Source organism: Procambarus clarkii, chromosome 47 (assembly GCF_040958095.1).
Source record: "Procambarus clarkii isolate CNS0578487 chromosome 47, FALCON_Pclarkii_2.0, whole genome shotgun sequence".
Taxonomy (NCBI): Eukaryota; Metazoa; Arthropoda; class Malacostraca; order Decapoda; family Cambaridae; genus Procambarus; species Procambarus clarkii.
Window position 1 is genome coordinate 21,710,393 of NC_091196.1, and position 72,089 is coordinate 21,782,481.

General features: G+C 36.5%; 2 protein-coding genes across 8 annotated transcripts; one reads left to right on the forward strand and one right to left on the reverse strand.

Moving 5' to 3' along the window:
* Nucleotides 1-2,196: 2,196 nt before the first annotated feature.
* Nucleotides 2,197-7,189, reverse strand: Tcs5 (TP53 regulating kinase). Of its 6 annotated transcripts, none has more exons than XM_069302089.1 (2): nt 7,077-7,189; nt 2,197-3,057 (listed from the first exon to the last, which is right to left on the reverse strand). In XM_069302089.1, exon 2 carries the CDS (start codon nt 3,055-3,057, stop codon nt 2,386-2,388), a length of 672 nt encoding a protein of 223 aa, XP_069158190.1. In that variant the 5' UTR covers nt 7,077-7,189; the 3' UTR covers nt 2,197-2,385. The 6 variants fall into 6 exon arrangements, with proteins under 6 accessions (XP_069158190.1, XP_069158188.1, XP_045605662.1 ...); XM_069302087.1 differs by lacking the exon at nt 7,077-7,189 and adding an exon at nt 6,700-6,756; XM_045749706.2 differs by lacking the exon at nt 7,077-7,189 and adding an exon at nt 6,245-6,403.
* Nucleotides 7,190-7,230: 41 nt separating this feature from the next.
* LOC123762921 (Huntingtin interacting protein 1) lies at nt 7,231-59,399 on the forward strand. Of its 2 annotated transcripts, XM_045749703.2 has the most exons (20): nt 7,231-7,518; nt 9,007-9,270; nt 11,266-11,423; nt 16,890-16,951; nt 20,917-21,057; nt 22,570-22,599; nt 24,248-24,381; nt 25,862-26,031; nt 28,267-28,432; nt 30,792-30,986; nt 32,387-32,542; nt 33,764-33,904; nt 34,720-34,858; nt 43,698-43,895; nt 46,141-46,252; nt 49,229-49,400; nt 52,800-53,005; nt 54,747-54,976; nt 55,501-55,673; nt 59,145-59,399. In XM_045749703.2, the coding sequence occupies exons 1-20, from the start codon at nt 7,429-7,431 to the stop codon at nt 59,154-59,156; spliced, it is 2,949 nt and encodes a 982-aa protein (XP_045605659.2). In that variant the 5' UTR covers nt 7,231-7,428; the 3' UTR covers nt 59,157-59,399. The 2 variants fall into 2 exon arrangements, with proteins under 2 accessions (XP_045605659.2, XP_045605660.2); XM_045749704.2 differs by lacking the exon at nt 22,570-22,599.
* Nucleotides 59,400-72,089: the final 12,690 nt, after the last annotated feature.

The following is a 72,089-nucleotide window of genomic DNA, read 5'->3' on the forward strand; positions in this document are numbered from 1 at the left end:
ATAGAGATTCCACCAAGGAGCATATTTTCTCTTGCCCTGGGAAGTACAACACAGGATGGAGTGGAGGGCAGTATTGAGTAAGGTTTATTGAAAGGACAGAAACACTGTGTGCAAAGAACAGGAAAAGATGGTAATGAATTTTCAGTTAGCTATGTCAAAATGCTGCCGAGAATGGAGAAATGGTAGTTGTTATGGAGGTCGTCAAGGACCAGCCAGTCCAGGTAGATGGAATAAGTGCAGAAAGAGAGATTAATAGAGGATAGAAAGTGGAGAGGGGACTTTCATAAGCAGAGCTGTTACAGAGGGAGGACGTTCTTAGAGTCTAGAACAAAAATGTTAGCAGACTCCTAAGAGGAGCACTGTTCACAATGTAGTTTGAAGTGTTGGCTTTATGCTATTCTCTATGCTCTTCGTCTCCTGCTTTCCCGGTGTCAATCCTCCTTTGTGGTGGTAGTTGACTCTCGTGCCCTCATGGCTTTAGGGTCCTTTAATCCGGTGGTCATCGAGATTCAACATTGGCTGTTTCCTATCTCCAGTAAATTTCAGTCGGTTGAGTTTTGCTGGGTTCCCAGCCATGTTGGTGTCTTTAAATGAGCGTGCGGATGCTGCCGCTAAGGAAGCTATCCGCACTTGTCCCATCTCCCGTAAAGATATTCCTTATTCTGACTTACCCAGTTATTCATAGGTCAGACTAATGATATGGAGGGGGGGGGGATGAGAAGCATTAGTCAAGGGCTTGGTGATAGCAAGGAAATGATTCCAGAGGGGACCAGAAGAAGGGTGATTCAAGGACTTCTTACAAGTTTATGATATCCTGAAAGAGGTCTAGGTGTTTTAGTTGTTGCCTTGTCTTGGAAAAAGTGATGTCCTCATTTTTGAGGTCCAGGATGGACATGTTCAGACTCACAACACAGTAAGCAAAACAACAGGGAGGACTTTGCAAGTTAAAGCCCCATGGCTAAATTTGCAAATACAGTACTGCATTGCACAGATGTGGGGATAGGACATACTTCAGGATTAAACATTTACATGAGGTTAATCAAAGGTAGGAGTGCAACTGTCAAAGATACTATATTCAGCAATACATTTAGGGCTAGTATGGTTACCTGTGCCCATCATGGCAGCAGGTTATGGTGTCCACCTGAATCATGAAGTGCATGCCAAAAAAGGAGCCGTCATGGCTATTTTGATCTTTGTCTCTAATGGCAAGATTGGGTGATAGTATCTACAATTACATTTAGCCAGACACTACTGGTGCCCTTTACCGGAACTTCACTGTCATCAAGCATGGTGTTTGGCCCGTTACCAAGACGGGACCTCAATTATGCATGTAGCATTTAAGCCAAGAGACTAAAGCAGCTAGAAATAATTAACAACCATATCTTTATCAGTATAATTAAGATATTAGCAGAAGTCCACATAGGTGCACTAAATGTGGAAGAGCTCAAAGCACGGGTGAATACAATGCTGAGGACTATACGAGAGTATTAAGAGGGGTGTATATGATATTATTATAACAATCATAGAATTAATGAGGAATAGAGCTTGTCGCACTAGGTATGTAGTGGCAGAGGATAGATAGAATCAGGGGGACTAGTGCCATGTCATGGATGAACACAATACATGGAACCACCAGGGAAACCCCCTTCCCTTATGTAAGGGAGAAATAAATCTTCCTGACAGGCCTGCCACAAGTCTGAGGGAGGAAAAATAGTGAAACATTCATAAGAAATGGAAATTAAAAGGTTGGGCCCAAAAGGATGCAACATAGCAGGACAGCAAGGTCGACAGGAGTACCTCATCCCAGGGATGACATTGATCTTAACAACGTCATTAAAATTGGTGAGATTTTGCTTCCACAGCCAGCAGGAGTGAAGCAGAAGCCACCTGCCTGAGAACGGTGCACATAAGCCACATCGCCTCAAGGCGAAACCCATTAGGGAAGGGGAGATGAAAGATGAAGAAGATGAAAGTTTCACCTTGAGAAGATGAAAGTTATTATGTACAATACAGCGCTAAATGAGATATTAAATGTGTTTAGTTTTAAAGCCCAAGTTTGATCCCACTGATAATAGCTACTGGTGTGCATGTGGAGTAATGCTTCCTAAACTATGGTGTTCCAAAGATACACACAATTTGTTGTATTATAATATTGCATGAAAGAGGTTTATTTTACTACTGATAATAAAATAATGATTGATTGACAGTTTTAATTGTATGCAATCCTAATGACATACAGAATGCTAGTCAGTTTACATAAAAATATTGTACTCTATCAAGATCTAAGCTCAATGATATGCAGTACAGCAACACTATTACCCAACCAAACATCTTGAATTTTTTGTTTACAATCTTCTGTAACAGTTGGATACTGAAAATACTCAATCATCCAAAGCACAATTTCTTCCTTCCACGAAGCCGAACTTCATTCAAACGCTTTATCACATCTCTAGTAGCAGTACCTCCTATTTTTTCATAGGTGGCTAATAAATGAGCAACAAATGTTTCAGTGTTGGGATGAGTGCTCAAAATGGCTCGCTCTAAAACATAGAGATCAACTGCCTTGTCTTCTGCCCGTTCATCAACGGAGCTAAGTCCAAAGTCAATAAGAATTATGTCTGATAGGTCATAAGGAGGAACCAATAACATATTTGAAGTTGTCAAATCTCCATGGATAACATTATTCATATGCATTTTAACAATGACTTTACCGATTCTTTCTGCCATGTTCATCATATTTGGACTATCCATTTTAAGCTTATTTTTCACAGCTTCATATATATAATTTCTTATTGTTAAGCCATCAATAATTTTCTCAAGAACAATTTCACTTTTGTCAAAATCAACATCATACACAGCAGGTGTTTTAATGCCAAAACTACGGCACCTTGTCAAGGCACGGGCTTCTGCTTTTATCCGCTCACGGGTTATGTAACCATCCAAGTCTGGATGGCGATACTGTTTGGGAAATCGGTGTTTTACAATGACTGAACGTCCAAGCCATTCTGTCGCATACACACGGCCTTCAGCTCCCTGAGTTACCAGTTCCCGGCTCATCTGAAATATATATAAAAAGTTATTCCCAGAAAAAGCGAACTACTCTGTGAAAGCAAAGATTTCCACTTGGAAGAGACTTGGAAATGCACATTACATAAATAAATACAGTATGAAATGTTCTTACTCCTTTTTCACTTTGATTCCATCACTGCAGACAATTAAAAATGATCTAAATCCTGTATCAAATAAATCATTATGATACATTCACAATTACAATAATTTTTACTGTATTTGGGTATTCTCAAGTATGCCCACTTTTCAATATTTCTAGTTATTTTTAACATTCCCACCTCCTGCCCATAATCTTACAACGTGGCACTAAATGGAATTACAATAGTTGCATACTTTTTCCGATAGCTTCAGTGATGTCCATCAGTACATTTTTACATTATTCTGAAAATTATTTTAAGGCACATACTTTTTTACAGATGTCAATAAATTTAAATTGGAGAGGAAATGTGTACAGTACAGGAAATCCAAAATGAAAACACTAAATACAGCATTGGCACTGCAAGTGACAAATGATTATTGTACAGCAGCGTAAATGTGAGAATAAGGTAGGATGAAGTTCAGAATGTACTGTGCCGACAAAGCTGATTGAAGTACAGTATTGCAACATGCAGATTCAGAGTCATGCAAATAAGTGCTTTATATAAGTTGACAATGGATTAACAAGGATTTATGTGGATAAGTTCTGCTAATTCTCATGTTTATCTCGTTCTTAGTAGCAAGTTAGGCTTCCACACATGCTACATTCATAATTTCTGAGCTATATTTCTACAACATTGCACATCCCAAGCATTCTGGAATTTGTTGTGCAGAATTTATGATTGAAAATTAGAGGACACATTAAATGTTAATATTAAAATATTTAAGTAATTTCATCAACTATTTCATCAGTACAGTAAATAGTCCTCAAATTCCCCCCCCCCCCCTCCCAGGCCTGCCTGCGACCCATAATGTTTTGTAAATTTATGACTCTGCCTTGTTTTCTAACTGCTCACATTCATGATCATTGGTGTTCAAGCCATTAGACTTAAAGTCAAAGGATCATTTGATTATTTCTAAACTTTGATTGGCTTTGTTAACTGCACCCCTTATTTGTTAAGCAACTTTCATAGACTAGTGGATCATAGCTCCTAGGTTCTTTTCTTCATTAATGTGATGCATGATCATATCAATATCAAAGTTATGATTTGTATGGTTATGCTCTCCAATCAAGGTCTTGCATTTTCAATATTGAAAAGCATTTGCCAGTCTTTTGACCATTTGTGGAGTCATGTAGATCACTTTGCAAGACCTCAATATCATTTTTGCTTCCCACTTTACCATAGATTTTTGTGTCACCTGTAAATTTTATAATCAATGTGGTATATAATATTCTTATCTTTATAGTATTTTATTTATTTATATATACAAGAGTTCTTACATTCTTGTACAGCCAATAGCACGCATAACATTTCAGGCAAGTCCTTGATCCTAATTTTCACCCCCCCCCCCAAGAAGCAGCCTGTAACAGCTCTCTAACTCCCAGGTACCTATTTACTGCTAGGTGAACAGAAGAATTGGGGTGAAAGAAACTCTGCCCATTTATTTCTGTCTCTGCCGGGGATCGAACCCGAACCCTGAGCGCTGTTCACTCAGCCATCAGGCCCCCAATATACATACAGTAGTTGATGTATGCAACAAAACAGGTTGATGCGAAGATACAGCCTTGCAATGCACCACTCAACATTTTTCCAGTCAAGTTCATATCCATTTAGGATGACCCTTTACTTTGTATTATCCATCGTTTCATCCATTCTAGCATTTTGCCACTTATTGCACATTCTTGGAATTTCTGTGATAGTCTTTTATGTGGCGTCTCGTCAAAAGTCGTCTGAGCAGCTAGTTGCTGTTTACAAATATGTGAGCTGCTCATATAATTCATGTTATAGTTTTCTGCATCTAACAGTACTGTATTTACAATCCTAAGATTAAACAAGAGTTCATTATTCAAACAGTTCTTCAATTACAGCTGTATATTGTGACATTTTCTGTCCTTCAAAATATGCAGAGGATATGGAGAATATAAAGACCTCTGTATATTTGGAATACAATTAGCAACTAAGACCTGTATAAGATAAAGATATCTAATTACAAACATGGATTTGTTCTGTATAAAACTTAAAATATTATCTCATTGATGTGTAAGGTCTACTGCATATAAATAACCTGAAATAATATGTAACTAGCTCACCACAAATGTAAATTACTCAGTTTGTTGTGGTCTAGTTCTTGAATGCATTATGCTATGACAGACTTGATTATTAATTAAACTGTACAGTATATAGCTTATCAAGACCAACTTGCTCGGATAAATGAATTTGGGGGTTTAATTCCCAGAGCCCATTATGTGCCTCTGTAACCTTTTCCACCACCGTCCACAGGAGGGGTATAGGGTGCCTAATAAATGAATTAAATCAAAACTAAATCGATATTGATTTTATCATTACCAATATGTTTTGCCTACCCGAAACCCTATGCATACTAGTGGCTTTACAAGAATGTAAAATCATTGCTATGTAGTACTCTCTTAACCCCCAATGTACCTTCTTGTATATAAATAAATAAATATAGATAATTATATTTACACACACACACAAAATAATAGTGAACGCTCACACTGTGGTGGGTCCTCCATTATACAGTGCCTCTGTCAGTACTCATCTCAAACTTTCTATGGATGGGAAAGGCAAATCTCGCATGCACCAGTTTCCCTTCTCTGGGGGGGAGTGTTCAATAACATTTTGAGATATGGTCTAATTCCACTGTTAATTCCGGCTCGTCGTGCCTGGTGGCCCCGTTGATCAGGTCGCGGCGGCCCCCACACCACCTCCCTTACCTTCTCACCTCCAAATATACTTACAATGTCGGGAAATTAAGAGTATAGGATGAGAGTGAACTCCAGGAGCTGCTTGGCCCGGCCCGCCAGCTGCTCTAACATAAACACAACGTTATGTTCTTCTTCTTGTTTTGGTATGGGGTGCATAATAAAGAAAGAAATTGAATTAGTCAGCTACTGGGAACAAAAAGTTCCAAGTAGCACGGGCTATGGTGAGCCCGTAGTGGACTTACCTGGTACAGGAACGGGGCTGTAAGCTGACTAAATGTATTATACTAATAAATGTGATAATAATGCACTTACCGTAGTCTAGTGGTAAGACACTCGCCTGGCGTTTCGAGAACACTTTGTACTGGGTTCGTATCCCTGGCCGGGGAGGATTGACCGGGTGCCAGTCAATGTAGCCTCTGTTCACCCAACAGTAAAGTGGGTACCTGGTTTGTTAAACGATTTGTGGAGTCGTATTGCGGGGAATATTAAGATTAAGGACTTGCCCGAAACGCTATGCGTGCTAGTGGCTGTACAAGAATGTAGGAACTCGTGTATATATAAATAACTAATAATAATAAAAAAATACACCAATACATGAACTTAAAGTTAGTTGGTTTGTTTTTGTATTGAGACAGGTATTTTCTCCCTGTATGACTCACCATCCTGTGAGATGGAAACATTAGATAAACTTATAGCTAGTGTTTAATCTACAATGTGTAATCTTTCATATAGAATATGGTAGCAGCACATTGCTGTATATACCTAACCTTGGTAATTAAAAAAAAATGCAGCAGCCTCAGCTGTCTCATGCAGTACAGGGGCCCAACGTGTATTTAGTATGCGACCTCAGATCCAGGCGCATACACGTTTAACTTTAATTACTGCTGCGTGCATATAATAATTAATTTTCTTAAATATGCTTTATATCTGTGGCAGTCATCGGGAGGATAAACTTTTCATGCAAACTGCACGTTTCCATCAAGAAGAGAAGTTTTATATCTGGATTAATCCAATAAATACCTAGGGTTCATAATACCGAACAGTTATTAACATATATTTATTTTAATAGCATAATATAAACCGGTATCAAGCATATGCTTAGATGATATTTATGTATAAGTGTATATACATATTATGTATGTACTTCAAGCTCTTAAGGTAACGGGAGGTGACGATAAGAGGCTCTAGCAATAATCAGAGCCAGAGTTGAGCGTGACGAGGCTCCCCAAGCACAGTGCCTGGTGTCACACTTGCAACACACACACACTGCCGAGCTCTGGTATTGTGTTGCACGACCAGCGTTGTGTTGCAAGCGCGGGTGTGGGCCGGGATCCCCCTAAGGGAGGCTCAGCGACCCCGCCAGGAGGCTCCCGGCCGTGATCCTCTCTTGTCTGCGGGCGCGGGTGCTGGCGTCTATAGTGAGTATGGCGAGATAGTAGTGCCGTGGCGCTGCCAGAGATGAGGCCAACACTCCACTGACTACAAACACCCGCAAGATGACTTCTATGAAGAAGATTCCTAACGTGCTGGGCACGAGGAGGAGCAACACCCTGGACCAAGAACGGGACCAATTTGAGAGATCACAGGTACTGTGACTTGGTAGTGAGATATAGACGTGTCGCAGAGTGATGTTAAGGACCTGGTAGAGGGGTAGGAAGGAGGATATCCTGTGGGAGGGCGTCGTGCATGGGATGACAGGGTGGGTGGGGCACCTGGCCCACCTCCCACATGCCTCGCCCATCCTCAACACTCCCCACCACTACCTTGGCTCAGCCCAAAAACCTGTAGATTGATTATTAAGGTGCAGGTGAATGTGTTGCTGAACTGGAGGTTACATTGAATTTGTGTTGCTTGTTGGAGGAGGACTGCAGTAATCTTGTTGCTAAAGCTGGCGTGTGAACTGTAATAATATTTAGTATTGGATTATTAGGAAGGTTAAATTGCTATATTTACTTTTGTCATGTTGTTTAACTTCTTACTATTACCTATAAGATTATTATGACAGTTTTGCTATTCATTAAATAAATTACAAGTGTTCCCCAGTAATAATATCGTGTAGTGATATGAGAGGCCTGTATACTTCCACACTGGTGTCAGGACTGTATATATATATATATATATATATATATATATATATATATATATATATATATATATATATATATATATATATATATATATATATATATATATATATATATATATATATATATATATATGTATGGGGTTCCAGTGTCAAGATACAAAGTCTTTTTGACTTACAGAGGTGTTCCTTGCCTAGCCAGTGTTTGACCTTTCCCAAGATGAACCAACAGCAGTATCTAATAATAATAATAATAATAATAATAATAATAATAATTTTATTTAGGAACAGTACATACATAGTTGCAGCATTACAGTACAAACATTGTTAGATTTAAAGATAGAGGTAGTACATACAATACCTAAAGCCACTAGTACGCATAGCGTTTCAGGCAAGTCTCACAAGTCATCCATTTCCTGCTAGGTGATTAATGGCAAGGGTCCTAGGAAACGTGGCCAAATGTCTTGCATGTCTGGGAAGACGAGGCACTACATTACAGGTCCTCTGGTATGGCCTACCATTGTCGATGACAAGAGCCTCTGTTAGGTTTATGTAGGTCACCTTTACATCCATCCCTTTTCGTCAGCTGTGGGACATGACTAGAGAGCAGCCCTGAGATGTTTCAGTCAACATTGTGGTATACAGACGCCATTCTGCTGTTTGGACACTCAGGACTGGAAGCTGCTTATTGCGGTGATGCACTTTCTAATCCCCCCTACAAAATATTTTGAAAAATGCATTACAGTAGAGGTTTGCTAAATATACTAAAGATCACAATACAGGTACATTACATATGAAAATACAGTAGTATTACTGTATTGAATATAGGGAACTAAACAAGTGTAGAGGAAGTGGAGTTTGTTAAAACAAGATATCATTTGAGCTGATGCCTCCCCACCCAATGAAAGTAACAGCACTTAAAAAAATTTAGGCATATTTCAGTTTGTTTTGGCAAGTTAGTAAAACCTCTATTATGTTGTATATTTAACAGGAGATAAGTTATCGTAAAGCTGTTAATGATGAAGAAGTTCCTGTTAAAATGAAGCATGTAAGAAATCTCATCATTGGCACATTCACTGACAAGAATACAGACCTCTTTTGGAGGAATGTTGCAACATGTCCTCCAATCAGTACAGATGTTACTGGCTGGAAATTTTGTCATTGCCTTCATGTTGTCTTCCGTGATGGACACCCAAATGTGCTTCGTGATTCTCAGCGTCATATTAGCCGTATCAAAGACACTGGACAGCACTTTGTAAGTATTTTACTACTCTTTAGTCTTAACAAGTTTAAGATACAAAATTACTTTTCCTCACAAGATGGGTTTGTGGTATAATAAATTAAATAAGCTAAGCTCTCTCCATTAGGTTGCTTCATAACTGAAGGGGAAATGATTGGTATGTTTGTTGGATCTTCATAAGAAAAAGTATATATTAGTACTGTATATATTAGAACTTATTTTTTCATATTTTTATTTATTAAGTGGAGATAACAATGGTGTTGATTTTGTTTATTTTTTTTTTAAATTTTCCTTTTGGTTTCCATAAAATTTTTTGAAGTATTATCACATCAAATTTAAAACACCGTAAAGCATTTAAGTTTGAGCCAAAATATATGGTTATTTAAAATGATCCGATGTTACCCAATAGCATCTTTCAATTAATTTTTGTGTAATATAGTGAGAGACTCGCATTGTATTGATGCAAAAACAAACAATACTATTCTTATGTATACATAGTTGTAAAATGTAACTATCTTCTGTTATTGGACAGCATCAGTAACTACTATGTATTTACATAATGTATACTGTATGTTTTCAGATTGTTGGGGACACAAAGTCTGTTAAGCTAATTGAGAATGTCTTATCTCTTAAGCTTATTGAGAATGTCTTATCTCTTAAGCTTTTAACATCATATCACTCCTCCCTTGTGCCTGCTCATGCTACTGTCAAGTACAGTTTTTTTTGCATGCATACTGTATTTCCTCTGGCTATTGCCAGTTTTGCTCAGTGTAATGGTCCTTGTCTTTCAGTTGTTTCTGTGGGAGTGGGGTGGGCTTTTGTGCTTTGTGTACAATCCATTGGCCCGAATTGAACCTTTGGTGCATTTTTTCTGTCGGTCACAGGCTGAAGATTGGGCTTGTTAAGATTGTTGGTGGATATTGCAACTGTATATACACTAATAAGGAATGACAATTTCATGGGGAGATACACAATGTATTAGTTAAATTGCAAGCCTGAAAAGTGTGCCGAGATAGTTTGGCAGTATTAAATGAAGGTATGATGGTAGACTGGTGATGAATGTGTAATTAAAGTTAACAGTGAGGAGAAAGAGAGGCTTGGAAAAAGCTGGAGAGATATAATTAATTAGTTGTTAATAAAAATTAAGGGTTAATGCTGAGAGGAAGCAGTTTGTAAGGAAGGAGGAAATGTATTTATACTGTACAGTATATGACAGTTCATGATGAGTCATCTTATACCAGGTCTTGTGAAGTGGTTAATACTCCTGTGGGTAAGTGCAAGAGTGTACTGGTGCGTGTTTATTCGTAATGCTATACGCTGTATGATGTAAGAGCTCAGTAATCCGAACTCTAGTAACCTGAGTCTTATGGTAATCCAAATGAATTTGTTTTTATGGGTAAAGGGCAGGAGTAAGCAGGTAAAGGATAAAACTGTGAGGACAAACAGTGGGAGTAACTTGGATGTAGTACAGAACAAAAAATGAATTTCTGTAATTTTTGGACAATCCTGGTAAGACTAAATCGAATGTTCAGTTAACTGAAATAGGAGTGGGCTCCATATGATTAAATAAATATAAATAAATTTTTATTCAGGTAAGGTACATACATACAAGGTAAGATACAAAATTTGATGGACTTATAGATAGAGCTAGTACATACAATGCCTAAAGCCACTATTACCCAAAGCGTTTTGGGCAGCAGATTCATATTACCAAGTATAGACAGTATAGTACTTTCGTGTGAATGATAAATAGATGATAGCTTTTGTTTAAATCTATAATCTTGTTTCATTATAACTTTCTATTTTTCATCTGGACTTGTTTCCACACCCCATTAAAATGGGAATTGGGTAATGATGCATGTTTTGAGATGTTTGGTAGGGTATTGGGAATAACTTCTTCACTCATCGCAGTTTTATTTAGGTACAGTATATTATTTTAATTACAGCCTAGTAATTTGTTTAGCAAGTAAAATTGATTGTAACATAAACTAATCAGCCCTCACTTGCCAGAGACACCTCGCACATGGCTACGGACGACTTATCAGTCATTACTGTGAATTACTGATTGCCAAGTTGAAGTTCCATCAACATTATCCTCAATTTCCGGGTTCATTGTTTGTGACACCAGAAGAATTAGAAGCCCTTGCAGAAAATGATGCTAATAATTAGTAAGTTATGATATTTATAATGTCTCAATACTAACTATTTTCTCTTTGATGCTTTGTTAATTTTGGAGTTAATCTTTTTGAGGGCGATACTGTATCTTCTTTTATCCAGCAGGAAAATGCCTTGCAAAATTTTTGGACTATTCCATGTTCATGTTATTGCTTGTCTTAATTTTACCCTTCCTTATTTCCTTTCCAATATGCTCAGTCCTCGTTTAAATTTAGTAATTATTCTTTGCACATCTACAGTATACTAATGGGATGTTTGGTCCATTTTTTAAGCAAAATCGAACTCTCAGGCCTAGCATAGGTTATGTTAGGTCTAACATAAGTTGTGCTAGGCCTAGGGTAGGTTATGTTAAGTCTAAAATAAATAAGGCCATGTTGTCTTCATATTTTCTTTAATCTGGCCTTTGCATGTTTTCATTGATTTTTCAATAGGAAAGATGACAAACTGTTATATTCCTTGTACAGTCCATATTTTTATCTATGCATGTCTCAGTAGTTATATGATTATCAGTCAGCAGCAATGAAAATTTACCTTGTTTAACTTGAGGTCTGATTTCCTCCAAGCAGTTGCTTGTTTAATTACATCTATGCTTCTGGTGGGTGTTCACCAGTTTTGTGGTTAATATCTAATTTCCTGTTTCCCCTCACTTCATAAGAGCCACCCAGATTCTGCTCCTGGCTCACAGAAACAGTAAATGAGTCTTGGAGTCGTAGTGTGTTAGGCTTTGGGCTAAGATTTGGTAGTACCAGAGCCAAGCTTGGGAAGCTTCTGGGGGCCCACCAGAAAAATGTGTTGGATTACATTAAATGTTTGATACATTTTCTTGGGGTAGGGGATTATTTTGTCTAACAGTTCTGTTAAATTTTGATTAATTGTGCTGTTTCCATATAATGTATCAAATTAACCCAGCCCACACATGACAGACAATGTTGGGAGACAATGTTTTGTGCCCATCTGGGACCCTTATCAAGTTGTTGCTTTCTTGTCATACATGTGTGGATTGGGTTATTTGTTTTAAGTCATATTATTGTGATCTGACCCTTCTTATGCTGTGGCCACTTCAGTTTCTTTTAACCCGTGAACTGCACAAGATTTACAGTACTTGCTATAAAAAAAAGATACCAAAAAAATCAGCATTTTTTGTCTTTCTATATTAAAAATTATGCCTTAGCATAGGAAAAAGGAATAAAAAATTAATGATCATAAATTACTTACTTTGGATCTAGTGAACAATGAAAACTCATTATGTTTTTTTAGAAAATGAGGCAGACTACCTAGCTGGCTCACTATCAGAATTGTTAGTTACAGGCTTATATGTCCAGTTTTACATTAATTTTCTTGTTAAAGTGATATCTCTGAAAGTCACACTCCTGGATTAGGAGCCACAGCAAAACTAAAATTATTAGAACTTGTTTTCCCAACATCAGAGATAAATGTTTTATGATACAAAAAGTAGAAATAATTTTTATTGATTTTTATTTTATGCACAATGCAAAAATGAACTAAAAATGGGTATACAGGCTAAGGGTATATGGAAGCCTTGGGCATCTATTGTGACCCCCATATACCTGCAGAGTTTCAAATGTTGCTAGATACCAAAAAACATCTCATGGTGGTGTATGCACTGTGGGTTGAACATCTGAGTATGGTATGTGCAATATGTGTGTTAACAAGGCCTACAAATGTATGGAGGCCTTCTCCTTTCACATGAAACAAACTGGTACTACCTGAGATAGTTAATTGGAGTGAGGGTCTTCTATATTATGTTATCTTTTCTTCACCGCATTCAAAAATGTGAAAATGTGATCTCATATTTACTTAAAAAGTTTTCCCAACTTGTTTACATATCCTCCTATTAGGTATTTGTAATCAGGACACTGGGTTTTGTTGTTTGATTATCTACCACTGATAATATTGACTTAAAATTAAAGTACAGTACTCAAATTTGAGCAGAAAATTATGACTCGCATTTAAATTTAGCAAAGTAGCCTAGTGTTAACTTTTTTGTGTTCATTTGTGTGAGCTTCCTTCAGTGGGCTCTTTGTATTGACGTAAAATTGATATTATTTAAAGTATGATGATAAAACTATGGTTCTTTTTATTATTGGGCAGTGTGAGTGCCATGGCAACAATTGTATTTGAACTATCCCACTTTGTTGTTCCCTGAAGAAAGGTCATTGTTGGCTCTATTGGAGCAAATAATAATTATGCACAATCAGAACAGTTTGGTAATGTGAACAAGTATAAGAAGAATCTTTTTCAGAAGGGCCCCTGTTTGATCATACTGGGGTAACGGTGATACTAGGGAGAGTATTTAATGCAGACTTGACTGACCTCTGGAAGGTTCATTCCTATACACTCAAAGGCTTTGAAAGCATTGTAGGTCACCACATAACTATCCACCAGTTTGTCCGCTTAATTGTTATCCGAAACCACAATCAAGTGGCATCACTTGACACCATAACAGGGTTCTATGATTATTCTTACAATCTTCATTACAGTACTTGTTTCTGTGTCAGTTGACAACAGCAAAGGCCATAATTCAGTCAAGTAATTTGTGCTTAGCCGTAGAAACTTGGTTTCATTGTGCTGTATGTGAATGCTAGTATTGGTCAAGAATAGCATTCTGCTTTCCTTTCATTGTTTGCTATTATTCAGCAATACAGGGATGGGCAACTCTGTGCATAGTGCAGTTTAGCAAAAGAAGAGGTAGTAGCGGCCTATGTTTTCTGTTACTCTAATGGTGGTTAAGCTCCCTGACAGGATTCAGCAGCTGTCCCATTAATTTTGTCTGGTTAAGGTGGTGGCTGGCCTGAGGCATTGCTTAGCTCTTGCAATGACACATGAGTTTTAGCCTTGATGTTTTAATTACATTTCCAGTAAGACAAAATTCTAATATTTCCAAGTACAGTATTACAAAAAATCACGGTGAAACTTTTTTTAAAAGCCCCAAAAATTTTGTTTAAGCTATCATTTTTAATAGAAAATATGGTCCAATTGAAAACTAGGCTGTATTTCTTTCAGAACTGTCATTATAAATAATAGTGAAAAGATATTTTTTATATATTTTTCTGTTACATTTCTAATACCTGGCAGTGTTTTTTTTATATATACTCAGAAATATCATCGAATGTTTTTTTTAGACAATAAAAAGAATGAACTTCAATTTTTTATTTTTTATTTTTATGTACAATAATAATAAATTGAGTAAAATGTTCAATATATGACCCATACATATAGACTGTGGGAGAATGCAAGTGAGTCTAAATATACTCTAGAGATGATCTGAGATATGGTTACTTTAATTCAACCCTGACAAATACTGTATGTCACATACATCTTATAACTCGAGTATACAACCTAAAACATACTGTACTGTATATATACAACTAGAGTACAGTATATATACAGTATGTTTTAGAAATCCAACCCCAGCTTGGATTTCTAAAACAAACAAATATGACTAGACTGCATTGACCATAGTTGTACTGGATTTGAGTGAAGTGAACCATGTACAGTACTGTAGAGCAAAAAGCTCTTGAGAAGTGAAACTCACCACACTGGATAAAGGCAGAAGCAGGGGGAAGTGATAACCAACAAATTAAATAGGACTTGACAAAATAGATAAAAGTAGCTTTGTTTAAAATTAATTAGTGGGCTTTAATGTAAACAGTTAAACAGTGCAGTCATCCTACCAGTGGTGAGGGTAGTGGGTAAAGGGGCTGTCTGCAGACCTTTCGAGAAGTTTGAGCCAGGGGAAGCCTGGGCTTTACGGTTGATGTTTTGGTGCGTTTCATGGATGTAGTTTCCTTGGAACCTACCTAAGCAATGTGCAGTCTTTTACTCCATTAATCTATATCTGCATTTAGAAGATGTTGGCTAAGAGGGTGAGTGGGGAGACGTGCTCATTGTGGTTCCAGTCCCTTTTTTTTTTTCTTGTGTTGGAGGAGGACTCTGCTAAAAGTTATATGATCCCTTACTTCTCTGGGGTTAGTTCCCACATACCTCATCAAACCTTCTGTACGACTACTGTGTTTGTAGTTGTGAAGTGGTTCGGTGTCATTTGTGGTCCAGTTCCATGAATCTCAAGAACATTACAGTACTGGTATATCCCTATCCATCCGAGATTTAGGGATTGGATAGGGTTCCGGGCTAGGAACATGTAGCATTTTTGGGTGCTCTACTCCTGAACTAGGTTCTCAGAACTTTTGTCTAGAATTGGTTTTGTTCATTGGTTATTCATTATTAATTGTTTTTTCCTGGTAACCAGAGATTTTTGTGTTATTAGCGCTGGGCAAATTTGTCTGTCTGGTGAGGCAACTAAAATCCTTACTCCAGGCAATATGACCTACTTTAGGAAGTGCTATCACATTTCATTGAGATCTCAAGTGCCTCCTTGGTTATCTCAGTTTCTGTTGCATAATGTATCCTTTGGGCTTTGTTTACTGATGCATTGAACCACAGTACTTCCTTTTGCTTCATTGCTTGCTGGTCTGCCTTTGAGATCTCAAAGATCTCAAAGATCTTTGAGATTTCAGATGGTTTCATCTGAAATCTCCAGAATTGGGTGTTCTGGTAGCAGCTAACTCTGTTGTATGATTGCGATGTTTTTTGCGGTGGAGATTTTCAGTCTGCTGAATGCAAGGTAAATCATCTTGGTTCTTTCAATGATTTCGAGGATCAATGTCCCCATAGCCTTGTCTCTGACCAGGTCTCGGTTGATGGTCTGTCATCCAGGCTGTTTGACATGGTTGCTCTCAGCCTAACGTACGATTTACAGCCTGTTTGATCAGGTATTCTTTGAAGGTGTTTCTTAGGTTCCCATCTGAACACTTGAGAGTTTGGTCAGTTATGCCCCTTGTGTGTAAAGGGAGTGTGTCGAAAAGTCTTGGGCCTCTGATGTTGATAGTTTTCTCTCAGCATACCTTTTGTACCTCTGCTTCTCTATGGGGGCTACTTTGCACATCCTGCCAGTAGAGTCAGGATATATACTCCTTTTGCATGTTATTATGCCAGTGCAGCCACTATTGAGGAAAATTGTGGCTAGCAACCAGGCATGCCAACTAGCAATTATCTGAGCACATGTTGATGTTAAATATTGCTTTGAAAGGTTTGGATTTAATTAATAGAGCATTCTGGAGATAATTTTGGTCTAGATTGAGAACTCTTCAGATTTCTTTGCACCGGTATGATCTGATGATTGAAAAGATTCTCATTGCTGCATGTCGCTCTGCTCTGGCTGTACTTAGTCTTGTCCATGAGGGACAGCAGAACCTTGCCTAAGGAAGAAACTGTGCCTTACTCATAAGGGAACTTTTTATCTACACTTCAATCTAATTTTTGCAAACTTTATGTTCTCAAGGTCTTCACATGATCACATGTCCTTTATATTTTTTGTTTATTCCATTGCATTTCTGTTGATTGCAACACCTATTTGAGAACTATATAATTCTTTACAGTTTTGAGTTGGCAGTTGAAATGTTGGAGTACATGGAATGCATCTTGAATCTGTATGAAGCAGGTATGTTGATTTGAACATTTAGTTTTCTTAAATACAAAATCTTTGCCCATTTTATTTTGATTTTACAGCGCATAAACACAAATTATTTGTATACATTGATTTATAATATGCAGATACTCGCAAACAATATTTTTCCACATAAATTTATTACAGTACATAACATTTTATATTTCATATCAACACCTTAATTTCTGAGTGATATTACTAGGCTGCTTCCTTAAACAAGGTCCAGCTGTGCCCATGGGCAGGATTGTGCACAGTCAGGACAGGTAGACATTTTATTCTGGTACATTAGAGGTATTTTATAACATCCTTCGAGACCACACAAGTTGCAAGGGGAAACTGGATAATTCTCAATTCAGCCCTGAGTGACCTTCAGAAGAATAATTCATCTATACTTAACCCCTTTTGAGCACTACTTGGCATCAAAGAAACTGCGAAGGGACCGCTCATCAACATTGTTAATTGGTAAATTAATCTACCTGTCTACTACCTCAAACACCACCAGGTCTCAACACCAACATGTTAACAGGGTAGCCTCTGCCCACTCAACATTTTTTCCGACTGTTCCTCTATGCACTTTGAGCTGGCAGATCGCTAATATTTCATTTTGCAGTGTGCTCAAGTTATTAGTGGAAAATTTTTGTATGCATCAATGCACAGTTGTTGTATATCTGAATTCAGTAACCAACCAAAATTGCAATTTAGTGCTTCAGAAGTAAAATTCTTATTTTGAATTTTGTCACTTATGATTCTTGAGACTTTGGGGAAAAGGTTTTAGTGCTGGGCATGCATATATGATGTACGTTCTGTTGCATGTAACCTTTGTATTATACAGTACAGTACTGTATACAGTTTGTTCATTTTACTTAACCCTTAAACCACGCACATTGTATATATACAATTTGAGTAACTGTCACCAAACTGCACACATCGTATATATACAATTGAGGGTGCCGTGCATGATTTAAATGTCCCGCGGCTACACAGGGTTCACATCAGCTAGCTTCCTCAGGGTTCTAGTAAACAGACGCCATTTTAAAAAAAATATCGTGGGTAACATTCCTGGGTGTGAGAGCCTCAGTATTGAGTGAGCAACCAAGGCAACCAAGGTTTCAAGGCTGGTGCATGTAGCATGAGCTAACAGCATTGCTTTTCAGCTTGTGACTACACAGCATTGCCTAAAAAGTCAAAATATATGTGTAACTGCAATTATTTAGCGATGACAGTATCACAGAAGTCCCCTGCCTGTGATAAAAATGACCAGGGTTCTGATAATAGCGGGATTGCGGTGATAATTACCGCTGTGCGTATTATGGTGGCAGCCACTCTTATTGTTTTGACTCACCATACCAACTTAGTGGTTCATTATGGTGATCAAAACATGCAGATTCTTATATATAACCTGTATTTATAGTGTAATAGCAGGGAAAACTATTTGTTTATTGTCTTATGAACATAATTGAATCATTAATATGCACACCATACTTTTGGGTATAGTGAGGGTTCACACATTTTATTATATAAATATATGACACTGCACACTATTGAATAATATTACTGCAAAAAAAAAAAAAGGAAAAATCAGAGACATTGAAATAATTAGATAATAACATCTTTATGGCAACTCCCGCCTGACAGCTCGGGCGGAGCTGACTGCCTCTGATGCTTACTCTGTCAACACCTCAATTTTGCCAGACTTCCTCGCCCTATTGTGGCCAAAAATGTCACCAGCGATTTTATATGGTAACAAATGGGTAGAGTTTCTTTCACCCTGATGCATCTGTTCACTTAGCAGTAAATAGATACCTGGGAGTTAAACAGCTGCTACGGACTGTTTCCTGGTGGTGTGTGTGCGTGTTTAAAAATTGGGATTAAGGACTTGCTCGAAACGCAGTGTGTGCTGGTGGCTGTACAAGAATGTAAAAACTCTTGTGTATGTATAAATAAAAAAAAAAATAAAAAAAATATATGCTATATTAGTCTGGGGTATCAGTCAGTTGGAGTGCTGCCTATCGGGGACCACGAGCCAAAACCTGGCCCCACCCTCAGAGAGGCACAAGGAGCAATGGCCTATGGAACTCCTTACCTCTATGTTTGGGAACATTACATGTCTCATCGACCGGGGTTAGGTACCCAGAAAGGTAGGCATAACAACAAACCCCACCTGGTAAGAAATTGCAACTGAAGACCGAACAGAGACAGAACTCCCACCAAAACATAAGGAAACAAGCAAACAAGAAAATGTCAATCACCGCAGCCATGCCACTTGTCTGTGCAGCCCTTCCCTCCCTGGGAGGGGGAAGGGGAAAGCCCCCTCGGACCTCCGCATCAGCTACTCTCACCTTCAGTTCGTTGGCTGATGCACTCTGGGGTAGTCGTTGACTCTGGCCTCGATTTCTTGGTAGTATTTGTGCCTTAGTACTGTATCCTGCTGTTTGTGGTGCCAAGTGAAATTAGAGTACTGGGGCTGCATGCGTTTAGGGCTGCCTTCCCTAAGTGCCCTGTAAGTACTACCCTTGGGTTCTAGGGGTTATCTTCCATAGGGCCTTTGAGACTCCACTTCCATAGGGGTTCTCACTGCTCAGCATTTACCCCACCTTTGGGGCTAACTGGGGTTTTCTTTGCTTTTGTTTGGCCTCGAGTAGGAAGTGGTATTGTTGCTGGTTGGAGCTCAAAGTGCTGCGCAGCTTGCCTACCTGTGTGACGGCCGTGTTCCTGTTCCTTCTGGTGACATTGTACTTTTGCGGGGTTTTTCTTTTATTTTTCTTGCCAGGAGGGGGTCTGTCTTGTTTGGCTATTAGTCCACTTATTGTATATTGGCGGCCCTCCTCTAGGCCCCCGTGCTTATTACACGTCTCAGTGGTTCAGTTTTTAGCTCATCCCCCCTCGTTAGCTTTTGAATTAACCAGCTTAGCAGTACCTTGCCTGAGCTTCTTGTAGCAGATAGCCTATGGACCCTGGAAAACCTTGTCAGGCTCAGTTTACTAATGGATGTGTCTTTTGAGTTCCACCTTGCCTTGTACGGGTTTGAAGGTTGCTCTGTGCCCTTGTCTCGGGGTGACAGTCACCGCTTTTTGCCTCCGTCATGCTGCCTGTTGGGTCAATGACACCTTTGACCCAGAGTCTTGCGAGATGTGTTCTCTGCTTATGCTCCAATTTACCCATTCTATTGTCACTGAGGTTTTGGTACAGGTGGCATCTGCGTTGCATTCTCGATTTAGGTTATTGCAACGCGCTAGGTTGGTTGCCCACTTGGATGCCTCAGGGCTGTCCCGTTTTGGTTAACCCCTGCACTGCGCACCTGTTTTTGCCAAAAACTTCATAGTGCAATTGTTAAGGACATATTTTTGTTGTTTTTATAAATGTTCAGGTAAAGTTAATGTCAAAATGTTTCCAAACTCAACTATTTTAATTTTAAGCCACAAAGAATAATGAAAACATTAACAAACATTAAAATATAGATTACTGTATGACAAAGTGTGTGAATGGTCTTCTATATGAATGAGAGAACACATGGACTGGTGAGGGTAAATGTGCTTCTTTATCCCTGACTAAAAGTTCCGTAGGCCTTTACCTCCATTCAGTAAGTCACAATAAAGGAAAAGGATGTTACAGGATTTTATTTTGTGTGCAATATACCAGTTATGAATTTGACATTATTTGAGAAATAATATAAGAGGAAAAATGTGTGTTGGTGTATTTTGTGATACAGGTATTCTACTGTATGGTTTAAATAAGTGCCTGTCATTCCTGTACTATACAGCATTAATGCTTGCCACTACCCAGTGTCTGCTGGGTAGTGGCAAGTTATATAATTTACAAATGGTTATAAAATTTACCAATTTTATTGAAGTGGAAAGTGAAGTAAAGGTTTAGTGACGAAAAACTGGGAACAGCTGGGAGGGATAGTGTGGCGTTGCTGACCATCTGTATGCTGCTTAATAGTGTTTACTGTTTTTCAGTGTTTTCCTCACTGGATCCATCAAGAGCCAATTCCATGACACGTTCTGGTCAGTGCCGCCTGGCTCCATTAATCCCATGTATTCAAGATTCTTCATGCCTTTATGACTGTACTGTCAGGATCTTATTTCAGCTTCACAAAGGTGTGTGTGTATGAATTTCTTCTTACATTTTTTAAATGCCTGTACTGTACATTATTTTTTATGTTAAGTTCAGTTTCATGTTATTTAATAATTGCATGTATACTGTACTAACCAAAAATCTTATGAATATCAGTCTTGCATGGAGAGTATTTGTAGATGCTGCTCAAGTAATGCTTGTATTGCTCTCAAATATGAATGTAGGAAGATTTAGAAAGAAAAACCTGACTTGCATCTCTGATAGTTTAGAGTTTATTAATTATTGTTTAGAATAGTTTTAAAATCCTTTAATATTGTATTGCCATTATGTTCAATCTTTTTATGTATTGAAGGTAGCATGCTTGTTAAAATTTGTATCAGAATTTTATTTTAACATTTAGGTAAGGTATTCCACAGTATTGTACAGAGCAGCTTCAATTTCGCAAACTCTATGGGAGCCAACCCCGAGTCACTGGAGTGAGGGAGTCATTGCATCTAGAGGTGCCTTTTGGATTTATTGAAATTTTAAGTTTTTTTTTTTTTTTTTTTTTTTTTTTTTTTTTTTTTTTTTTTAAGACAAAGATTCAGCTGTTTTTTCTTATGTTGCTTCCATATATGAAAATCATTTAAAATGTGATTGAAGCCATATTAAAGAGTTATCATTCATACCCAAATATTTCCTATACTCTATGAACTGAGTTCATTTAGGAAAATTTTAATTTCAACCTATCACAAACGGACAACTACCACAAGAATTGGTCTTTAAAAAGATTTCCTCACATTCAGCATATTTCCCATATCTCAACCTTGAAACATCATTTTGATGTTTATCTCAAACAACATAAACAGTGAAATTGTTTGGAAAAGGATCTCAATGGCTTTCTTACATACAAGATTAGTTTAGTGTTGCAAAGATTGCATATAAAAGCATATGAATGAATAAATTTGCAGAAGGCCTTTGTACCATTCAAGGCAGTTCCTATTTTTATGCAACCTCTCATGTTCACTGATTACTCATTAATTTGGTCCTCATTAATCTGAATCTCTGGGTAAATCGTCCAAAATTATGACCGAGTTATGTTGTTATATTAGAAAGGAAATGGAAAAGGAGCTTAGCGACCAAAATTGGGAGGACAGTTAACTGTCCATCACCTTTGAATACACTACAAATTTTGCTGGAAATTTTGTGTTCCACAGAAGTGTATAAAATTCTAAATGTAATTCTGCATTACTACTAAAATTATTTTAGGCAGTTTATCTGAGGCATAAATCTTTATCTTTTTTTCCATAATGCCACCAAATACTTTTATTGTATAAAATTTATGCTGTTATAAGTTTGGAGTTTTTGTTTTAGTCAAGAGATCAATGAAGACTTAAAATGCATGCTAGTGTAGATTGAGGTTGACATCTTACAAAGTTTTCTTACCAGTTGAATGTGATGAAAACTATTGCTGCTGCTGTTCTTTTTATGTTCTTTGTCATAAACACAACACATTTTTATAGATGCTAATAGTGTCTACACAACTATCTTTTCAGTTCCCAGCAAATATAAGCCCACATTTAAATGTAAGTCTCTTAATATAATTAAAGAGCCTTCTTTGGGAAATGGAGGGGCTTGACGTTAATATTGTTTTGATAAGCAGAGTAAAGTCTCATTTTAACACATCTTGTATAACAAGTGTCACATAAATGACATTTTAGAAATTTTCAGTACCATGTCACCTTTATCTTTAAAATATTAACTGTTGCAGAGAACTTTTTTTTTTTTTTGGCAAGGTTGAAAACTTTTCCACTAGTATATTTCTTTGAGCTAACTGATGGCAGTCGTTCCAGAAAAGACTCGGCTCTCTGGTTGGTTGGTGCCCAATATAACTATTTTACTTGTTTGGTATGTATGGCAATGTCACTCATATATGCCATTTTCTCCTCAGTTTAAATTCTCATCCCCATATAGTAGCATTGCTCTTAAATTTATTATGTTGATTTGGCATGAGTAGGTAGTTTATAGATATTCAAATGTGGACCCACATTAAACTCTGAAGAACTTAATGAAGAGCTTAAAAATAATAAAATAAGTGAGTGCATAAGGTCATGAAATACATGTCAATAAAAAGGCATCAGCCCAGGAAACATTTTCACTATGCCACGGGCTGAATTGAATTGTTCAAATGAGGCTTTACTATATATATGCTTTTTAAGATTTTATTTCTTCTTTGCTGAAAATACTTTTTTTTTTTTTTATCTGCACCGTGTATTGTGTATTGTATTAATTATTTTTTGCAAAAGGATTTCTTAATTTGATTTCATTGATGATTTACATATTCAATATCTGCTTGCTCCTAGAATCATATTCAATACAATTTTTGTTTTCTTTGAATATATTATTTAATTGCTTTGCTATCAAGTACCGCTAATCGTCCCTGTAATTTTACTTTGCTTTGTATTTGTTGTAATTTTGTTTACAGACGTCTTATATTTTAATGTCATTGTCATATACAGTATGTCAATGTCAATGTCATTGTCATAAGGAAGTTGTCATCAGTATAACAGGTTTTGATATGCAGGTAAAGTTGGTTTATTGTATTAAATTATGAAGCGGTCCATCGGTCTGTTATCATTTCATAAGTATTAACTTTTAAATTATTCCTTCATTGCATTTGTGCTTAGATGTATTCCATATTTTTGTGGCATTAATACTTACAAAAAAATTAATATTTTTATTAATGTCATTCCAAAGTCAGTTACTGTAGATAGAAATTGGAAAGCTGCATTTTTAGTAATTAAGGTAGCCAGACCATATCTGGCTGCCTGTACTATCATTATTTAGGCTGGGGTACGGGAGGAATGAATGATCATGTTTGTGTCACATACAAAAGTAATGCAGAGTTTGTGTGAGGGGGCACTCTTGTAGTATCTTAGAGCAGCCAGTAGAGAAATTAAGCCTCGGGCATATCTTGACTCTGGCTTGCTGTTACAACTTGCCTGGATAACTTTAATTGGGCATATTGTTTTTGGAAACATGTTATTGTACAATACTCAAGAAAACCAATGATGAGAATGGCATTGTTATCTATATTAATTTTCTGCTGAATGTATTTAATATTGATGCCATAAATACGGAATACAAAATTAGAATGAACTACGGTTTAACTAAAAGAGGTTGTTAATTAACATATTATGGTACTGGTACTTAAAAATGATTATACCAATTCAGCTCTTCCTACGGACATGCTCAGTGGCCATCGTACAAGGTTCTACAAACAATTCCAGCAGCTCCAACAGTTCTACAACAACACTCGAAACCTTCAATACTTCAAGGGGCTCATTCAGGTGCCTGCATTGCCTCAGGTAATATTCAGTTTATTTTAAGGAGAGTAGAGATGTACAGTATTACAAAATGGTGGCATTAATGTAATGTTCCTCAGTCATGAAGGTGTTAGTGCCAGGGTAAAAAAAAAAAGGTAAAACCAATAGGATTGCAGTACTCTTAAAAAACAGCTTTAGTAATCAGGCATGAATGAGAAGGGAAGTATTCAGGAGAGAAGTGTGATTTTATAACAATTTTTATTATATTAACTATTTTTTCCTTTGTACCATTGATGCCAGTATAGTACTGTGCTTCCTATGAATACGTGTACTGTACTATAATCTCTGGCATCAAACATGGCTTCATACTGTGCTAATATTCAGTTCAGATTAAAAAAAAACACAATGCCAACATTACAGTACATTGCTGCCACCATCAACATCTGGGTTGGTCCAGACTTTAATTTGCTTCTTCTGAGAAGTTAATTAATAATGTCCAAGCTGCATCGACCTCAACGTACATTGTATGTAACGTGGCCTTCCACTTCTTCACGGGTAAATCTTTCAGCAGTCTACCCATCTGATGTCCTACACTACCTCGTACTAGCATCCCATTCCTCATCTGCACATCTAGCCTTCAGATTGGCTTAGCTAGACATGATGTCACCTCATGATTGGGGAAAAAGCAGTCTTGCCACTTTCATCTTTACAGTGCCATTAATTTAGGCAGGAATGCTATACATCAAGCTATGGCTTTACTTTTCTAGTAAAACAGGGCTCCTTTCAATAAAGTATCTACTATTACAGTACTGTATTAGCAGATTGCCCCAAATGCTCTGTTACACACTCAGGCAACTATGAAAATTAAACACAAACCAGTTATTTCTTCAATACAATGTGTACCTTTGCTGGGCAATTTAGGAAATACAGTTCTGTATTTACAAATGTAGTACAGTATATAATAATAATAATTCATTATGTCTGGGGACAGGAAGCCAGATTATACATACTGTACAGTACATGTTAGGCTTATGCCGAGGTCCTACCCTAAGGTCAAATTATTAACCCTCCCCAGGATGCATTCCCATAACAAGCTGACTAACTCCTGGGTACCTGTTTACTGCTAAGTGGACAGGGGTATGAGGTGAAAGGAAATGCACCCAACCATTTCTGTGCTGCCTGGGATTCGAACCCAGAATTCTCGATTGCGAGTCGAGAACGAACCCGACTATACTATCAGGACACTCGTATAAATGATTAGGTCTGATGTATATGGATCTGGAAAGTGACATGTAGTTAAGCACCTCACAGCACTATAGTGAATAAAAAACATGTACTTCCCCATGTTTAATAGCCACTGCAGACACCTTTGACTTGGTTCACCTTGGAGAGTGGGTGATGTATGGAATGTGAGTGTGAATTTGGGGTTTGGAGGTGAATAAGTCATAGTTTGTAAACTAACAAGTATTCAGCAGTGTTTAGCATATCTTAGCTCTACGTTAATAATAAACTTTTCACACAGGATGCTCCAAACTTCTTGATTGAAGCCGAATTGCGGTGTCACGAAACTCCAGTGGTGGTGGTAGAGGAACAACCTGATGTTTCTGATATATCGGACTCTATTCTTATTGATACTTCAGAGCCTGAACCTCCACCTATACCACCACATCCTGATGTTGATTCTCACAATGGGTAAGTATTCATTTACAGGTATTTTAATTTTTGTAATTACAGTATTACAACCCATCCTCCTTAATTACAGTACAGGCATACCTCAGAATAAGAGTTTAATCCGTTCCTGGAGACGCCTCGCCTTCCGAAAACTCGCATTCCGAAGTTAATTTCCCCATAAGAAATAAAGGGAAATGAATTAATCCGTTCCTGACTACCCCAAAAACCCCACATCAAACTAAATTTTTATACCTAATTTACCTAATTCATCTAAATAAACCTACAAAACTGTGTTCCAGTTATTACTTACCTTGCTGTCGAGTGCTGTAGGCGTATGGAAGATGGTGAGGAGGAGAGGAGTTACTGTTTGGAAGGGGAGTCCCCTTCCATAATCACATCACATAACCCCATGCCTTGTAACACTATGGATACCACTTCTCTTTCTAAATTTTTCAAACCAGCCCCTGCTTGCCTTAAACTCTTTCTTATCTGTATCACTCGTTGCAGGGGTATTCTTTAGAAGGTCTTCGTGCAACACCCTGGCTTTCTCACAAATAATGGCCTCCGAAACACTATCACCCCTCAACTCCTTGTCGTGTATCCAAATTAATAACAACTTTTCCACTTCTTCATGTATTTGTGGTCTTTGTGCCGTTAATGTTCTTACTCCTTTTGCCACTTTAGCACCCATAATCTTATTTTTCTTCTTGAGTATAGTGCATATTGTTGATGTGGCTTTGTTGTACTGCCTACAAAGTTCAACAACACGTGTACCGTTCTCATGCTTCCGAATGATCTCTTGTTTCTCCTCTATTGTCATCCTCACATGAGCTTTCTGGCCTTTATCCTTACCACTGGCTTTCTTGGGACCCATGGTGAGATATATAATAACAAATTGTATAGACAAATCACCAAAAATCCAACAAAACACTGAAAATCCGCGAGAAGAATTGATGTGGGGGTAGTCACTGAGCGCGAGACAATAATAAACTGAGGGGCGGAGGGGCGACGAACGCGCTAGGTCGGCTGTACGCGTATCAACAAACTCGCGTCCAAACTCGCCTCCCGAAGTAACCCTCGCCTTCTGAGACAAATTTTTGGAGTAAATACACCTCGCCTTCCGAAAACCTCGCATACAGGGACAATCGCATTCCGAGGTACCACTGTACAGTTGTAATTACTATATTGTAATTACAGTACACATGTATTACAATCCAGAGTACATATTTGGTTGAACAAGCCAATATGTACTCTTGGACCCAAAAAATGAATGTTTTGTACATTAATTTTATGAAGTGAAAAAAACTAAAAAAAAAATTTAACCATTCCTAGGCATAAATATAGGATGTGTGTGTACAATATTAGGCGTAGGATTGCTTGGATTGGTTAGGGTAAGCTCCTTATGTTCATTTCCAATTTAATAGAATAATATTTGGTAATACAAAATGTGAACTTTTGGGGTCCAACAGTACGTATTGGTACATTTGAACAAATAATTGTTATAAGTACTATCATTTTAGGAGGATGGTCGGAATTATTATTACTTTGTTGCCCACTTTCTTAAGGTGGAGAGGCATCAGTCTGTAGTATATAGGGGTGCAGTACTTGGTATAGGAAATTAAGGACCAAGAGGTTTAAAAATTACCCAACTCCATTCACTCTATCTTTTTACTTGGCATCATAGAGAACCATCATAACTGTACTCTAGCAAATCATTCACAGTAGCACCCCAACCATTTCATAAGACTAGGTGTGGAGTGTAAAAATGTGCAAGTATTCAGTTAGCTTTGTTGCCTATTGTTTGCTCACAAGTGCCACTGGGAGCCTTTTAAACAGTTCTGTAGTCATGATGATGATAGGGATACACTAGAGAATAATCAGTCTTGCTTAAAAATGACTACCATCAGGTACATATATAATATGCCCAGTGACCACATAGGATCATTCTTGCCAACTGCCAGTATGCTATCTCCACCAAGTAGTAGCACCAAGGTTCCCTGGGCTATTTCTTTTACATTCTATTACGCTACTACGTTTTCCCTGATTTAGTCCTGTGGTATTTGAGCATGCAGAGAAAGGTAAAAGTTTCAGTGACTTTTTTATTGTCGTAATTTAACATCATACTGCACTACATTATTGAAACCCTTGGTTCCTTAATTTGACTTTAAGAAAACACATCACCTTTAAAGCTGTCTATTTTTCTGATGTAATCCATATTATAAAAAAGTGGTAAATTCTTATTTTGTTTATACGTAGGTCTCTTGCTGAGGTCGTCGCAGAGCGGGAGTCAATCATTGATGCTCTTCATGGGGAATTGGAAGCCATGCGCATTGAGGTGCAGCAGTCACGGTCTCATGCTACACACAATGAAGAACAGCTTAGACTTCGTATTAATGACCTTGAATCTACAATAGCTGAACTGGTAAGTTTGGATGTTTTTTAATTATACCAGGTTTTTATCTTGTACTTATTTAGCTTAATTGTATTTTCATGAACTATGAATGGATCGTTAATTAAAATATAATGCATCACTAGGATTGTAGTTTTATTTCACACCTAATAAAATATTTCACACCTCGTTGCCACATGAAATTAGCGGTCTTAAAGTGAAAACCTTGAACCTTGGCTGGCCATTAACTTCATCACCTTTTGTAGAAAATGTCTAGCCATGTCTCTTCACTCATATTACTGGATTTTCAAGATACAGATAAGATGTCATAGATTTAAACAAATTATCTTTGTGTTCACTTAAATGTTCGATCAGTATATGATTAGCTAAATTCCAGTTTTACCCTTTTGCAAGGTTGGTGACCTTCAAGTGTCCAGGAGTTTGACTAGTCACAAGTTTATAAATTATTGTCTACTTTATTCATGAGTATAAATTTTACATCTGCCTCATGTTCTATCTGTGTCACTAAAATCAGTTGAGATGTTAGGGTAAAAATTTGTTTATTTTGTACTCGGTTTATGCAGTGATCAGCAAAGTCATTTGCTGTATGCAAACTTTTAATAAATCATTGCCAAAATGAATTACTTTGAGCTTGTTGATGAAACGTGCTTTTGGAAGATAGGTCCATTAATTTGTTTAAAGTTTGGAGGGGTATTAACAACTTGGTTTTAATTTTGATTCTTCAAAATTAGTGGTGTCATTGTAAAGATAATTTTTTTTTAGTTTTCAAGATATACATTAGAGTTTGTGTTAGACTTGCTGAAGCTTTTTTGAGCTAATTAGTTCAGGAGCACTGTTTATACCGTGTAGCTGATCTTTTCCAAGCATCTCTAGGTGGCAGGCGTCCTCTGTAGCTCCCCAAGCTGGCTCAGTCATTCCATAGGCAGATGCACCAGAGCCAGGACCAGAATCTGGTGCACTCTGAAGTGATAGGGAAGCTTTGGGATTGGAGATAATAAAAAAAAAATCTTCAGTAGAAATAATAAATGTAACAAAACAAACTACTGCTTGCAGAAAATTGTTGCACCTGATTGTCACCAGGTGGCAGCCTAGGTCATCCAGGGTTCCAGCAGAGAAAAGAAATTTGTGTATGAAATTAATGTTAATGATGAAATGGTAGATAAATTTCAGTGTGTGTGTGTGTGTGTGTACTCACCTAGTTGTGCTTACGTGGGTTGAGCTCTGGCTCTTTGGTCCTGTGTGTGTGAGGAAGTGAGAATTAGGTGTGAACAATTTTGCTACCTGTTGATGATTTCATGGATCGGTGTCCCCTTAGCCGCCCAGTCACTGACCAGGCCTCCTGGTTGCTGGTCTGATCAACCAGTCTGTTCAGTGTGGCTGCTTGCAGACTGACATTGACAATCAGCCTGGTTGATTGGGTATCCTTTGAAGGTGCTTATTAAGTTCACATTTGAACACTGAGAGAGGTTAGGCAATTATACCCCATATATGATACATGTAGGGAGAATATAGTAAGAGTGGAGATTGAGTTTAATCAGTTTGTGTGGAAGGAGTAATTGTATTTGTTTTTCTTGCACTAAATACAGTTGCACCTCCCAAATCCAGACCTCCCTATAATGCATACCTCAAACAGTGACCAAATTTAGCTGCAGGATCTACCCTCCAAATTTAGAAATTTTTCTACAAATTCAGTAATTTACAGTATTCAGTATCATGTTTTTTCGGTTTTTTATGCTGTATTTTTTTGTATCATTAAGTGGAGGTCAAAGTTTAGGTCAGTGGAAGTACCAGAAATGTTATTGTGAAAATGGTTATCAAACTACTGTACATTATCTAGATTGTTAATGGAAACAATTGGGCATTGGGAAGGTGAATAGGCCTGTTATGAAAGATACATGGTTAATTTTCATATTGAAAGTGAAGAGTTCTGAATTTGTAGCCATATCTTCTTGAATATTGTTTTCATTTTCAAAGTGGTGAGTTTCGATGAGTTTCATTTGGTGGATGCTTGAATTTGGCTCGGTAGAGGTGCCACAATTATTATTCTGAAAATGGCCATGAAATCACATCTTAATTATTTATTGGAATGAGTTTCAGAGTTATTTAATACAGTAAAAAATCTTAAGTTAAAGAAAGAACTTTGTGCATGAAGTCAATGGGCCTGGTTCATTTGGTGCCATGGTGAATAATAGACTGAATAGACGAGTGAAATTTGTTTAATATCTATAATATTATCATTATGTATACCTTTTGTTTCACCGAGATAATACTAATGCATTTATGTACAGTATATGTTAAATCGGCATTTTACAAGTTGCTGAACTCTTATATATTTCTAATTAACTTAGCCATTTTCTCTTTACATGACTAGGATAGTGAACTTTTGGCTGAAAGACAGAGCAAGGAATCAATCATGGCACAAGTGGAGGCAGCAGCAGCAAGTGCAGAAGCTGTAACTAGATTAGCTGATGAAGAAACGCGACGACGTTCAGCAGAAGAAAAGTTTGTCAAAATGAAAGATGTGTATCAGAAGCTGCGTGATGAACATATAAATCTCATCAGAGGGGTAATCTAGCATAATCTCTTGAAATATGTCATAGATTATAAGTATTTGTTGTACACAGTGAGTCCTTGAAAATCCATAATTAAGTGTTAACAAACTTTGAATGATTTGAAAGATTTTGATCATCAGAACAAATGCATTAAATCAAGTTTCTAGATTTAATGTTTTCAATATATATATATATATACTGTGTGTACAATCTGGGTTGATACTGCATCCAACACAATAGAAACTAGGAGCAGATTACTGTAGTTTGAAAACATGCCAACTGATAGTTAAACACAGGCAACTTCCCTTCACCATCCTCCTACATGTTCCACTAAGTGGCAGCCCAGGGACTCCTGACTGGCTATGCAATCACTTTAGAGCAATGATTTCTCTATCAAGAGAGGTGTGTGTGCTTTATCTGGGCTTTGATGTTGATGCAGAACTAACTGGTTTTTAGGCTGTTCTGGGGCATTGTCCCATGCAGAGGCCTGCAGTACTAATTTTATTTATCCTTGTTTATGTTTCATGATTGCATTTATGCCAGCTGCATTGTGTGATCCTGATCCTTCAGTTGCCTTGACTTACAATCACCCTGACTATCATCTAGAGTTCTCTTTCATGGCTCTCCATGTTTACTTAGAATGTGCATCTTATTTATGTATCTCAGAAAACATGGAGCCTGTTGAGAGGAGAACTTGATAAATGCCTCTAAAGGATGCCTTATCAACCAGATTGACTTGGATTGTGACTCGTGTCAGACTGTGAGCAGCTGCAGCTTCTAACAGCCTGGTTGACCAGACCACCAACTGGGAGACCTGGTCAGAGACTGGGCCATGGGGACATTGATCCTAGGAACCAGCACAAGGCACGAGGTTTCATCTTCGGGTATCTCATGGTTGGGGACAGGAAGCCTGATAAGATCTTCCTCCAGGATGCAACCCACAACAGTTACTTAACTCCTGTGAACCGATTAACTACGAAGTGAACAGAGGCATCCGATGAATGGAAAATATGTTTTCAAACACTTCTGTCCTGTCATGGGATTCCAACCCGGGACCGTTAGGTTATGACCTGACTGCTACTTCAAAAGATAATATGAATTGATTAGTGACATGTTTAATGTTTTATTAGTATCTATAACCTTCATTTACTATATTACTGTTTTTTGTGGGCTTTCTTTAATAGCTTTATGGGTTTCTTTAATAGCCTTCCCATGCTATTAAAGTGGGAATGGAGTAATGATAATACTGTACAGTATATGCATATAGAACGCATCATAGAGTTGAAACACCAAATCAGATTAAATTATTTTTTAGAACTTTTTATAGCCCATAAATTGTAGCAGTTCTAAATTTATTTAGGAATAAAATACTAATGAAAATATGCATGATCTATGATTTTTTTTTATTCTTCAGAAAGCTGAGCTTGATAAACAATTATCCGTGGAGCAGGAAGCACATTCCTCCACCCAGCGGTCAAAAGATGAACTTGCTGCTGCCTTACACAAATTACAATCTCAGATGACACAAAATGAGCAGGTTCATCGTAATGTAACCCATATGGCTGAACAGGTAAGATAATAGTAGTGTAATGGAAAACTCAACAATTCCTGGTATGAGAGTCGATTTAGTTCAAGAATGATTTTCGTCGCCCCTGGTGTTGAACTTTTCCAAAGCAGCTGTGATTCTGATGGTCTCCATGCTTGAATACAATAATTCAATTGGGGGTGCACCTGAGACTTGTGTAGTTGTATAAGTACCCTCTATTTTCTTGTAGTCAAAGTTTACTGGAGGCTTGAAATAATGATTGGGAACAGTGTACCAGCCAGAAGTTTCAAATGTTGCAAAGTACCTAAAACATCTTAGGATGTTATGTGCACCATGGACTGTAGATCGTAAGATGGTATGTGCATTTCAAGAGCTAAGTGAAGTTTAAAATGTTGCTTAAAAACTATGCATTCTCATGTGATGTAAAATATGAATTGATAAAAGCATAAAAAGATGGGAAGGGGTTCCTTTTGAGATTGCCACCCATTACTGATTGGAGACACCATTGAGCTGTTGGAGCCATATGGACAACATGCATGTTTAATGCAAGTTGTAGATCTTCACTTAATGATGACTGCATTACACTAGATGATCAACACATGATGATAGTCTCACTTTGAGAGTTAAGCAGAAAAAGTTGTAAAAGCTCATAAAATATTATTTCCACAGCTATAATTGTTACATAATAATTGACCATGAAACTTTATTTGTTCTGTAAGATGTTCCACATTACCAGAAAGCTCTCCACATTAAAGGCCCAAATGCCCCCTGCTGTTTTAACATTTAGGTCTAAAATTATGAGTAAGATCATTTAACTCATGAATGTTTTCACTATTCTCAAAATTAGATTACTTCATGTAGAATTATTAATATCACACTGCAAAGGCTTCTGACTAAGCAATACATCAGTGATGTGCATGACTTTTTTTTTTTTTGCAACCTGCACAGATTTAGGAGGAGGTTAGGCTTTATAAGTACCTGGGATATATTTAAATAGTTCAGATTTTTGTAATATCTATAAAAGTAAAATGTTGCAATTAAAGATCCATTTTATGTGTAGGTATTTAGCAGATAGATATTAACAAATTTTTTTTTTTGTAAATATACGTTTCATTTAAAAAAATTCTTCTAGTATTACTGCATTTTAATCAATTATAAGGAAATAAGCAGCCAGTATTGGCAATTTAGTAAAACTAGAAGGCACTTACTAATTTAATTTAAGTTCTCTGTTGTGTGCATTTTCAGGAGGCAGAAACATTAAATAAAAAACTATTAGCAGTGATAGCGGAAAGGGATCAGTTGACGGGTCAGGTGAGAGACCTTGAGGATGCTATATCAAAGCTTAACACACAAATGGACACTCAATCTCAACAGGCTACTTACCAGGTAAGAACAAAACGTTTATATTTATACTGTTGATCTACTGTGTTTATATTTGATTCCTTTCTCTTTCTGGAAGCTATACTTGAGGGAGGAGGGGCCAAAACAGGTTCAATTAAAATAGGTCTTTCTAACCTACTTAATTTCCTTTGTTATGGAACCTTTTCTTTATTAGCTTCTGTGTTTTCAGTTAACATGAGATTTGTTGTCTTTCAGTTACTTGTGCTCTCTGTTTCTCTTATGTTTACACTCTTGTAATTATGTTTTTCAGTCACCACATGACTGACCCATCATGCAGTGTTTCTTGCTCACTTTGACCCAGATCATGAAGCATTTAGCATCTCTATCTGGATAAACTTCTGTACAAAATCTTTAATTATTTTCTTCTGATGTTTTGCCATTTTGTCTCGGTCCATGTAGGATCTTCTGGTCATAATCTCATTTCTGTAACTTCATTTTTAACCATTTCACCCACAGTCCTGTTAAATGAGAATTATTACCCTAAGGTTTCCCAGATATCTTTGACCTTCAATTATACAAGAACAACTTCTCAAACTTTATTCTAAATTTATTGATGTTTTCCCTATTCCAAGGTTTTGCATTGATAAGGCAACTTTGCCCTTGCACTTATTTAATCTAAACAAAAAACTATAGTCTTCTGCAGAGGTCCAAGCATCCTCTCTTTCTCTATTAAGTTCTTGTATTATTTTTGTTTTATGAAGATATCATGTAGGAAGATTAACCTAAAGATATTGTTTTTGTTAGTGATTATTTGAAATCTTTTGATAAAATTAATTGCAGTTGCCTTTATCTTCATGTAGCTGACAGTTGTTCGGAGTGACTGGGAGACTGGTGTTCACAAGTGTGTTGAAGGAGCTGTAGACGGAGCACTGATTGTGGTGACACACTCTCTTTCTCACTTTGATCTCGAGGCTCATGCAAATGTGAAATGTACTCCAGGTGGGTTTTTCTTTATTCATTTGTTCATTCCTTTAACAAAAAACATAGGATTTTTTTTTGTATGCTCTTAGTCAAATTGTTCTCATTTCAGCTTGCATTCTTTTTTAAAGTGTTTTTTGCCACTCCAAATATTCATGTTGGTTTGTACATCTACATACGGTATAGATCTGTGTTACCATCTACTGCTGGGACTGCTGTTACTTAACTCTGGAATTCATGGAAGTGGCTTTAGGTCAACCACTTACTATGGAAACAATAAATTGCAACCTCGTGCATATTAAGTAGCAATAGAAGATAGCCTTTTATTTCATGAAAATGTTAGCAACTGTTGCTTCACCTGTCTCCAACTTTGAGAAAAGGAAAAATTCTTGGACCTTTTTTTTATAAAAAAAAATGAAAATGGGTGTGTGTGTGTGTGTGTGTGCTAATGTTAATGTGAAAATAAAGTTAAGGAAAGTTTTTGTAATTGGAATCTTGTAAAATATAAAATTGGATTTTCTGTGAATGATTTACCAATTTATACACTTTTCGCGGTGCTAAAGATATTATCACTTTATTTCTGAGGTGGCCCTCAGAAGCTCTTTGGTGCATTAGTTGTGTACCACAGACACATCCACAAAACTCCCAGGGAAGCATGGGGGGGGGGATATGAGATCCACTGAAAACTGAGTAAAATTGCATAGAGAGTACAGGCAAAACAAAAGAGTAAAACATACCATTATTAAAGAGAGAAAATATGGAATCAAGGCAAATGATAGTTTACCCAGTGACATACGATGTGCTAGTACCGAAGTGCACCACCAGGTGGCAGCTTAGGTCATCCTGGAGTTCAGTCTGCCTTATGGTACTCATTCATGTGCCTGGTACCAAGCACACAACATTCATGTGCCTGGTACCACACAACTTCTCTCTAAGGACTGACACTTTTGTGAGCTATGTTGGACCATGCCTGTACAGTATTTCCTTTTTGTCCATGTCCTCGGTTTCTTCTGCTCCTCTTGGCTGAGGGTTCTTAGTTCAAGGTGGCTTTTTGATAGTCATATTTGCAAACTTTACGCTCGTCACTGCAAAAATGGGGATTTGTTCCTTTTGTTCTGAGCATCATTCTGTTGCCAGCCTTTTTCGTTCCTTTTGGCTAAAAATGAGTCCTCTGCTTTTCGTTGCTATCCTCTGGTGGGTGGATGGTTATGTCCGGGCTGAGTGTACACCATGCTGTCTGATTCGTTGCCTTTATGTGGCATAATTTGCATGCTGCTCATGCTTCCCAAGCTGTGGAGCACACTGTCAATCCAGTTTTCCTTAGTACAGTACGTAGTTCTAAGGCCAAGCCTTCACAGGTTTTCCGTCATGTAGTTAAGTTCAGTCAGCCTGATATGACGACTATCTGCATGTACACGATGTGCCGAAATATGCTACTATTACTGCCTCTTTTGCTAATGTATCTATGGCCAGTATTTGGGCTTGGGGTTTCTGGCAGTCTAATCGGGCATTGGTTGCTCATTACCGGTTATTGATCGTTCTCGCCACACCTGTGTGTTCTTGGGTACTTCTTTTGTCATCAAGTTCCTTCTTTTCCAAGCCCTGGTTGAGCTGGAGAAGTGAAGCCTTCTCACCCCAAGGGTCAGATCAAAGAATGTTTCTTCTCCATGTTGCCTCTGTGAGCACAACTGATGCTAATCAAGGTATTTGCTAGGTTAGGCCTATTTCAGTGTAGGCTTGCACAAGTCCAAGGGCCTTGGAGTTTTACAGATGTCTCTCTAGTACACAGCCTATGCACCGAGGAGATACCTAGGCTGTTGAAAAAAGGTCATTTCATCTTGTGCATTTCATCAAATCAAATTCCTTCATTTATTCTTATTATGTGGATGGTGATGATTTCTGAGCAAGGCCTCCTCGATTGCTTCCCATAGCCTCAGCCATGGGTTCACCCAGGTTACCACTTCCAAGCTCTTTGTGACTTTGAGGTCCACCGAGACAAGTAAGTTTTCCAACTGTCTTATCCTGTACACCAGGAGCGAGGAGCACAGTGGAGAGCATGCCTCACTACATCACTGAGAGACACCTTGTGCTATGATACCAAAGAACACATCAAGCAACTGTCACCCCCTTTGGATGATCATTAGGATCACTATAAGGTGTCTAATTGTTATTGCGAAACTACTGTACGTAACTAGCAATTATACTCTTCAACGTCTGCCATCAGGTAAGAGAAACAGCTAGTATATCTGGATCTTGGGAGATGGCAATCTCACTTTGTGCCATCTGGCATCAAAAACATGCTAGTCCCAGCTATGTAGCTATGTAGAGGTTGATTCAGTGTTGTTAACTGGTTGTTCTTTGACACTCTGTTTTTGTGCATGGGAGGTTTCATTTCTTTAGTGTCAACGTCACACTGTAGTGTTCAGTCGTTTGTGTGCCTTTGAATATTTTGTCCTGCTTAAGCTTAGTTTTAGGGTTTACCTTTCTGGTGCAAATTGTCCAAGATTGAGGGCCCTTAGAGTTTTCTCACCATCAAATAGCAAATGCGCTTGAGTAGGGCCACTGACTTGACAGTGCATTTTTGGACTGTCTTTGACTTTGACCTCGGTGCTGAAGTCTGGCTACATTCAAAATTCTATGCAGATTCTCTGCATAGAATCTCTCTTGACCATTTCCATGACTTCACTGTATAGCTATTGTGCTGTGATTTTGTTATTTAGGCCTGGCAACCCTTGCCTGTCATTGTTTGTATGGCATTATGAATGCAGGCCAAATACATGACTTTTCCATGATGGTTAGTCTAGTTCGTGATTGCTTTCATACTTGTGGCATTTGAATAGGAACCTATGACATCCCCAACTTGTGTTCAACATGATTTTTTCTGCCAAAGTTAACTGTTTCACTGTAGATCATACTCGTTAATACTAATTTGATAAACTTGGGAATGTCATCAGTCCTCATCTAACCTCTGTATGGGTGATATGTCTCCTGTCTTGTCCTGACATTGCTCCACCAACTCGTAGACAAGATGTTCATGTTTATTTGGTACTGTTTGTTACTTCTTAAAATAGTTGATGTAGTTGTGAGCAGTAACAAGTGCATTCTTTATGGCAGAAGTGGCACATGCAGGATCTGTCCTTGTGGGGCCTGGCCAGACATCTTGAGTAATCTGTAAAATGGATTTTTCACCCAAGTAAAAGTATGAAGTATAACAGCTAAATTTATTTTAAAATTTTCCCATATTTTTAATTTGCTTGTAATCTGCATAGGTTCTGTTATATGGTACTGCAAGCTCGAAAATCTAGATTGGCTTTTTATCCCCAAATTTTACATAATTTTCATGTTAAACTTAAAAAATTTAAGTGCAATAAAATGTTTATAAATAAGCTCAATAGCTTTTCTAAGGCACGAAACTGTTTTCCCTAGTTTTGTATTAATCTATAAATTTGTTAAAATGCAATCATAGCTATATTAAAAAAGCTACCCTATATTCCCAAATTTTCCCCATGCACTATGACCAATTTCACTTGCCAAAATTTTAATTTCAACCTATTATACGACGGACATCTTCAGGGGAAAACCTGGCTTTAAAAAGATATCACTACATCTAACTTATTTCCAACACTCCAAGCCATGAAACTGTGTTTTCAACAGTAGCCTAACTTATACCTGGATGTTATATTCATACCTTAATATTTCCCATGCTCTATGAGTAAATTTCACTGACAAATTTGTATTTCAACCTATCATATGATGGACATCTTCATTAAGAATCTGAGAATCTGAGAATCTAGAAAGCGGATATCCAAATAATGAAGGTTCCATAGTAATTTCACATGAGCTGCCATTTAAATTTTGTAAAAAAAAAAGTGTTACTGAAGATGCTACTGCTAAATAAATACCACTGGTTAATAGGGCATTCAATGGAAGGCTTTTTTTATCAATGATTCAAGCAGGAGCCGATTAAAAAAAAATACTTTCAGACCTCTTTTGTTGTATTTTTTCTGCTGAGCCTGTGTGTCTTGTGAGTTTTTTGGTTTCTCTTGGTGTTTCCTTGTTTTTTCATCTCCAGTGTGGTTTGTCTTTTTTTTTTTCCTCTGTTGTTATGCACCTGAAGACTTGCCTGTGATACAGCTTCCAGGTCTAATGGTTTGGGGGCCGGGCCTCTTATTCCTCTTCTATTGTTTTAGGAGAATGTTGGCCCATTCTGTGGGTGTTTTTGGTCTTCTGATTGAGTGTATTGATCCAGACGAGTGTTTTAGACCACGTGGCATCCCTTTTTCCTTTCAGTTTTGATTTTGTGGCCAGTTTCTTATTCATGCAGGCCTCGTTAGTCCTTGCTTTTTTGTCTGGTGGCTATTCCTTTGGTACCTTGCTGACGTGTTCTGCAGTCTCTTGCTTCTTGTTTTAATGTTTCTTTCTTTCAGATGCTACCTGTTCTTCGCAAGGTAAGCTTTTGGGCCTGCCTTCGGGGGTGACCCTGGACCACAGGGGTCTTCCCTTGGCAACCGTGACTGGCTGCATTTTCTTGCTTGGGTAAGTCTTCCCTTATTTTATATTCCATTTGGGGCTTTCCATCCGTTAAGGTCTTGATGGGTAGTTGGCTCAAAAGGTGCCTTGCTCAGGAATAGGTATTGACGTGCCCCTTTCTGTGCGACCCGTCTCTCCTGTTCCTGCTTTTACAGTCCTGATTTTTCCATGCATGTTTGGGTGGCCTGGGCTTTATGTGGGGGTGTTGCCTGCTCCTCTGAGTCTATTGTGGTGCTGGTGTTGCCATCTGGTGGTGGTTGATATAGTGGGTAGTTGCTTAATTGGTAAATAACAGATATTTGGCTGTACGGTACTTGTGATGCCAATTATCACTGGAAAGGGGTGTCGATTGATATGGTTCTGCACTTTTGTATGATAGCAAGTGGTCTTTTATGTGGTTGATTGATTTGTTAACTGTCTTTTCTCCCTAGTGGCAAGATCATTTGAAAAGTTTCTTGCCATAGTGGGATGCAAGTCACTGAGAGCCTGGTGTGTTTATTGTGCCTTGGGTGGATACTAGTTATTGCAGCAACTAAGTTCATTAAGAAACATTTCATACTATTCAGTGCCTTATTTTTTCTGAAGTGTAATCATACCTAAACTAACATTTTGTGAGCCTTCAGAGGCCTGATGTGATCCCCAAGGCTTAGTCATTGCCAAGCTGTAGCATCAGGGAGCTACTTAGTTGCCCACCAGATATAGGCATAAATTGTCTCTGGAGTTTTTACCACTGACAGGCTTTCCTCTTAACTCCCAAACTCCATCTTGAAGGTCTAGTTTCTTTGTGGGATGGCTCTCTCTTTGACTTTCAAAGCTTATACACTGGCACCTGTGGGCCAGTACCATCTCACCAGACATATGACTTTCCCATAGCCAACCAGGAGTAGGTACTAATACTCCTGCTTCCCTCTTAGAAGCAGGATTAAAAAAATAAAAAGGTCGAGTCACAAAAAATACACACGCAAAGAAAATGTTTTGCAGATTTGAATGCTAAACAAAACTCAAAACTATCTCACTGCATCTCCCCAAAAATGCCACCACATGCTGCTTTGCCTTCCTGCTACCAGATGGCAGCACCAAGCAGCGCAGGATCTGGAGCAACTCAACCCTTCAAATTCTCGCCCAGTGCCTTTGACATCTGACAGGCATCTCTCAAGAATGTTTATTTTGCTACTGTGGCTGGATTTTAATTTTTTGTATGGTCCAGTTATGAGTTTCCTGCATTATTAATCTCAATGAGCATATTTGCGGGCCCCTTTGTCTCAAGTGGTTGTTTTAGTGTATGATTTTATTTCAGAGGTGTCAACTGTTGCATTCTGATCCTACTGTGTCAAGTGTTGAATTGTTGATCCATACTACTTTTTCTGCAGGATTGCCTCTCTTCTGTTTGGTGTGTTTGATTAACCCTAGTCAACCCTTAAGCACTTCAGTGCTTAAGGGTTGTGAAAGTTTGAATGATATTCTTCCTCCTCCTCCAAGTTCAGGTTTTGGTTTGATTGATGACAAGATCCCTCGGCTTACTTCCTCTGGCATCGGGTAATGGGTTCAGGACTTTGTAAATGTCAGAGTGAGGACCTTAGTTCACCTATTCCAGCTTAAGGGATAGTCTCTTTGCCAGTTTGCTTGTATCTTAAGGTAGAAGATATTTTTATTAACTCAATCTTGACTCCCTTTACAGCTGCCTTTCTCAATTGTGGGTTCATTCAGTTGTATCTGGGCCAGGCTTTTGTATTATCTCATTTTGTCTTTTCAAGATGATTGTAAGTTACTGTTCATCCTTCTACTATTTTGGTTCAAAGATCATTCTAGTTTTCTTCTTTACTGGCTGTGTGGTTGCAGTACAAGGTACATGCTTCCTCTTGTCAAGAAGATCCTAAATCGGATTCTTTTATAAAGTAGTTCTGTTCAAACTCGCTTCTTCTTGTCTTTTGTCCTATTTGTCGGCTATGTCCCAGGCTCAAAGTTTTAGTTCATTCTTGTGTTATTTCCCTTATCATGCAGCATACTTCATGGCTTGTGATCATTGCTCAGTCCCAAACTTGGCTTGCATTTTGGATGGGTTTCTTCATTGTTGATCGTCTCATGCTGTCTAAGCCTCCACTTTTCATTTGACTTTAGCTGGGCCTCTTTTGGATGCTGTCATATTTGCCTTTTTTGTCGGCCCTGTTGAGTATGTTTGGGCCTTCTGTCCTCTTAGGCCCCTCTTGTTCCTCCTGAGCCATTGAGGTTTTTGTCTGGGATCTTGTTTGCTTATCCTTATAATGGTTTTGAATTGCTCTTCTAGCAACAGCTGTTTGATTTCTAGCCATTACTCTTGCATCATGCAGACATGTGGGATTCCTCTATGCCCTACTCCTTTGAATGGCTTCTTGTTGTTTTGGCCATGAATGAGTCTGCTTGTTTTGTGACAATCTATACAGCTTCATCATTCAGTGGATGCTGTTTAGGCATTTTGCAAGTAACTCGAGCTTCCAGTGAGGTAGCAGTGTTATCCTTCTGGTCATTGTTTTTTCTTTTTCAGTTTCTTGACCTGTCAGTTTGCTGCATTTTTTTTTTTAATATGTCTACAGCCATGTTCCAGTCCTGAGGCTTCTAATTTTTCTTCAAATGCTGGTGATCAGATTTTTCCCACCTTTCCTCATTCTCTGCCTGCTGATGTGGTTTTGGGGGTAAGTATTTCATTATTATTTCTAAATGTTCCCACATCTGCTTGGATCCAGCATCCAGAAAATTAATGTTCACAGGTAAGCCTCATAAGATTTTTCTTCTCATTATCTAATGTTTCTCTTTCAGGTTTTTCTGTACACTATTATGATATTGTCACAGGGTTCATCATAGAAAGAGCCATGGGGGAAAGAGGCTCAGGAGAGCCATGGGGAAAGAGGCTCAGGAGAGCCACTGGGAGGAGTGGAATGAGCATGATTATAGTACCTGCTTTCTGTAGACCATAAGAAATCCTAAGATGCCTGGTGAAATGGTAGTGGTCTGGGGTGCCAGTGCATAAGCTCTGGGAAGCCACAGAAGGGGGCCCCCCATAAAGGGGCATTTCATTACTGTACTTGTATTTAGGATATTTCTGCAGTTTCTGGAGTGTTTATATTTGCATATTCCATTAGTTCTTCCTGACGGCCCATATATACATAAACCCCATGTATGATATTAGCAGGTTCCAGGGTCATGCTTTGCTGGATTATCTTTGTTAATCTGTAATACAAAGTGTTGGCTCTTCGCTGAAAGATTTAGGAATAGATCTTGCAGATCCCTGTTGTTGTTTGGTCACTGCTTTAACTGATTCTAATCTTTCTTTTTCTCTTTGGCCATTTGTGCAGGCTTAGCTGCTTATCCTCCTTGCACTTTCCTATACCTTGTATAACCACCTCCATCTTTTCTGATGAAACCTCATTTTCCTGTTGAATTTCCTTGCTTATATTTTCATATACACTAATATCTTGATTTTATTTAACTTCTTCAATGCTATTTTTAATCCTTTATTTTCCTCCTCAAGGACTTTTCCTGGAGTTTCTTATCCATACACACAGAAATCACAATAGTGTGATGCATCAAATGAACAAATCCACAAGGGCTGTGATGAGGGTTTGAACCTACGTCTGGGATCATCCCAGATGTAGGTTCAAACCCTCATCACGGCCCTTGTGGATTTCTTCTATCTTATCGATGCTTAATTCCTTGATTTCTCCTTCCAGAGCTACAACCTTGTTTCTCAAGTTTTCATTACTGCTGCTCAAGTTCTTAATTTTATCCACATGATATATTACAATGTTCTCTATTTTTGACAACTTGTTGTGAAAACTACTCCTGTATGTACTATTAATATTTCCCTCTGCAATATTAATAGTACATACTGAGTAATATGAACTTTGTTGGTTGCAACAGTCCATGTTTTACATTTGAGCAAATAGTTGCTATACCATCATTTTGAAGGATGGGTTGGTATAATAAAATGATTATCTTATTGAGTAATAATAGATAGAAAAATATCAAATTATGGTAATTATAGCAATTTATAAGCAGAACCTAATTCTCATAGATTTTTGTATTGAAAAAATGTAATTTGACATGAGAAGTTGTCCAATGGTGATTGCTTTATGGCATAGCTAAAATTCAGAACCAAATACAGTAGATATAATGTTACATGTTACAAGACAGTACAGTACATGATAACTTATAAACTGCTGTTAAAAGTTGATAGCATCACAAATTTGATTTATTATTATTATATGGAAATTTTGTCTTTTAAGAACAGACAATTTCAAAATTAAGCTTAAACTTGCAGCACATGTTAATCTTAATTTTATGTTCTGTATTACAGAATACACTTTGGCTTACCAAGCACTGGTGGAGGATGCTCTGGAAAAGCTTTGGAGTTCATATGATTCATACATCAACAGCTTCTACTCTGCCCCATACCTCATCACCACTATTACGTCTGCTGCTCATTACATTGCTGCTTTTCTTCTATATGCCAAAGCAACTTCACATGCCAGCCCTAATATTGAACATGCAGAAAGTAAGTTGTTAATTGTATCTTTTTTTTTTTTTTAATTTTAGTTTCATAGCGTAGAGATACCTGATGAACCAGGCTGTGACCTGTGACCTGTGACCATAGCATAGAGATACCTGATGAACCAGGCTGTGACCTGTGACCATAGCATAGAGATACCTGATGAACCAGGCTGTGACCTGTGACCATAGCATAGAGATACCTGATGAACCAGGCTGTGACCTGTGACCTGTGACCATAGCATAGAGATACCTGATGAACCAGGCTGTGACCTGTGACCTGTGACCATAGCATAGAGATACCTGATGAACCAGGCTGTGACCTGTGACCTGTGACCTGTGACCATAGCATAGAGATACCTGAACCAGGCTGTGACTCATACGTCAGGCTGCGAGCAGCCGCGTCTAATAGCCTGGTTGATCAGTCCAGCAACCGGGAGGCCTGGTCGACGACCGGGCCGCGGGGACGCTAAGCCCCGGAAGCACCTCAAGGTAACCTCAAGGTAAGGTAGCGTATTTTATAAAAAGTCAAATTTGTATGTAAAATATACTGTTAAATACTTTTGCTGTTTAGTGTCTTAATATTCAGAAATAGATACTGTATAGCTTGAATTTGATCAGAGTACAGAAATGCCATATAAATGTATGATCTTTTGTTTATTATTCACTTTCCTACTAAACCTGCAGATTTTGTTTTCAACCTCTTGAGAGGTGATAAAAGTTACAATGATCTGGAAAAATAGTAAAAATATTCTCCTTTTCATGTTGTTATTCTGACATTCTCAGCTATGCTGAAAAGCCAGTCTTGCCGCCTCTGCCCTAATATAGCTGCAGGTTTATATGTACACTGTTCAAATCAAATACATTTTCTTAGAAAGTACTATTATTTGTTATTACTATTTATGACCAGTACCAAAACTGGTTTACATATTAACAAAGATTAAATTATTTTTTTTCAAGTTTTTAAAAATTCTATATTGTCTTGGCTCACTAATTTGGATCATATGGGACGGACTCCTATCTGTATTATGAAGAGATTTGAATTTCTACCTACAATTAATATTTGCAGTATTGTATTTTACAATGTTAACCCTTGAAATGTGGCCATGATCAAAGCTGCATCTGCCTGTGCATAAAAAAATTCTTATAGAAGGATGCATTTCATGCACATGGTAAGGAAAATAAAAAAAACGTAAATATCTTAAAGTATTTTTTGTACACATCGGAAGTTTTCCAGGTTAGGGGGGTCATTTGGCCCATGGACTGTAGCAACAAATATTGCTGAGAGGCCAAGCCAGGTCAAGGAGAGAGCTGTGAGGATTATGTTAGTGCTTATGTGTTTGCTGTTTCACTTTAGTTTATACAATGAATGGAATAATTCTTGTTTACACATAATTGACAAAGTGATTATTATATATTGGCCGGCAATGTAATATGTAAACCTACAATGCACATACATCTATTCATGGCACAGTTCAAAAGAAGTCTCTAGCAATCCACTACTTTGCTTCTATTTTATCTGGTAATGTCTAGAAATGGATTCAGTGATAATCATTTTGCTTATGATAAATGATTAACTCAACAATAGTAAGTAATTAAATATGATGGCAGAATTTTTTGTCATGGGTTATCTCCTTTACATTCATATAGAGGTAGTATAATGATATTTACAATACTGTATTTGTGTACAATCTGGTTGAACCTGGTATACTTTTCATAAAATATTTAATTTTAATGTTAGTATCTCATTAATAGTAATGTTAGTATCATTATAGTATCTCTCTCTTTTTTTTCTTTTTTCTTATTTTTTTAGTAATTAAGATTTTTTGTACATTTTGTATTGTGCTATAATAATGATGGACCTCTCTTTAAGTACTTCTTAAAATATGATCTTCTCTCTTTTGAGTGTTTAATTGCACTCTTTACCCTGGCTCTCCACACTGCATCAGTACCTCACCTCACCCCATCCTGCACTCAATGCTCTATTCACACTCTTCTACTTGTATTTCTCTCACCTATGATTCCTGATTCCTCCTAGCTAAATTTTCACTTGTATTAGTCTGTGGCACTCATCATTCTCTCCCATGAATATTTGTTTCTTGGGGTAAGTTATTGCTAACTACATGACCACTCACACTAGTGGAATTCTTCTGCAAATCTTTCATGTTTTGCTTAAGAATCCTTCAATACTGTACTTGAGGACATCTGAAATGAGAGATTGTATGCTGTATTTTTTAAATATATCTTTACAGATCTTGTTGCTGTTCTGGAAGAGTTTGCCAAGGCTTGTATTGACAGTTTTGGACGGATTCATGCTAAACAAGAACTGACTGATATTCAGGCATCCAAGGAAACATTTGAGAGGTATTGTACTTGTATATATCATTTGTCATGTATTGTAAGAAATTTAGTGAATGTTTTTTTTCTGAACATAATTCAAGAAATTAAACAAAAATCAATGAGGAAAACAATGCAGGAATATTTGACAATGAGTGAACAACTCACTGTTCATCAACAACAAGAAGGCCACCCAGGGTACTGAACCACCGCTCATCTTACTGGTGCACATTTTATCATGACAGCAGATGTCTCTTTGGGGACCTTTTGGCTCTTTTTAAGCTAAGTAGTATTCTTTTTTCTTTCTGGAACAATTATTTTGTGAGGGGTCATTGTGTAGTTTTCATCATCTTTTTACATTTGTTAATTGTTTTCACCACATTGGTTGTTCCTCTGTCTGTTATATCATTCTGATTTTGGTTCAAGACTATTTTCCCTGACTTTTGATTTCCTTTTCTCAGGCTCTACTAAAACAGGCTCCTTTCCAGTCATCTCACAGTCAGGTAGTGCTTGGGCCTTGGTTTAAAAGCAACGTCTGACGGGAGTTAATAACGTTAGCCGTGTGCATTCGTTTATTGCACCTGGTTCGGACTTGTGTGTTTGAATCTTCCATCTCAGTCGTGTTTGATGTTGGGTTGTGTTACTCTAGTTATTCTTTGCTATGGAAATGTGAGCCTTTCTTTGTCAATTAATTGTCAGTGTTGAGTGTTTGTTTAGCTAAAAATAATACCTTTCTGTCTAGCACATTTGTCACTATTAATGTCCAGGACGGTCAAGTTCAGTGAACCTCTAATTTATATATATTGTACCTCGTTTTCTCTATTGATAGTTGGGTCGTGATAAGTCCTTTAAATTAATTATACTGTACATATCTTATTTCTATCCTGGACCAGATTAGCACCATTTTCTAGTCTTCTCAACTTAGCTTCTTGTATGAACCAATCCATATATAGTACTTTGTGTACATTGAACTACCATAAAAACAATACAGCTTTAGTGCACTCATTACACCAATGTTTAGTTGAAAACTGTTCTTCAGTTTAATGGTATATGTATTAATTTGTATTTAAATTTTATCACATTATTTCATCGATCTACTATTGTAAGTAAGGTGCATTTGTGTATTGAAAGAATCTTCCTATTAACACCAACTGCTTTCTGTCTGATGAGTGGTCTGGTTATACAGGCTTTACTGCAAACATTTTGGAACCTTTACAAATTAGTTCATAAAAGTAAATATAAATTTGTCTACATTAAAGAAGTACAATACTGTACAGAAAGAGCTCGGTAATCTGCATTTCAGTAACCAGAAACTTCGAGTAATCCACGAGATATCATGTTTGAACTTTTCCTTTTTTTTTAGTCATTTTAACCCAAATGGGGAGTCAGATTACCATGTTAAACCTGGTAAGTTTGTGTTACCAGGTTTTAAAATAAATCCACAGATTCTGCAATTTCTGTTGGATAAGAAATCGGAATATACTGTATTCATGTTGGAGTGTTTACTCAGTAACTTGAAGCCAACTTGGGTTACCATGATTTTGTTATTGGGCTACTCAGTGAAATGTGGGGACCTATACTGATGACACAAATTACATTAAAAAGCATTAATAAAATATAGAAATATGGTACCTAATATTGATAAATAATAATTGCTAAAAACTGTATGTGCAGGCCGTACAGTATCTTTCCCTGCTAAAATATGGGATTTTTTCTGTAATGGACCTCAAGCAGACCTGTCCAGGCTCAGTCAATATACCCAGCCATCTGCTCTCTTCTCTCATGTGATTCCACTGCACCTTTTCGTTATTCTTTTTTTTTTTTTTATAATTATAAAAAATATTTTTTTCCAACATTTCTGCTTTAATAGGAATTGATAATTTTTTGCTAAGACCATCTTGGATAGCAGCACCAAGTCGACGTGGAGGAGTTAAGAGGAGGCATGTTACGAGATCCAATAAATATTAGAATTGAATAATTGTACTTTGTGAAAATGGCTGTTCAGCTGCGAGTCGCCATGCTCATGTACAATAATTTTGGTCTTGTAAGGTTATGTAAATGACTAGTATTGAAGTCCTTCATTAAGCAAACTGATGAACTCCAACAAGGCAAGGTGAAATTAGTTCTTTTACAAAAAATTACATTTTTTGAGTACATATAGGAAGATCCTTCCCTGACCATGTAAATTTGTTTGTTGCATGTGGAAATGTGAATTATGTTGGTTGTGGCACAACAAATTTATGACTGTTAATTTTTAGACTTTCCCAGTAAAAAAGTTTGCCAACTTTCAAGTTTAGCTATCAAGCATGGGGGGGGGGGTCCATATGATTCAGATTAGCGAGCACGGACAGTAGTATGTTACAAGGTGTGATAATATTAGTAAGTGATATTTTCTGATTGCTTATGCCTTCACAGTATAGAAAATGGATAATATTTCCCTTAAATTTATCTTTAACCTTTGTCTTGTACAGCTTAGGGAAGATGTCTTGAAGGTACCTGAAGGCTGCCAACTTAGGAAACAATGTGTCACACCTCTGGGTAAGGAGTCGACAATCTTAAAGTACAGTACCTTCATGACGTCTTCTCTAAGCTGGCTGAGGCTTTGGCGACAAAGCAAAGTTTTTTTGGAAATGATAGCCATTTTCTATGCTTTGGAGCCATAAGTAATCAGAAAATAACACGTCGGGGGCTTGATAGCAGAATGGACAGCACTCGGGATTCACAATCCTAAGGTTCTGGGTTCGATCCTCGGTGGAGGCGGAAACAAATGGTTAGTTTCTTTTACCATATGGACCTGTTCACCTAGCAGTAAATAAGTATATGGGAGTTACAGCTGCTACAGGCTGCTTCCTGGAGGTGTGTAACAATGAGGGGTGGTCGAGGACCGGGCCGCAGGGGCGCCGAGCCCTGAAATCATCTCGAGATAACCCAGAAACAAAAAATTTTTCTATTGTATAATATTTATATAAAATAGTAAAGTAAGTAAAGCTTTTATCTCTATAGGTGCTGCTCACTGGTTTCTTTGTGTGAAGATCAGAGCCCTAGAATAGAAGATGTAGCTTCTCTGGTGCAGCGGGAGATGGAGAATATGGATTCTGCCATCAGAGATGCTGTTGAAAAATTCACTGCAATGTTAGAAAATTCTCGGGCTACAGACACTGGCACACAGTTAGAGGTAAGTTCTATGCTGTATGTATACAATACAGTCGCTTGCAAGTTTAACTTAGACAATTTAATGTAAACCACTTTTATTCAAGGCAAAATTAAGATCATGAGGCTAATTGACTTTGCTGTCAGCGTTTGGTAATGGTGTATATGTAAGTTTGTGTAGTGAAATATATTTACATTTTTCAAAGTCAAAATATAGTTCATAGATATTTCTAATTAGAAGAATCATATTTTATCATGGGAAAACCATTGTGACAAAAATTACAGATTTGTAAATGCGTAATTGGACTACAGTATTTTGGAGAAATAACCATGATTTTGTTATTGGTTAACCTACAAATCCATCCATAAATTTTAGAGATGTTAAATATTATGAAATTGAATTAATTACTGTATTGTAAAATTAACAAATCTCTGATGTATATTTCAAAATTGTCTTCAATACTACAGCAATGTATAAATATTTGGTTTCACTCTTTCTGATGTCGTGATTATGTACTATTCTTTATATTTTGAAATTTAAAATTTCTTATTGTATATGTTTTATTGATTCTCAGATTGTGTGTGGGAAGGTGCTGAGACCCAGTTGTAACTTACCAAGTTGTTGTTTCCCCTGTTGTTTTCCTCATAATTTTGATGTGTATGTCTGCTGCCAAAAGTAATGACACTCTTAACTGGAAATTTCAATTAGATTTTTTTATTCAGGTAAAGGTACATACACTGAAGATGAGTTACAAACATAATGTTGGATTTAAAGATAGAGCTAGTACATACAATACCTAAAGCCACTAGTACACATAGCGTTTCGGGCAACGCTGTGATGGTAATTTAATTACCATCGAGCATCTTGAAATTTTATGTATCCTCAGTTGACATGCGTCATGATTTATTTTTATTTTTCCAGCAAAGTTTCCACGCAATATATTAAGATTGCCTCATTGCATGGATTTGAATCTTAATTCAATTTTGTCTAATAAAAGTAATATTACTGTTAAAATTTGGCAGTTTACCTCTAATGGCAATTATTGTTTTTACTGTACTTTTGTTTCCATATGACTTTTTTTAGAATGCCCTAGCTGTAATTGCCCTGAAGTCTTCAACACATAAGTATGATGATAGACTCTAGCTTCACAATGTTACTGGACAGTGTTGCCCTTTTTGAAGGCAACTTCACTTATTTTAGTTTGACACATAGTCTTCCATGAATATTTTGCTTTATTGTCTTCACCCTTCTTTTTCCATTTTCCCTTCCTCTGTGAGAACAGTATTTGGTGTGGGACATCCAAGTTTTATCACCTGTTTAGATAGCAAGTTTTATCACCTGTTTAGATAGCCGTCATTCATATTAGGCTAAATAATTTATGTAATATTCCATCTCCAACACCCTCCAGCCACATTCTCCACTCACAACCTACTGACATAGGCCTGTCACCTGTCAACACTGTGGAAGTTTTCGCTGTTTAGTTTTCACTTGCCTTGTCTGCTGAAGTATTACACAAATTGTTCATTCAGCTTTCGTAGCTTGTGGTAGTGAATTTTATGCAACTTGCCATGCCTTCAGGCAGACGGTTTTGGATAATTATCTCGAGACCATTTGGTCTGTTTTCTCTGCTCTTTCAGCTCCTCTTTATAATATTTTTTAAATATTTCATTGCATTTTTTGTCCTGAGATAGGCCTTTTATTTGAGACTGGGATACTTTTTTGACAGCTGTGATCAACAAAATTTGTAGTTTGTTAACTTGCGATTCAGTTTATTGTCAATATGTAAAGTGTTTAGTGTGTTTTACAAAAGGTTCAGTTTCAAAATTGCTTTTGGCAGTCTGACGAATGAAGTAAATTGTGTGTTGAGATTAACAATAACACATTTACACTACTAAGATGTGCTTACTATTGTTACTGAACTTAGTGTTTATGCAATGAAGATGTATCTCTGTTTTTAGTATACCCTCTTGTTAATGAGGCTACTGTTGTACAGACTTTTTAAAACTATGAAACATATTTCTTAATATTAATGGTTTTAGGAAAATAAAGTTTGGAAAATTGGAATAATGCCATTTCTTGGTAGTTAGTTTACTGAGCAAACCTTTAAACTATGGTGGGATACATTGACTTGTACCGAGGCCTCGCACTTAAGACTGTACCTTACATGTTAGTGTTAGGGTAAAAAAGAGGGATGACATGTACAAGCATCGAGGCCTAGTAAGAAGGACGGTGGGAATTTGTGAACTCCGGATTACTCTTATTAACCAATAACTACTGTGTGAGCATGGTAATTTGTGTGTGTGTGTGTGTGATCTTACATACATGTACACATGGGATTAGTTCAGTGTGTGTGTTTATAGACAGTTTGTGTATTTTTGCCTAACATTGTTAGAGATGGATTTTAACAAAGTAGTGTATCATATATTTTAGAGGTATGATAATATATATCTGTATTGAAATGTGCTTAATTAAATAGTTTTTGATTAAGCATATGTTAATTCAGTACTGTACTATTGATACAAAACTTTGTTTTAAACTGCATACATATAATAATGCATTATTGATTTATCATTGTATAACTTTGTATAGTGCATAACTAATGTGTTTTTCAGCTGTCTTAACATGAATTGTTTCAGATTAAAGTTTGTTGTGCAATACTTAATTTGATTTTAGAATAATAACTTTAAGGAAAAATTTGACATTCAAAGAATGATTGGTTTACTGATTAATGTAATATAATTTTGATTATGTACCAGAATCACCTAGATTAACCAGATGATTGGTAAGGGATGATTGTTTCATATTTTAACCCTCAAATTGCAGCTGTCATGAAAATTACCACATTAAGTGAAGGAAGAAATTTTGTAAAATGGGTCTCTTGAAGATCCATTTTCAAAAGTAGAGATAATACTAATAATTTTTTTTACATATATCTGTACTTTGGCCTGAGCAGTAGTCAACATTCCTTCTTAAGTTTATCAGCATTTTGTTATAATAAACCAGCACATATAAAACATATTTTTCAATTTTTCATTTGCAATATATTAAAAAGTAAGGAATTTGTTTGCAAAAATAAAAATAGCAACATTATTTTATACAGTGAAAATCTTTGTTGGCAAAACTGAACTGTATGTCTCCAAATTATTTTGTAGCCTTGAATGTCTCCTGGGAGACAATTGAGGTATTGGAAGGAACCACATGGGCAACATCAGTAATAAAACATAGATACAAAGCATATACAGTATTGTCATATGATGACCACATTTCATTAGTCAATTGACACATGATGGCAACTGCATTTTGAAGGTTAAATATGATTTTGTCAATGCATTGGACATTATTTTATAGTATTACAAAATGTCTTTATTTCTTTATACAGTAATGATTAGATATTGCACTATTCCTGTATATTATTGTCCACAGGTAAATGAAAGTATCCTTGGAAGCTGCAGTGACTTAATGGCAGCAGTTAGATTACTAGTTCAGAGAGCTGCCGAGCTCCAAAAGGAAATAGTGGATTCAGGGAAAGGAGGAGCGTCCCCACGAGAGTTTTACAAGCGCAATCACCGCTGGACAGAGGGTCTCCTCTCGGGTGCCAAAACTGTTGCAATTGCATGTCAAGCTCTCATGTAAGTACATATACAATATTTCCTTTCTCTTAAAGATTCTGTAATAAGAAATGTTATCAGGGAAAATAAACTGATGGCCTTTGTTACCTATGAAGATATTCATGGGGGAAATATCAAAGGTAATCTTAGCACTGTTGCTGGCTCTTTATATTTACCTCATTCATACATCACTTTGCAGTTCAAACTATTTTATGGTTTTCACTTTTCACTTCAAGAGGCAGCTTCCAGGAAGACAGGAGGATAAAAATTATTAAATGATTTATTGCTGCATTTTAAGGAAAATGTAAAGCAACGAATAGAAAACAGTACACCATTCATTATAAAGGATATTGAGGATGCAGAGCATGCAGGACACATTCAGTTAATGTTACAGTATGAGTGTAGATATAGAGAAGAACAATCTAAAAGAGAGAGAGGATCTTCGCTTTTTGTTTCCCCCAGTTGTGTAACTTCCATAAATAACTAAGATTAATTGGACTATGGAACTTGTACAAAATAATTTAACAATTGAAGTAATTTAGATGTCGGGACTTATTTAAAAAATATACTATGAGCACGGCAAAGGCGGAATAAAATGTCCCAAGAAAAAGAATGTAATTGGTGAGGCAATGCTTAGATGCAAAGACCCATTCAAGAGTTTAAAGGGTCCCAGTATTTCCTCTTGTAAACAAGTTTAAAATGTAAATATATTTGTTGCTTTAGAATAGTGCTGCCTAGGCAGCTGGGTTCCGAGCTTCACCTCCCTACCCAGACCCACTGCACCCAAGGGAGGAACTTAACATACGAAAGAAGAAAACTGTAGATAATTGGTCTTTACGATGATGACACTGAAACCAAGGCTGATGCTCACTAAAGCAAATCGGCACACATGCAGCCTGGCATACTCGCTCAGGAAATTACCTTGGCATGGGTAGTGTGTGCAGTCATACATCTACTGGCAGGCCAAGCACTTGAAATAGTGCACATTATTGACCTACTGTACTGTATACTGCTGTAGAAATTAAAAATAAGCACTGTACTAGATATTCAAGAAATTTTGAAAATAAACCATAATTTGTGAACAAATTTATTGATTGCTGTTATAATGCAATTTGTTACAAAGTATACTGTACTCAAATTTGGTTTACAAAATGTTTGTATATGCTTATTGTATTAATTATGATATCAAAATGTTCAGAAATAAATGGTCTTAGTCTTAAAAACAGAGAAACTAGAGAAGTATAGGTGGGTATCATTATGATACATCAACATTGGTTAGTGACAGTTTAGATCAGATAACGTAATATATCATTAAAGCAATGAAGTAAAATTGGTTTATGATGCATAGATACTTCATCAGAACATGCAAGGGATAAGATTCCTATTCTGTGGCTGTACAGTAAACAAAATATTTATTAATATGTATAATGTAAAAGAAAGTTAAAGAAATAGTTTGGTATTCTTTATTTTTATACTAGACTGATTGTCTGTTACTATAATTCTACAAGTGTTTTGTATACTGTAATTGTCATAGTGGTATATAGACAGTAATGAAATTCTTCAGATTTTCCATATTCCTGTTATATAATTCATTGAGATAACTAATTGTACCAAAGTTTATAGTTACATTTGACTTACAAATATTTTTATTTACAGTACAGTATTTACAATTTAATGATTTGAATTATAATATATATGCATATTTTATTACTACATAAACTAGGCTACTTACTATGTAAAACATATTCCTTATTATACATAGGGCAGCAGCTGATCAAGTCGTTAGTGGTAAAGGCAAGTTTGAAGAAGTAATAGTAGCTTCTCGAGAAATTGCTGCCTCCTCCATGCAGTTGGTAATGGCTTCAAGAGTCAAAGCTGATAAATCAAGTGTGAAGTTGAGTAATCTTAATACAACAGCGAAGACAATATCAAGACTAACGGGTACAGTTGTTGCAACTGCTGAGAATTGTCGTGATAAAGTAATAATGGCGGGTAAGTTATACCAAATAAATTATCATTCAATAATATTTAATTACATATATGTCCCATCCAATCCAGCACCAAAAAATACCAAAAAATATTTTTGTTTTGTTGGGTTTAAATGGTTCTTAAAGTAAGTACTCATGCACAAGACTATGTAAATGTCAACACAATCTAAATCAGAAAACAGATTTAGATATCATTTTAAAACATGCCTTGTTGTAATTTTACCCTGTTTTGTATCTTCTGTGACATTGAGCAGTTTCCTTGGCCATTCTCTGATCCCAGTGCTTTCTTTGCCTCTATAAATGCAGCAGATTCTAATTATGGTTTATGGTAGGTAGCTACAATTAAAATGCAGGAGTCTCTGCATATCTCGCTTGGTTAAATAGTGAAACAAGTATGGTGGAAATTGGATGACATTCAGTGGCCATTTTCTCTAGTTGGGCGATTTGTTACAGTTGATAGCTTCATGTGCACGAGTATGGATTGTCCACATCATATAGGTAGAAATTAATAGTTAACTAATTTTTCAGATACATTAGACTTCTCAAGGCTGAGTTTACACCATACTAAGAGGATGGAGATGGACACTCTTGTAAAAGTCTTGGAGATAGAAAAGCAGCTTGATACAGAGCGGTCGAAACTTTCAGAACTCCGTAAGCATCACTATCGGCTCGCAGGAGAAGTAGAAGGCTGGGAAGAAGCGGTGAGTACTGAAATCTATGACAGTGATTGTAACATCATTTCAGATTAAAAACAATGAGATTATGAAGCATCTCGATGAGGACGGTTCTTTGCTTTGGCGATGTTCCTTTTGCAACTCTCAATTATTCACCATTCCATTCTTTTGTTCTATTTGATAATATATGTGGATGAAACCTCAGCAAGTGATTCTGCAACATCTATAACCTCAAGAGAAGGATTTTTTTAATTTATCATTTAATCGTTTATATATTTTAAACCTGTCTAGGACTTAATTGCTTTTTACTTCTACAACACACTTTGCCCCATGCATTTAGTGAGATCAAATCATCTATTTTTAAAGATACCACATTTCATTTAGCAATAAGCCTGTTAGTCAACTCTTCAATCTGACATGGTCCAAATGAATGTTTAAATATAATGGGTCGTTTTCAAATAAAATTCAAAGTTAACATGCAAACTTGCATTCGTTTGGAAAACAGTGTGAATCATTGGCATGAATTGGCAGTAAAGGTCAAGCTCCTGTAACCAAGGTTAGGAGAAGACTGTTTTAGATCATCAAGCAGGGGCTTATGAGAGTATAGCTGAAGAGAACATATCAGTCAGATAGTTACCTTATGGAATCATTGGAATACAGTAGATGGCTGATGGTAACAGCCATCTACAGATATTTACATGCGTGTGTGTGTGTGTAATTACCTAAGTGTAGTTACAGGGTGAGAGCTACGCTCATGGGGTCACGTCTTCTCAGTACTCTGTCGTATAACGCTTTGAAAGTACAGTACAGTACTGGCGATTTTGGCCTCCACCACCTTCTTACTTAGCTTGTTCCAACCATCTAGCACCCTGTTTGCAAAAGAAAACTTACTAATATTTTTTGGGCACCTTTGTTTCCTTAGCTTGAATCTGTGTCCTTATGTTCATGAAGTTATTGGTTTCAGAAATTCATCTCTTGTCAATTAGATCAATTCCTGTTAGTAATTTGTAAGTTTTTCCTCTTTTTTTCTGTCTTCTAGTTTTGGCATGTTTAACGCATCTAGTCTCTCCTCATAACTCTTGTTTTTCAATTCTTGCAGCCATTTTGTAATATGCCGTTGCACCTTTTCCAGTTTATTTATGTGCTTCTTGAGATTTGGGCACCATACAACTGCTGCATATTCCATTTTTGATCCCGCAAAGGTCATGAACAGTTTCTTTAGTATTTCACCATCCATATAATTAAAAGCAAGCCTGAAGTTGGAAAGCGACGCATATGCTCCTCTCACAATGTTCTTTGTGTGTTCCTCTGGCGATGGCTTACAATCCAAAACAATCCCTGGGACCCATAACCTCAGTAGGCAAAAAAAAAAAAAAAAAAAAAAAAAAGCTCTGCAACTGATGACACTAGGTAGTATGACACTTAATCACTAGGATAGCTTCAGGGAGCCTCTGGAGCTCACCCAGAAACTGGCATTTCATTACATTCAAAGCTGGTTTTATGATAGAGCCACAGATTTTGCTGGAAAGAGGTGGTTGGATTGCTTATCTGAACCTAAAACAGGGTATTGATAGTCCCACATAAGAGGTTGTTCTGGAAACTGGAATATATTTGGAGGGGTGACAGGGAGACTTCTGACCTGTATCTCAAGAAACAAATCATCAGACTGGAAAAAGTGCAAAGACATGTTACTAAATGGCTTTTGGAACTAGAAAGCAAGTGCTACAAGGAGAGGCTAGAAGTGATGAATTTGCCAAATGCTGGAAAATAGAAGGAAAAATAGGAGATATGTACTCTCTGGAAAGATGGTGAGAAAGGTATCAAATAATATATACTGCACTGTACATAGAAAATACTGGATGGCCAGGTCCCAAATTTGCACAGTAGAATAACAACATACTGGAGCGAAAGATATGGAAGGAAATGCAGAATAGAACCAGTGGGGAGTATCGGAGAGCACTGTCTGGACATCAGGGGTCCATGGCCGTTCAACACCCTCCCAGCAAGCATTAGTAGTAGTATTGCCAGAATAAAGGTGGATGCATTCAAGAGGCACTTAGACAAGTTCTTGCAAGAGGGGCTGGACCAACCAAGCTGTAGTGAATATGTGGGCCTGTGGACCACTCCAAGCAAGAGACTGTTGGACCAAGATATCACAAGCCTGGCCTGAGGCCAGGCTTGGGGGAGTATAATAACTCCCAATCATGGAGTAGAACTCCCAAAACCCTCTCCAGGTATGCTACAGATCACTTCACACCCACCCCGTGCCTCAAAAGTGATTTGTCTAGGTTCGAGTCCTGGCCAGGGAGGACTGTCTGGGCATCAGTCCTTAACTGTTCTCCTCTATTCACCCAGCAGTCCCAGCAATGATTGAGTACCTGGTTGTTAACTGATTGGCAGGTCGTGTTCCAGGGAAAACTAGTGGGTAAGGTTTACCATGAGCTATGGAAAAGGGGAAAGCTCTCGGCCTGCTAACAGAAGTCAGAAGTTATCTGTTCCTGTACTCACATGTGTAAAAAAAAAAAAAAAAAAAAAATAGTAACAGGAATTGATATCTTTGACAAAGGAATTCTTGAACCTGCAACTTCAAGAGCAAGGTGCCATAGATTCAAGCTAAGAAAACAAAGTTGCTAAAAATATAAATTAGAAAGTTCTCCTTTGCAAACAGAGTGGTAGATGGTTGGAACAAGTTAAGTGAGAAAGTAATGGAGGCCAAAACTGACAGTAGTTTCAAAATGTCACATGACAAAGAATAATAAGATGGGACACCATTAAAGTAGCTCTCATCCTGTAACTGTATTTAGGTAATTACTCACTCTGACACACTCTAACCAGCCCGTCCTCCAAAAATGGGGAGGACGGGAGTAACAGCACAAATAAGTGCAATTATGTACTATTCATAGCAGTCAGGAATTGTACTTATTTTCACTTAGTATTAAATTGTACTGTCAAATATATTGTGAATATTTGAGCTTACCTGAAAAGCTGAATAGAAAACCACGACCTCACCTAAACGTCTTAGTGTTTGAAGATAAGCATTTTATTGCTTTTTAATTACAATTAGTACTTAACCTATAGCTATATTGATATTACAGTTTTATAAAACTAATAAAACAAAACTATAATATATCAATGAATTGTAAAGTAACTCAGGATATTTTCAAATTTTGTATAAAATCTCTATTGTTTAATAAAACTGAAAAAGAAATTCCTGATATTTAAAACTTAAGTATAGCAAATTGAACTTAAGACACTCAGAATTTTAAGGATGAAGTTTTTAACAGAAAACGAGGAGAATAAATGGGGAGGTAAATGTAACAGCCCCATAAGTGCAATTATGTACTATGTATGACAGTAAGGAAATGTACTTATTACACTTAGTATTAAATCGTAGTGTCAATTCGGAGGATGGGTTGCTCTAACTATAGTAAATATTTAATTAAATACAGTTGTAAGCCCCAACCGTTCACTTATTTTGCTGTTTTTCTTTCATTGCAGGAAATGAGCTGATTACATCTCTAGTACTGTACCTTTCCCAGCCTGCATTGGATAGCCCACAAAAATCCTTGAGCTTGATTAATGTATTTAAGATAATTTCCTGTAAACCCTTCTTGCCACATGCTACATAACAAAATGCCCCATAATTCCTTAATGCTCTTAAGTTTTCACTTGTTGCTTGGCCCATAATATTTTCTCTAGGTCTGTTCTCTGCTAAGCAGTCTCCGAATGTTTAAACTCGTCAGATAATGTTATTACATTAGGTATGTCGTACCTAATAGCCAGAACCACACTACTTCGTCTAATTTGCAAGGCCTGATTTGCCTAACAAGCAGAGTGATTTTTATGTTTTAAAATAGTTCTTTCCAAATTGGTTGATTGCACTGTATTCCAATTACTATTATTATTTTATATTAAGAACATGAATTAGCAACTTAGGTTAGCTTAAGTTTGATCAAATTTTTTTGTTTAACTAGAAAAAATTAAAATCATATATAATATAATGGAAAGCTTTTATCATTCCAGTAGGAAAAATAGCAAAAAATATGGTATATCAGGAAAATTCAGCTTGTTAGGCAACTTGGCCTGTTAGGTATAACATATGTATATGTATGTATACATACACTCAGTACAGTATTTTACAATTGTTTCTTATAATTTTTTATATTCTGGAAAATCCTTTTCCATGAGAGAGTTTTATTGGGCTTTATCCATTGTATTTTTGCCACATGTGCTCACTTTCCTTCAATATGGTACATGGCTAAGTGTATCAGTGTGTGCATGCTTGAGTGCACTCACTCACTCCTTGCTCACCGCTTAATTTTTTTATATATAAATTGCAATATTTCTCTTTGTTTACAGTTTTTCATAGTCATGAGTGCAAGCACACATTTTGTGTGTGTGTATATCCCCCCCCCCCATATACATATATATAAATAATGTCGTACCTAGTAGCCAGAACGCACTTCTTGGCCTACTATGCAAGGCCCGATTTGCTTAATAGGCCGAGTGATTTTCTTTATTTTCAATAAATTGTTTCCAATTAGTTTATTTGATTTATTATAATATTATATTATATTTGGAACATAAATTATTGACTTTGTTGTGCTAGTTTAGGTTAGGTTTAGATAGGTTAGGTAAGGTTGGTTAGGTTCGGTCATATATCTTCATTAGTTTTAACTCAAATTTCAACAAATTAACTTGTGAATAATGAAATGGACAGATTTATGATTTCGTAAGGAAAAAAATGAGAAAAATATATAAATTCAGGAAAACTTGGCTTATTATGCAAATTGGGCCTTGCATAGTATGCTGAAAGTGGCATTTTGGCTACTAGGTACAACATACATACATACATATATATATATATATATATATATATATATGTCGTACCTAATAGCCAGAACGCACTTCTCAGCCTACTATTCAAGGCCCGATTTGCCTAATAAGCCAAGTTTTCATGAATTAATGTTTTTTCGTCTACCTAACCTACCTAACCTAACCTAACCTAGCTTTTTTTGGCTACCTAACCTAACCTTACCTATAAATATAGGTTAGGTTAGGTTAGGTAGGGTTGGTTAGGTTCGGTCATATATCTACGTTAATTTTAACTCCAATAAAAAAAATTGACCTCATACATAGAGAAAAGGGTTGCTTTATCATTTCATAAGAAAAAAATTATAGTAAATATATTAATTCAGGAAAACTTGGCTTATTAGGCAAATCGGGCCTTGAATAGTAGGCTGAGAAGTGAGTTCTGGCTACTAGGTACGACATATATATATATATATATATATATATATATATATATATATATATATGTCGTACCTAATAGCCAGAACGCACTTCTCAGCCTACTATTCAAGGCCCGATTTGCCTAATAAGCCAAGTTTTCATGAATTAATGCTTTTTCGTCTACCTAACCTACCTAACCTAACCTAACCTAGCTTTTTTTGGCTACCTAACCTAACCTTACCTATAAATATAGGTTAGGTTAGGTTAGGTAGGGTTGGTTAGGTTCGGTCATATATCTACGTCAATTTTAACTCCAATAAAAAGAAATTGACCTCATACATAGAGAAAAGGGTTGCTTTATCATTTCATAAGAAAAAAATTATAGTAAATATATTAATTCAGGAAAACTTGGCTTATTAGGCAAATTGGGCCTTGAATAGTAGGCTGAGAAGTGAGTTCTGGCTACTAGGTACGACATATATATATATATATATATATATATATATATATATATATATATATATATATATATATATATATATATATATATATATATATATATATATATATATATATATATATATATATATATATATATATATATATATATATATATATATATATATATATATATATATATATATATATATATATATATATATATATATATATATATATATATATATATATATATATATATAATATAGGCATACATACATGTACAGTATATACATCATATATATGTAATATTCACTTCATGTAATGACCAATATTTTCTCATTCATTACTGTATCATATTTTGTAGTTTTTATAATTGCTAATCCATATTAGTTTTCTGCATCAATATTGTCATCATTGTCTACATTATCACAATAACATCACCATCTCCACCCATTTCTCTCTTTCTAGATGGGAAAGAGTTAAATGCTAAGAAAGAAAAGAAAATTAATAGCCATGGGTAATATGATGGTAACAAAAAATGAGTGACTTCATGCCTTTCACACAACCTTCCATACTCATAAGAAACTAGTACCTCACTCTCTTATCAGTTACATTGCAGTATTTTATCTATTTCATTCTTTTGGAGTAAAAAGTATCTCGTGCAAATTATCCTTCATATTTACATAATTTGAGACAATTTATAATTGTCACTCATATTTTTCTTTGTTCTTTCCTCTCCAAACAATTCCTATACCACTATTGGGGTGTACACCTAGTATTTATCATGATGCAGCTGATGCTGCTGACCTGACCGCAGTATGAACGCACATTCTGCTATAGTCTCTGTAAGATATTGTGTAGGCCCAGCTGTGTACAGCTGTATGTACATATATAGATTAGCTTTTCTTGAAATGCACTAAGTCGCTCCTCAGTGCCCATGCTCATTACATATCATAACCATTCTGCTCTCTTTCAAACTCACAATTTTAATGACTATTATTTGGCTGCCAATGGCAACTTTCTGTCTTAACATTGCCTAACCCAACAGATCTTCCCTACTATTATTTGTATACACACCATGCACCTTTGTTTCATGTGTCTCCTCATTTGGTGGTGCAGCATTTGTTGTAGGGTTTAACTTAATAATATGCCAACAAGGTGAAAATAACCTAAACAAGTCAAGATGAATCTGCTTTAAGTAATTACAGGCTAGCCCTCAGCTCCCTGGTGCATTGTTCTGGTACCCTTGCTTGATGGGGTTCAGAGAGTTGTTCTACTCCCGGCCTGAGGCCATGCTTTACTTAAGAGCTTGGTTGAACAGGGTCGGCATTTCTAGAAGAAAACTATGTAGTTTTCTCCTGAAGGTGTCCACGGTTGTTCCGGCAATATTTCTTATACTCATAAAACAATATTTCTTATACTCATAAGATTATACATATACCACAGACATGTCCACAAAAATACCTATTCTCTGGACTTGTGCAGGCCAAATCAATCATCGCAAGGTAAGGCCTATTGAACACCAGGAAGAGAATATGGTGTGCTCGTAAAGCATTCTATGTTCTTTTTAGCTAAGAACTAGCATTGTGCTCTTCATTGGGATTTTCTGGTGTTGGAGGCTTGGTTTGTTCAACTGGAGGTGCACCATGTACTGTCTTCTTGCCTCTATCAATCCTGTCTTCTTGATGCCTTGTTCCAAGGTCAGGCTTTTTCAAATTATGTCTGGTGGTTCAGGTCATGCAGCTTAGTGTATATGTTTACACAAGTATGCTGCTGTTACTGTCATCTTTGATAATGTGTCTACATCTAATATTTGGGCTCTGATTTTCTGGCAGTCTAAAAGGTGTTGGCAGCTCACTAACTGTTAGACATTCCCTATCCTAATTGAGACTGTGTAGTACATGGACACCTTTCCAGTCAATGCAGGCCCAAGTCATGGGTTACCTGCTGCCACCTGTTGATGTGCTTTGGTACTAGTGCATGGTTTGCCAACACGAGGCTAACTACTGCTTCCATTGATTCTGTTTTTTCTTTCTCTCTATCAAGTTATGTACAGTAGTTTATTGTACTTTACCTGTACTTTCTGGAGGGTTTTACTTAGGTTTTGGATGTTACTTCTCCGTGCTCCCCTCACTTTTTGTGAGTACACCAGATTCTGACTTGAACAGGTCCAGAGGCCTAGTAGTTATGTGGGTGTGCCTAGTACCAGAGCCATTGCACCAAAGAGCTTCTGATGCCTGCTCGAAAAGGCGTTTCATTATGTCATGTGTTTGATTTTTATTACTATATTTTGTAGCTTTCTGAACTAATGTGCAATACATTGTTATAAACGATAGATTCATAAAAATAGTTTAATTTATTTTATACACTTTCCAGTTACTATATTTGTTAATATTTATTAAATAATGTTATAAATTAGTAGAGTATTTGCAGGGACAAAAATGTGCAACTTGTTTGCCTTAAAAATTGTAATGATTGGAATATAAAGCATCTGAGAGTGAGGCAGGTGGTATTTAATTGTAAAATATGCATGGGTGTTATGCATTGTGTAGTGCACCATGTCCATTGTTCATGAACTGCCTAGTAATAAATTGAATGAATTTGTACCACACATGAATTACATCACATTGTCTAATCTTCAACACCATGATTCATTGTCCATAAATTATACATATCCTTAATGAACAAACCACTGAGTAAGTTGAGTCAGGTAAAGGCTTGCCTGCTGCTTGTGTTACGTGCCAAGGTCAGAGCGGTTAGCCAACTTTATACTTGTATTTTATATTTCGTATACAACTCCCCAAAACAACACTACTCTGATGCAACTTGTTCCCTAACAAACAAATTTGTATGCTGAAAGTATTTTATTGTTAGTGGTGATTACATACATCTCCACAACATTTTCTTTCCCAACTATATTTTCCTACCACCACACCAGTCTCACAACCATGTATAAGAATTTGCACCACCACCTTTCCCATGGACCTCTGGCCACTTAATCCTGTTTTATTTTTTTTTGGAGGACATACAAGATCATTAAAGTAAATACATCTTCAGAATGCCTGTTTGCCTGAGTGAGTTATGTATATTTAGCCTCTCGTGCACTCATCTAATCTAAGCATAAACGTTAACATTGAATTTGCTTCTATGATGGTAGAGTTTCAGTCCAATTCCTGAACTTTGTTTTTTGTAAATCTTAGTTCTCCAATATGAGTTCATTATTTTTTTCAAGTTAAGTTTAATCATGTCCCCCGTCACTCTTCACCTGTGTAGGAAATGTAATATTAGTTTTCTTTGTGATCCTTCTCTTTATACCCCTCACGGGAATTTTTATTCTTTCTGTAATATGCCTAAAACTGTTGGTCTTTTCACATCCCGAGAACTGCCAACCATCTGAGTTTGATACCCAATGTACACACATTGGGTCCTGCCTTAATACCTCGTGATTAGTTATATAAAGATCTGTTAGCCTAACAGTGATATTTCTCGCACACTTTCTTCCATGGTATAGTATGGAGAGCCTGATTTGTTTGGCCTTTTGTTTCCTTACTCAATCTCTATTTCAGTGTTATATATATCAGTGTCTCCTTATTTTCTAGCCCTAGATCTAATATTATATTTGCCTGATTGGCAATATATTACACTATTTGATATAGTGGTATTTAACCCTTAACATGTGGCAGTCAATTTGCATGTCTGCCTATGCACATTGATATATGAATATATATACAGCATATGTCAATAAAAAAATAAGGACACCGCAGAAGTCCTATTGCCCAATACTAGGTAGCTGCTTTATATTTTTATTTGATTTTTTTTCACTGGAGGGTACAGGAACAGATGACTGCTGACTTGTGTTAGCAATCTTAGAGCTTTTCCTTCCCATAACTCATGGTAAGCCTTACCCACTTGTTTCCCTATTATATGACCCACCAATCATTTAACAACCAGGTACTGTACCCAAATATTGTTGGTTGATCAAAGACATACAGTTAGAGATTGGTGTCTGGTCTATCATCCCCGGCCAGGATACTTACGTTTGCCAAAGTACTCACGAAATGCAGGATGATTGTTACCACTGCACCACAGAGACTGCTCGTAGATACAAATAGGAAGGGGGGAGGGAACTATCGGGAGAAAGCACCAAGCTATTGCAACTACTAGTACAGTATAGGGACCAGGATAAGGATTTCGGATGGGACGGGGGCAAGGAATAGTGCCCAACCACTTGGATGGTCAGGGATTGAACGCTGACCAGCATGAGGCAAGACTGTCGCTCTACTGGCTGGCCAGATACAAATAGGACCTGCTTCATAGCATACTTGGCCCACATATGAATGAGTTTGGGTGAATGTAAATAGGAGCTGTCTCATATATGCTAATAGCCTTCTGCAGTCCCTTTATGAAGTTCTAATGATGATTGGTTAACCTAGCTTACTTCATTAGAACCATAAAGAGTTGTGAAAACCACAAGAACATAATAAACATTGACAACAATAACAGCATTTGCATAGTAAGGTACCATGAAGCGATACAAGGATGTTTTTGGTTGAAGGTAAACTCCACTTCATCCATATATCCATATTGGCATCACTGGTGTAAAACCCAGACAATAATAGCTTAAATGAACATATGATAGCCTCATTACCCCAAGAATCAATATATGACAACCACATTCCCGCAGGGGTCAGTCCTTGGACCTATACTGTTTCTGATATATGTAAATGATCTCCCAGAGGGTATAGAATCGTTTCTCTCAATGTTTGCCGATGATGCAAAACTTATGAGGATTATTGAAACTGAGGATGATAGTAGGAGGCTACAAGATGACCTAGACAGACTGAATAGTCCAACAAATTGCTGTTGAAGTTCAACCCGAGTAAATGCAAAGTAATGAAACTAGGTAATGGAAACAGGAGGCCAGACACAGGATACAGAATAGGAGATGAAGTACTTAATGAAACAGACGTAGAAAGATCTAGGAGTTGATATCACACCAAACCTGTCTCCTGAAGCCCACATAAAAAGAATAGCGTCTGCGGCATATGCGAGGCTGGCTAACATCAGAACAGCGTTCAGGAACCTGTGTAAGGAATCATTCAGAATCTTGTATACCACATATGTAAGACCAATCCTGGAGTATGCGGCCCCATCATGGACCTTGTCACGCACAAGACGAAGCTGGAAAAAGTTCAAAGGTATGTCACTAGACTAGTCCCAGAACTAAGAGGCATGAGTTACGAGAAAAGGCTGCGGGAAATGCACCTTACGACACTGGTAGACAGAAGAGTAAGGGGAGACATGATCACAACCTACAAAATCCTCGGGGGAATTGACCGGGTAAACAAAGATAAACTATTCAACACTGGTGGGATGCGAACAAGGGGACACAGGTGGAAACTGAGTACCCAAATGAGCCACAGGGACGTTAGAAGGAACTTTTTCGGTGTCAGAGTAGTAAACAGATGGAATGCATTAGGCAGTGATGTGGTGGAGGCTGACTCCATACACAGTTTCAAATGTAGATATGATAGAGCCCAGTAGGCTCGGGAATCTCTACACCAGTTGATTGACAGTTGAGAGGCGGGACCAAAGAGCCAAAGCTCAACCCCCACAAGCACAAATAGGTGAGTACACTTTAAGAGTTAAATACTGTCAATTAAATGGAAGTTGTTTCTTGGTTAACTCCTCTCCAATTTCCCCCTTAGCCCCCCCTTCTCCCTTTCCTTCCTCTCCATAAATATATATTTTTCCCCTCTTCCTTCCCACAGTGTAGTTCTTTTATTCATTTGTCAAGTAAATGTAAATGCAGTAATATAAGTTCTTTCTCATCTCTTCATATCATTCTGCATCAACATGTTCAATAATGGGGGTTGAAGAATTTTGTAAATCATTTATGTAGCTTACAAATTAGTTAAGTTCTAAACAAATTTTTTTGCAGTTTTAATTACTCCTGTGTTGGGCAAAGGCTCACCCATTTATGAGAAAAATTTGTTAAAAGCATGTATGATAACCGAATTGTTATGTAGGTGGCATCCTGTATGTCGCCTATCCTTTAGTGGCTAGATCCAGTGTTAAGTGATGAAGTGAGCACATCATTCCATGTGCCACATTGATAGCTATTTTGTGAGCATTTAGTATGCATACATATTTGAGTGCTTGCATTATGGAATATAATAGGTGAGAAGCAATGTTATTCATAGATAGGAAGATAAAATGTCTATAAAGTTTAAAAGTTTTAGCCGTTATATAAATTTACTATGAATGTTGTATAATTTACGGATGATGAGTCACAATAATGTGGCTGAAGAAATGATGAAGCAACGATGTTTTGGTCCGTCTTGGCCATCATCAAGTCGTGTGACAGCCCATTCTTCAAACAAAGACCCAAAAGGGATTCCGTGCACCCTCCAAACCCCTTGTTTATGAATGAAAAACGGTTTACACACGACTCGACTGATTTCGTTCGAACACTTCCGGAACAAGTGCTTCACTGACGAATTTTGTTCGAACCACAACGCTATAAATGCTTCACCCGCACACTACAGTTACAAATAATTGCCAACAGAACCTAAACACCTAACCTAACCTATGTATGCTCAATATGCTAATATCTTATAATATTAATTTATATTTGAGAAAATTCCCATTTTGAATGAACAGTACCTGTATGTTAAAATTTATGAATGCGTCTTTGGGGTCGACCGCTGGATGTAATGGACTCGAGTCGAGGACGGGTTGCGTGTGAACATTATCACGCGATTTAGTAATGGTTCAGTGACGGACTGAAACATCATTCCTTCTCTGTCTTCTGAGTTTTGGTTTGGTCATCATATAATTTAAATATTAACTTAATTCATTTTTTTATTCATGCTCAACCTAATAGGTTTTGAATGTAGACCACAATTGTTAATTTATCTTCAAATTACCTATTCAGTTATCATTGCTATACTGTTTTAATTTTATCACATTTTTACTAATTTCATTTCTCCTGGTATTGTCCCTGCCCCTTGGTAGTTCATTTTGAACCCTGACAAAAAATAACTTGTCTTCAGTTTGATGTCATTTGGATGTCTGAAAGACAATGTATCTTGTCATTCTCTTATGTATGCTATTCACATAAAGTAATTTCAATTGTTTATGGATTGTACATAAAATATATAATTAAGGAAGCAAAATAAGTGTATTTGAGGGTCATATTGACGATGCCTTGTTATTGAAGAGTGAGTACTCTGTTATATTCACCATGTTATGTTTACTTACATATTGTATTAGCAGTAAGTAGTATTTATTCTTTATCTGTCAAGTTTTGTCAGTGATAACTGATGTATTCTTTATGTAAGTTTGTGTGTTCACCTATTAGTCAGATAAGTACCTCAAGGTGGTGTTGTGTGGTGCTTTGTGCAAGAGCACAACTTAGTAGTAGTTAATAAATAACCTGATAGTATAGATTATGATAAATAAGCATAGCCTATTTTTCTATTGTGCAAGTTGCATCTCGTTAAAAATCAGTCTGATATGATATATTGGATATTCTGTGCTCCGGTAATCAGAGCAAAAATTTCTAATTGCAGAGTTTTATATTTAGATACCGTATATGGCTTCTTAGTGAGCTGCCAAACAGACATCTATATAATATATGGTACAGTTGACGAGCCAAGTCATTTACCATCATTGATATATAAGAAACACATTAATTATGTAAAACTTCATACAACTATTAGAAAGTACAGTATACTTATTAATGCATGTGTCTTGTAATGTAAAAGTCACAGTATCCCTCAGTTCCTTAAAACTTTCATGAAGAGGAATCGTCATTAATATAAGGTGGGAGAGGTGAATTGGGTGTAACCCTCTTTATTTAGCTATTGAAATCTTCATTCTTAATTCTTCATAGAATGAAATGTTAAACTTTCCTAAACAGATTTAATCACCTGAACATGCTTACATGTAGTACTTGTGTAAGCACACATACATGCATTCACACATGTAGTACTTGTATAAGCACACATACATGCATGCATACACACACCCTTCACACAAATTAGAATACGTAGTTGTTGTGTGGTGTCCTTATCTCAAAAAGCATATCAATAATTAATCAATTTAGAAATGGTGCAAAGACATACTACAAAGTGGCTTCTACACCTAAACATTAAACCTGACAAAGCTAGTAGATAAATAGAAAAAGGCAATACTGTACAATAAATAGAAAATGGCAATAGCTACACAATCGTGAGAAAGTTGATAATGAAGAACATTTAAACCCTCAACTTTGAGAACTGGAAACCAAAGATTCAAGCTAAATAGCCAATAAATTTAATCAAAATTATATAATATATATATATATATATATATATATATATATATATATATATATATATATTATATATATATATATATATATATATACTATATATATATATATATATATACTATATATATACTATATATATATATATATATATACTATATATATATATACTATATATATATATATATATATATATATATATATATATATATATATATACTATATATATATATATATATATATACTATATATATATATATATATATATATATATATATATATATATATATATATATTTATTTATTTTTTAAGAACAGAATGGTGAACATAGGAAATTAATAAAACACGAAGGGGTGTATACCAAAGCCATTGCAAGCTTCAAACCATCACATGATGATGATGATGATTATTGGGAAGACAGGACATAAACAAAGCGGTTGTCCTGTAATGACACTTTGGAGTTAAATAAACACACACACATCTTTTATGTGGCGAACCCCGTCAGCTCCCTGAAGCTGAATGGGGAAGCTATCCGAACTGATGTGCTATATTAGTTTTGAACTAATATAGCAAAAGAACTTTCCTAGGAAGAACACAAACTAGCAATACTTCATCCAACTAGCATGTAAGCATCAGTATTATTTTTTCTACTTAATTGCAAATCAGTGTCAGATGGGAAGCATCATTCAAATGACTTGTTCAGATTTCAGTCGAATCAGATATACTACCACATAAAAACATTGGAAAGATGGATGGCTAGCTATCACTGATTATGAACTAGGTACAATAACATCAAAGACAGTTTAGCCCCCTCCCTTTGACCCCATGTATCAAATAATCAAAATAGAAAATGAGGACACTTCAGTAGGATGATTAGATATTTGGCACAATACTACGCTATGGGCATGAGATGGAAAAGAACCCCACTTACTGTCAAATTATACAATATTTCCACCTACTGTTGAACATCTAGAATGCACTGATTTTCAGAAAGATAGTGTGCTTAGCAATTATTCCCATACATCAAGTCACCAGGCAAAATTCCCAGTGAATCAGTCCTTCAATAAAGGTACATGTCTTTCTGCTCCCACATAACATTTTAATTTTCCATAGGCCATTTAATAAACTGTGTGGAAAGCACATGTCCTATTGCACAGTGATTTAATGTTTTGCTAATTTTTGTTGCATTAATGAATCTGTTCCCATTAGGAATATGGAAAGACAGAGGATTCATAATCTATGTGAAAATAAATTCAAAACAATCAATTTAAAATATAATCCAGTAATTTAAGATTAAATAAAGTAAAAAAAGATAAAAAATAGAATAATTGTAGTTGTTATTCATGACATTTAATGTCTTTACAGCAATCTCTATTGCAGCCCAAGCCATTGTTTTCCTTCAATGACCAAGACAACCATGTCCTTACCAATATATTCTGATACTAGGATAAAGTATATATACCTGTAATGCGTTGTAAGAGTTAAAGGTTTTAAAAGGATTATATTACCTATATATTCTTCACTTCAGCACTGGTTTGACCTGCACAATATTTTATACAAAGTAATGTAACAGACGAGTTAGTAATATTTTATGTACCATGAACTTTAATAATTGCCAGAAATTTGTAATGAATAACAGATTTAACAAGAGATCGGATTACTGGGAAGATGGTGTTATATTTTGTGTTATGCTTAAAATTGTCTGCTACAGTCACATTATTGTAAGTTTAAAGTAATTTGTAATAACAAAGTTAATTTTTGTATATTATTTGATGTGTGTATGATAATTAAACCAGCAGTTATTACCTGACGTTTTACTAAACTTTGCAGCCATAACTTTAAATGTTTGTTATTTGATTTTTGCCTTTTTGTTATTGAAGATACCTGGTCAGTGGAGTATATGAGCGTTACTAATGTGTGTGTTGTGTTGCTTGTTGGCCTTCATGTTGTGGCTTGAATTTTGAGATAAATTTGTTGAGATCGTGTATATCACCATTTTTAAAATGTGAATCTAGTTATAGTATCATATATTTAGCTAGAGATGTTTGGATTGAAAAGGAAGTTTATTGTTGGAATGAACCAAAGAATACTAGTTTCAGTAACTTTCTGCCATACTTGAAACTGTACAATTTGGGGCCAGATTTTAATATGGTGCATTTTTTGTATTAATGAAGTGCCACATAAATTGTTGTATTCAGAAATGTACTGTATTCGGTTTGTACTAGAGGAAAATATATTTTGTGTGAGTGCAAAAAACTTATAATACTAATAATCAAATGTGTTATGCAAATTATTTCAGTATAAACCCAAATTATAAAGCTTGTTAATATATTATGAAAAATTTGTTTTGACAATTGTACATGTAATCTGATTTTCAAATCTTATTGTAATAAAAATAAATAAACTTGATGTTAATATAATTTACCTTACCATGGATTCATTCATTGTGAAAGATC

Bases quoted from the DNA above. Each gene is read 5' to 3' on its own strand.
- Tcs5 (XM_069302087.1), bottom strand. From the start codon at position 6,741: ATGAGACAGCTGAGGCTGCTGCATTTTTTTTTAATTACCAAG. The intron at 3,058-6,699 runs GTTAGGTATATA...TATATATTTCAG, and splicing joins ATTTTTTTTTAATTACCAAG to ATGAGCCGGGAACTGGTAAC.
- LOC123762921 (XM_045749703.2), top strand. From the start codon at position 7,429: ATGACTTCTATGAAGAAGATTCCTAACGTGCTGGGCACGAGGAGGAGC. The intron at 9,271-11,265 runs GTAAGTATTTTA...CTCACTTGCCAG, and splicing joins AAGACACTGGACAGCACTTT to AGACACCTCGCACATGGCTA. The intron at 49,401-52,799 runs GTAAGTTCTATG...TATTGTCCACAG, and splicing joins ACACTGGCACACAGTTAGAG to GTAAATGAAAGTATCCTTGG.